General features: G+C 40.6%; 2 protein-coding genes across 2 annotated transcripts; both read right to left on the bottom strand.

Moving 5' to 3' along the window:
• Positions 1 to 309: 309 nt before the first annotated feature.
• CUL5 (cullin 5) lies at positions 310 to 28815 on the bottom strand. Its single transcript, XM_033052857.2, has 19 exons — positions 28666 to 28815; positions 21178 to 21287; positions 18827 to 18926; positions 17271 to 17447; positions 16379 to 16520; positions 15182 to 15327; positions 15024 to 15104; positions 13740 to 13833; positions 10415 to 10545; positions 9546 to 9653; positions 8887 to 8951; positions 6775 to 6907; positions 6124 to 6255; positions 5353 to 5476; positions 4434 to 4609; positions 4154 to 4315; positions 3384 to 3502; positions 1993 to 2116; positions 310 to 868 (listed from the first exon to the last, which is right to left on the bottom strand). The coding sequence occupies exons 1-19, from the start codon at positions 28687 to 28689 to the stop codon at positions 674 to 676; spliced, it is 2343 nt and encodes a 780-aa protein (XP_032908748.1). The 5' UTR covers positions 28690 to 28815; the 3' UTR covers positions 310 to 673.
• A 6626-nt stretch (positions 28816 to 35441) lies between these two features.
• On the bottom strand, positions 35442 to 45228 carry RAB39A (RAB39A, member RAS oncogene family). Its single transcript, XM_033052917.1, has 2 exons — positions 44906 to 45228; positions 35442 to 39085 (listed from the first exon to the last, which is right to left on the bottom strand). The coding sequence occupies exons 1-2, from the start codon at positions 45226 to 45228 to the stop codon at positions 38659 to 38661; spliced, it is 750 nt and encodes a 249-aa protein (XP_032908808.1). The 3' UTR covers positions 35442 to 38658.
• Positions 45229 to 56383: the final 11155 nt, after the last annotated feature.

Genomic DNA, 56383 nt, shown 5'->3' with positions numbered 1-56383 from the left:
ATTATTAAAATCCAGTTACTAGATTGAAGCACTGCTCTAGCCAACAGGTTTTAACTGTAACAAATATGTATCAGTTGTGACGCATGTGTCTGTGTCTCTCAAATGTTATTACATGAAAAGGATCAGAGATGGACAGTACACGACTCTGTTGATCCAAAACACAAAAGTGAAAGTGCTACTTCTAGTCCTAACTGCATTGCAAAAAAAAAAAACAAAAACCAAAAAAACAAAAAACCAACAAAAAAACCCCTAAACCAACCCAAAAACCAAAACCAAACAAAACAAAAAACAAACCCAAAACAAAACTAATATCAGTTCCTCAGTGCATGAATATTTGAATATTTTTTCCTTGTGCAAGTACTGGTCATCTAAAAACCCAAACCTGTATTCTTCCTGGTGGGTGTAAATCAAATCTACTTAAAAAAGTTCACAATGGGCTCTTCATGAATGCAAGTTTCCCACAAAACAGCATGCTGTTAAAAGTGTGCAACATGAAGGGAATGCCATCATGCTAGCTGAATGAGATTGGCAAAATATAGTCCTCTGTAAGGTAAGGCAGGGATTTTAATATGTAACGAAAGTCAAAACAAGTCCTTCTGCAGCACAAACTGTTGCAGCTGTCTGTCCAAGCACCCTTCCATTTATGTTCTCAGCATCCCGCAGAGTCCACCAATTATGCCATGTATATAAAGGTGTTGATATCTGACTCATCTCTTCTGATATATTTGTGCTCTATAAGCCATTCGATTTGCTCTTTTATCATTTTCTTTTGCGGCAAGAACATATTTTTCAATATTTCTACCAGTTCAGTCTGAAGCTGAGCATTAGTGATTTTCTTCCGCATCTTCATTATTTGGATGATAGCCTCCTGGTGGGGGACAAGAAAAAAGGAAAAAATATTTTTAAATGCCTGGATGAAGTGACAAAATGAACAAAGCATTAATAGGAGGCTCCTGGTAAGGCAAGCCAGCATGAAAATCTGTATTTTTGCTTAGAAATCAGAAATATGCTGCATTTTTTAGCCTATATAGAACTGCTTTTATAAAGAAACTGATGAAGGAAAAGAATGAAGCACTGGCAAGACATGACATATAAGACAATTCCAGTCAAAGGAGCAGTTAAATCCTGTATCTAGAGTGTGAATTACTCACTAAAACCAAATGTTCACTCACTCCCTGAGCAGAGCTTGCAGTTTCCTAGGTGACTTGTGATATACCTTGGGAACATCTCACTCATTTCGTAAGTACAATTAGGCATTAATCCTAAATTGCCAGAATGGTCACATCATATGTTACATCTGGTGGTGCAACTCACAATATGCATGGCTGCAATCCAGCCCAGCTGATAGAACACACCTGAAACTTGAAGGTAAAATGGGATTTTTGAGGCTCCATTGTAGGTGATGATTCCCGATACCAGAAAAAATTCAGGCTTTTCCAAAACTGTCAGCTCAAAATATTTGACATGAGTAGCTGACTGAAGGACTATCAACCACAGAGCAGGAAGCTGCAGTTTGTACAGCTAAGATGCACTTTTCAACTTCTCCTCTTAGAAGTCATAGTGCTGCTACTACAGCATGATCCCACCTCCAAGATTACTGTCTTCATACAGCACAGAGATATCAATATCAACAATGTTGTTTATTCCTGGTGGTGGCCAGTGTCAGTCAACCAATCTGCTGCTGTCACCCACCCCATGATGTTATGCCTTTACCACTTGCTTAGTCTGTGCTTTGTCCTCTTTGAAGATGATGACCTGGTACTTCAGAACAGCACGCTAATAACTACAAGTGCACAAACACACATGCAAAATCAGGTATTCACAGGGATCCAGAGTCATATAGCAGAAGCGATTTCCAAAGGGATTTCAAAGGCACCCATTTTGTACATCAGCATCTGATTGTGGGCAGCATGTAATGACAATACAAGAAATTACAGTAATGATAATGCAACAAAAGAAAGAGGGGAGTTTTGTATTCCTCAGGTTACTTGCCTGGGTTCGCAATATTCTTAGCTGGACTATTCCTTCATTCTCCTCTTCCCGCATTCTCTCTGTAGTAAGTTGCAATCGACCAATCAAATTTATCTTGCCCCTTTTCTGAACTTTAGCATTTTTTCTGAAAAAGTTGCATTGCACAAAAGTGAGCAAAAAGAAAAAGAATTGCAAAACCCAAAACACTTTCAATTGCAGAATTCCTGTTAAATTACAGCAGCAAGTACCATGACAGATCAGATACTTATAGGTTATTAGCATTACAGCATAGAGCTGTCTAACAGATCAAAACTCAATGCCAACGTCTCTGCACAATGAAACCTAAGTAATGCTAGCAACAATTACAAGTAAATCCAGCAGCTGAAACAATAGAATTTCAGGAAAATATATTTCAATTTAATTATACAAATTTAGGGATCTTTGGAGGAAGGTTTCACAATAAAGTTCAGGAAATTTGACTAGTTAATATTCCATCAAAGAACTGTGTAGGACAACACCCAGCTACTGCAATGAAGAAAGCTGATGGCATTCTTCAGTGGTCACCCACAAACTTTCTCTACAGCCTGTGTATTCTGTCATGTCCTCTCATAATTTCCCAAAGCTCAGAATCCTGATGACAGGAATAAGCATTATGGCCCTGGGTAACAAACTAAGCCCCAGGAAAACAGATTCATCACATCTCTTTCTCTACAGAGCCAGATGTCCATCTGCTGCTGAGAATGAGGCAGAGAATCTGAGATTCCTAGCAAGGGGCCAATTCTCATCATAGTCATAGATAGCAGAGGAGGCAGAAGCAAGTAAACCACACTGAACGTAGTATGCAACACTTAGACATTCTCTCTCTGCATTTCCTTGTGCTTGAAGGATTTCAAAGCACCAGAAAAAGAGCACTGCAATTCTCACAGAAATAAAGATACTCCGCTCAGGTGAGAGCCACACCAAAAATCCTGGCTCTTGACAGCACACCATATTATTAAGCAGTTTCACTTCGTTTTTTTTACCTGAATAACTCTTTTTCTGAAATTCTGTGTGTGTGTGTAATAAATAAACAACACAGCACTCTGCCACAGTGCTCTGATTACAGGCTGTCTTCCGTGAAATTTTATTGCTGACTGGAACATAGCAAAGCTTCCAATTTTGCACCTCATCCCTAAGTGTATAAGAAATTTAAGTTCACAGAAATTAGAATTATAAAAACATTTGAAGGAGCTGCTGCAGGTCATCTAATCTAACCACCTACGTGACTATTACCAAAATACATGAGGGTAGGGCAGCAAAGTGTGTGTCTAGGTTAATTTTGAAAACTTTCAAGAACAAAGGTTAACTTAAAGTGAATTCCTTTCATTATAAAACAGTACATTGATATTTTTACTTTTCAAACATCATCTTACATTAAACTGAACTCCTGGTTCACCGAGAAGAGGGTTCCTTCTGTAAAGTCTTTGGGTGAATTGACTTGAGGTTCATATAATAAAACCTGACGTTTCAGCTTTGGAAATGCTACAAGAGACTACAGAGAAAAGGGGAAGGGGAGAAAGAATGAAAATAAAACACCAGACTTTCCAAATGGAAGCAACTACTTTCTACAACCATAATTCTGCTGACTGTAGTGAATGAACCACATAGCCTTGTTAGGAACTAGTAAAGTCAGAGAGGGGACTTAGCTTACCAAATCTCCTTCTGAAATGGGTTAGCATAAGCAAACTAGTAAAATACACAAACTCATGGCTACAGAAGTGGTGTTAAGTCTGACTTGCATGATTTCTCTCTTTATTTGTGAGCTAAATAATTGTAAGTCTGCTAAAGCAAACACTGAAGTTATTTTTAAGCAATATGTATTTACCAGGTGTCACTCATTTCCTAGAATTAGACTTGACAAAACACAATCATAACTCTGTGCTGTAGGCAGCATATGGTCAAAAAATTCTTGCAGTTTCCAAAAACTTGTGAAGTAACACTGGGTAGAGAGAACATGTTAATGCAAAGGCTGTGTGTGCTCAGCAGTAGTGCAAGGAGCCAGCACTACAACTGATTAATTGCCAAGAAAGGCATTCACATTTCAGTTTCAAAATGTTATCAGACAGTGCTTTAAAAATACTAATCCAGTATTTCAGAGTACAAAAAATCAAGAAGCAATCTGTTTCAAGAGAAAGGGATATACCCATAAAGTCCTCCTAAGTTCTGCATCAGGGAGTTCAGTTGCCAGTTTAAGATTTTCAAAGCTGATCTTCTCTCTGGGTCTTTGGTTCCATGCAAACAGCACAGCCAGCTGAAATGTTGTTACCTCCAAGTCATACTGACCAACCTCATTCTTAAATGTTATCTGTGAAAAGGATGAAAATTTTACTTATAAGCCTGTCTGGATCACAAGCTTTCTTACTGCTATAAATACACAGAGAGTGCAGTCATCAAGACTGACACAATGAAAACTACACACTTACAATTCCATTGGACATGAGGTGGTGCCAATGGAGTTTTCTACCACTGTGATTCTTTTTATAAAATTCTTCAACCTCTGGGATGAGATCTTCTAACTCCGTGGGCAGCGAGACAAACACTTTTTCAGAGCTTCGGGACCAGGCACCAGCATTTAAAATTTTAATATTCACAGAGTCAGCTGTAAGACAATATTGGATTATATGAATCTCCAGGTATAACAGACAGATAAACCAAAACGTTTTGGGTTTTTTCCCAACTCTCAAAACAATTATGAAGGACTGAATTTTCAGACTGTTATGAGGTGTCTACCTACTTAAACATTAAGGTACTCTATGCACCACTGGTTTTCTTCCAGCAGCACTGATTGAAACCTGCCCTTTTGGTTTGCTGCTGCAGAGCTCAAACTCTGGTGCACCTTTACAGTTGATGCTTATAAACACTGCTCATGGGTTTTCAGCATGGTAGGTCCAATACTTGATGCTCCTCAGCCTCTCTCATCAGTGAAACAATCTCAGAATGTGATTTAAGTTCTTCATAGCATGCATCCACCTCTCCTGCTGGCAGATAAAGGAGGAGCACAGCACGGAACACTTGAAGAATTATGAGAGCATAAAAGGAGGTAGTTCAGGCATCCACCTGGCTGATGCCAATTCAAGCCCTTGCTTGCAATTTGTCTACAAGGGAAGGGAATCTCTATCTACAAGACTGGTCACAAGCAAAACCCGTTACAACTCACAGCAGAGTGATACAGCTCTCGTATCAAGTGCAGGAAAAAGCAGAGTCTATAGACACAAGTTTAGGGATTGTGCACAGCCGTGGAGACTGTTCAACCTGCAGTTGACATAATTTTCAACCTAAGATTTAACAGAGCTATTTTTCACTAAGAGAAATAAAAAGTAACAAATCATTTTAAAACAATACCTGGTAAAGCAAGTTTATTATTTTTGTGCATTTCTTTGAAGGCCTGGTTCAGGTCTTCAGAGACTTTGATATCCTGGAACATTCTAGCCAGCTTGTTTACATAGTCTGCTGGCATTCCCACTTCCTACATAAACAAACAGAACAGTAAATGTGACACAGAAAACTATGAACAAAAAGCTTTATTTTTAAAATAATAGGCTTGAATAAATTAAGAGCACAAAGAAGTACATTGGTAACATCACTCAACAGTAATAGTGAATCTGCAATGCAATATAAAGGGTTTCTTGAATGGATCATAAGGAGTTATCCCTTAAGGGCATATGATGATTCTTTTAAAGAAATTCAAGTGCTAAAGAGCATATGCATGCATTAAGGAATCCATGAGTTCTGAGATTTGAAGGAATGTTTAAGGCATGCAAATAATATTCTAATCCACATAAAAATTCAAAATTAGAATGGATCTCAAATTATTTATGTAATTAAACAAGTACACTGCATTTTGCTTATTTGCATATAGAATATATGAAACCTTTAGATAATTGTATGTGAAATATTTTAAAATCTATCACCACCACTACTAGAGAAGAGCCAAAGAGTTTTATTCTCACAAAGTTCTGGGATAGAAGGGAAATATAAAATGCCCTGAGTGATCTCCTATTAAAGATAAAACTCACCTAAGCAAGATGGATATTTAAGTTCAAGGGTGGAATATTAATTAATCACAAGCACATGATGTGAGGCACAACCAAAGAAAGATGTGACACTACTTACTCTGAGCCATTCCACCATATTCTCCTCAATTTCACTATCAGCTGATATATCCAATATCAGACGTCTTGTTAAGTGAGCTTTGTGGTATCGCATGAAAACATCTTTATTCTGTACATATTTAAGTACCAAAAGCTGTCAAAAATAGAGTTTAATATATTTATTTGCATTGTCAACCAGACAAGTCTTTGAATGCTGATCTAATGGCACTGTAGACTATGACTAGAGAAAGGCTACTTGACATTGCCTTAAGCACTACTGTGTTAATACCACCAGCAATGAATGTTTCATAATATCACACCTTCAATTTCTTCATTTGTCAAACATCAAGAAATTATCTTAAATCAAAAAAGACATTGAGTCTGGTATGTAAAAATCTCTTGTATTATTTTCTAGACAAATACTAATTATTGTAATACGTTACAGTCTCATATAGGCCTTAACTTAATATACCGATTTTGTGAACTGACAAAGGAGACATGAAACACTGAACAATTTACATTATTTAAGCACACATACTCGATAACATAATAAACTTTTCTTCTACTATTACACCTTGCATAACTGCTTTTGAAGATCAAGGCCTCGACCCACATAAGGAAATAAACAAATTAATTCCTCAGAATAATTGAGAATTAGAAAGCAAAAACATACCACTTCTTTAAGCTTTGCTTCAATTTCTTCAGAGGTTAGTTTTTTGCTTAGTGGTGTTTTTCTTAGCAACATGTCACAGTAATTAGCAAGAAGCTCAGGGCATTTGGATTCTGGCTGTGTTTTCAATCCAACTCTACATAAAAGAAGAACAGCATTTCTTCAAACCATACAGAATCCTGCTATTCTGGGGTAGTCACATTGTTAACAAGACAGACCACTCTCTCCTGATCCCCTTGGCAAGGATCCTGGCAGTATCGCTAAACTAATGAAAAATTAGGGATAACACCCTTCTTGAAAGAATAAATACTGCCAAACACTTTCAGACAGTTTCTACAGCTTATTTTAACTAATTACAATTTTAATTCATTGTTATAAGAACTATAACAATGAAGGATACAGGTGAAACTACATTTTGAATCCAACAGGGAAAGAAGCATTCCAGTAAAGAATTAACAAATGCTACAGTGAAATGTTTCACTCATCTCCTCAGTATGTCGTAATGAGGTCTCAAGAACAGCCTCCTGCACCACACTTCACAGACTGCAAAACTCAATACATCTAACACATACATAGTAACAGGATAAAATTATTTCATCACAGTTATAAAGGATGGACTAACAGCTAGGAGATTAAATGCAGACTAAAGTTGAACAAGGTATTACAGCAGACAGACTGCGGTTCTTCAAAATTCTTCGAGCACAGGTCATGTTCCAAACCTGTGTCTAGAATGGTGAATAAAACCAAATGGCAAGGACCAATCCCTATTCCTAGAATCAGATGGCATCAACCTGACTGCTACCCAAGGGTTCACAGCAAGCTCAGGAATCCAGTTTTCTTGCTCATTATTTCACCCTCTCATTGATTAGTATAGACAGAGCTAGCACTCTTCAGACAACTTGTCCTTTTTCTTAATTCATTAAGCAGTTTGCAGGCTAATGTCTTCTGCCCTCCTAAAGACCATCTGAAGTACAAGCAGATCACAAGTCTTTTGGCTATAACAGAAGACTAAGCAAGATGAAGTTTCATTTTGCTCAAACCAGACTGCATATCTAGACAACTTCAAAGTGCTTGGCAAGAAGAATGCTGAACAGAAGACCATCACAATCACAGTGGTTTCTAAGAATCCACTAGGCCAGGTTCACTTTAGGAGTGAAACAGTTTCAATGAGGTATCAGTTGAGATGGCCCCACAGGAAAGGAAACTATCAGAAGATACCTAAGAAACTCCTCTACCTTACCTACATCTATGCAAAGTATAGAAAGCAGGGATCTATTCCTTTGGGACAGCATTCCTCCAATAAATACAATGAGAAAGACTAATTCCTATTCAGGTTTGCCATTATCTGAAACCAAACCCAGAATAGGAACCAAGATACCGGACAGATATTTATAACCATCTACCCCTAACTAGAAACAATAGGAAACTGTTTCCATAGTAAATCAGACCACAAACTACATATAAGCAATCCCAAGCACCTAAATATATACAAATTCCTACTCAAGTGGCACATCACATGGTAAATGTTAACAATCAATTAACTGACTGCTACCTTCTCTTGGCTGAGTTAGCAGAGCAGGCACTGTAAGCATGGTCCTCCTTCTTGAGTCACGCAGGTCTGCCTAATCTACTGGAAGTTGCTTAAACTAACCTGGTTAATCCTGCACTGAAACAAAAATGCAACAGCTGGACAGGTCACACTCACAACTGGCACAAGAGGAGGTGGAAAACAGCTTGTGGATGGTTACACCTTAATCAGCCACAGTTATTTCCATGAAGATTACTGCCTCATTTACCCCAGGACCTTTGCTGAAGTTGCAGCAGAGTTATGCAGCTGTGGTTTTTGGAATTAATAATCCAGGACGCCATTATGAACTTCAGCTAACAAACTGACTTATAGTATAAAAGAACAGATCCCAAAATACTACAAATAAATTTAAGTTGAACCAGGCTGCTATTCACTGATCCACTTCTACACGAAGAGAGTCTTACCAGAGGTCAATAAGCAGTCTGAAATTCCACAATGCAAATAGCACAAAGCCCTTTTAAACATAGCATTACTTTTTGAAGAGACATTTTAAAAACCTTGATTCACATAAAGTTTACATGGCTTACCCCTTTTGCTTCAATGGCAATTCAAGTTTAAATATTGTAGCATCATTCACAACTGCTTTGTATGCCTGAAAAATAATTAGATTATTGGTGCTTCACTCCATTTCTCTCTGATATGAATTGCAAAGATTTAATCTCCTTTCACACTACTGAAACATGGAATTAATTCAATTTTTTTTATTAGCCCAAAGCTTGCAGATTCTATTTTCAGTTTGAGAGTTCAAACTATATGACTCGATTCCCCAACAAACTGATGTTTTCCTCTTTTCCACTATCATAGTAGTTTCCTTTAAACAAAACTTAGCAAGGGAAACCATGGAGCAGGTTGCATGTCTGAAGTCATGAGACAAATACAAAGTAAATTCCAAACACAAATTATTGCTGAATCAGACATTACAGTTCTCAGTACAAAGGTCATCTTCTAATCTGCTCTACAACATTACAGAGTTGAATATATGCAACTTAATGCAGCACTGCAACAGAAATTAAAAGCTCCTCAGCTGGTAGTAAGTTTCATCAATATTTTAGTCTGCATATTTAATAGAGTAATAGCAACTTCTAAATTCAACAGTGAACAGGAATGGGCTAAAGAGTTTTGCAAACATCATAATACAAATTGCAACAATTCTTATAGTGAACAAAAGACCAGCAGAAACACATACCTTATCTCTTGCAGTAAGAAATCTTGGATCATCTTGAAAAGCTTCTTTAACCAACTTGCTAAACCGATTAAATAGCGTGAGTAATTGCTCTACATACTTCTCAGAATCCTAAAGAGGCAAAAATCAAATAAAAAACCTAGGCTCTACAGAATTCAGTGTGAGCATACACATAATTCCCTAATCTATAAAAATGATGTACCCTAAAAAGCCTGCATACTGTGAATTTACATTTTATCTTTAGTCTCTGGATTGAAGAGTTCTACAGCATGTAGGCCTAAACACAGACTTTCAGGACAGTATTTCCAATATAAAAAAATTTAAAAATCTTTACTTTTGAAACACTATATAGTTACATTTTATTTTAAAGGATGTTTTCAAGGATCAATAAAAGTCACATGCCACATCCTAACTGCTGCAGACACCTAGGCCTCCTAGAACCCAGAGACAAAAAGATGATAAAAAGTTGAAAAAATACAGTGGGGAAAAAACCCTTATAATTTCCACACTGAACAACCACTCTTTGTTTGAAAGTATATTTCAAATTTCATCAGGAAGTTCTAATTCTGGAAAAATTGATTAGGCTTTTTAAATTAAGATTCTAGCATAATTGTATTGTGTAAGCATCCCATGCACTTAATTTATAATGGTTACCAAAAATTAAATTCACTTTTCAAAGCCACAACTGAAAACATAAAGAATAAAAAGTTATCCTAAGGACATTTAAAACTTTCAGTAGATCAAAATTTGATCTCCAAACACAAAATCTTAAAAATTATTTCCATTCACGCATTTGTCCGACAAATAGAGACTATTTGATTTCTGCAAAGTTGTTTTCCCATTGTTATTTTACTAAAACCCAATACACTTACAGTAGTAATAGTTTCAGCAGCTGCTACCATGTCTGCAAGTCCAGCACTAACAATATGTTCTTCCAAATCCTTTAGCATAGGCTCTATGCCATTTGGAACTTTATCCATCAGTGAAAACATTAAATGCAACTCTGAAAGATACAAATACTGATGAAGCCACCAGTCAAAGACCTGTATAAAACCCAAACATACTGTATTTCTCCTAGGCATGTCTCAAGTGCAACATTAAACATGTGATGAACAGACAATCCAATTCATCTCTTAAAAAGAAAGATGTCTAAAGTACAGTTCTAATTCTGGTCCCACTAGAAGATTCTTTTGAAGGCAAGAAGCATCTTTATTGTGATACTTGTTTATGCATATAGTATCGAATACAGTATGCTAATGCATATAGTATGACAAGCTTGAATAAGACCCCCATAAAACCAATGCCAATTTGGATTAAGTCCAGGTTCTAACTGCCTTCAAATCCTAGGCAAGAATATCTTTCAGTTGGAAGCCTACAGAAGTTTATGCAGGAAACTGTACGGATTCAAGACATCTTTTAAATTTTGTATTAAAGCAAACACACCTATCTTTGTGTATGTTTCAAAACTGCTTACAATGCTTTGTTTGATAAAAGCTTGCAAAGTTCTGAAATAACCAAATGCAAACAGTGAACTCTTCTTCCCAAAGAGTTTATTTAGTTTTTCGGACAGTTACCAGTACAAAAACTTCAAAAAGTCATGTGCTTTATTTGTATACTTTCTTTGAAGATATTTCAATACTGATTAAAAAAAAATACTGCATAACCAATAAGAATCTTGACAAAGCTGTCCAGAAAGAACACTGGGATTAAGGTCATCAGATCATCACGTCAAAAAGCGCAGGGATTTGAACTCAGCATGGCAAAGGACTTTGCTTCATGAAGTAGAACAAATAGACTCTGATTCCTTTTTGACAGAAAAAAAATTTATAGATTCACTTAGTTCCTCAACATTAGGTCTACTATGAAAGAGGAAAAGTCAGAGGCCCTGCCTTTGATTTCTCTTCTGCATTAGTTTTGTCAGCAACAAACATCAAGATCCCACACCATTGAGGATGAAATATGCTACCATCATCTGTACCACAACAGCTACTGCAGAAGCAAATAGAAAAGCACAGAGAAGAAAAAAAAATCCTTTTAGAACATAACAATGCAAATTAGGGAATGGAAACTACAAACAACGTTGAATAAGAACTTGCAATGGTACTACAGACAACTCATAATGGGCTGAATTACAATGTTTCAGGAACCAGGAAAAAAAAGAAAAAAAAGCAGTTGGAGGCATTCTCAGTGAAATGTAGATCTGCTGTTAAAAATGGCAGCACTGTTTTACATACAAAAAGTCCAAAAAGCTCAGCTTTTACTGGATCTTTTAATCTAGGCTTTTAAAAAGAGCAAGAGAGAAGAAAGGGCAAAAAAAAGAAACAGAAAGATATGTTAAAGGGCTCTACATCTGTTTCTGTACAGTAGTGATGCCATAAATATTTTTTTTAAAAAAATCAGTGGTCTCTTAAGAATCAATAGCAAAGGAAGACTCCAGCTGCATCCCTAAGACTGCAGGATCCAAAAATTCTTCAAAGACAGATTTCCAAGTAACAAAATCAAAAGGAGTATTTTACTGGAATTTCTCTCAGAATACATAACGACACTGTGCTGTAGTTGTTGGGGCACTTAAAGTCTGCTTTCATTCTGTATTCATGAAAGCCAAGCACACTTTTTATTTCTGCTGCACTTCAAGAAGAAAACTTAGGCCTCCCTTCCCTAATACTATAAGCAAACAAAAACGTCAATTCTGAAGTGCTTGCAAGCTAAGACATTTTTGATAGATTTTATTGGAAAACATTATTCCTTCCTGTCTTTACACAGCGTGTAAATATCACTTAATAAAACAAGAGTATGTGCCCAGCTCATAGCCAAAAATCCCCACCAAAACAGCCCTTTTTTGTCAGTGCTGTTTAATAAAGAAAACATCCCTGAATTCCTTGGGGCAGATAATATCAGAAAGATGCATGAGCAAAGCACAGCAGAGGACACTATCAGATGTATACATTACTATGTATAGCTCCAGTCTTTAATTAGGTTTCAGTCATCTGCACCTGCATCCTTCATTGAAGCATCTGAAACAGTTCTTACAGACTGAACGGAAGTGCTCTGCAACCAAGCACTACCACAGGACAGACACAGCCACAAGAGAGGGCTGTGTGAATATTTCAGCAGCTTTCTAAAGAAAGTTCCTTTGGCAGAGGAACCCTTCTGAAGCTCTGCATTTACATAAGCCTCCTGCATTCTCCCAAAGGCTGTAACATATACTCCTAACAAGTTTCACTGCTTTCTACATTTAGCTCTGGACTATTGCCAGAAATCATGCTACTAGATGAACCGATCAGTATGACATAGTTTTGAGGTCAAATATTTTCTTAAATGATGGCTTTAGAAGTATTTTCTATAATATTTAAAGTCATAAACAGTTTTCTCATTTCCATAGAAATGAAAACCTCTGAAGACGTAAGTAAATACTCCCTGGCTGCAGGATACCAAGACTTCAAAGAAAAATTAACCTGTGATTTCAGGGGGGTTTTTATTTTTTTCCTACCTGAATTATAACATTTTAATGACATATGTAGTTTGTTTTATCATACAGGACAACACAAGACTTCTGAACCACACTAACTTCTCAACTTCTGGCAGCAGAGTTAAAAAAAACCGAAAACTTTCAAAAGGCATGCAGAGCTAACTTTCAATACTCACACTGATATATTGGCTATAAAACCCCATGAACAGCTTGCAGAGGTTTTGTTCATTTGACCTACAGGTCCTGCATCAATAATCAGAGCAAGAAAAAATTCTCCCCCCTTTTCAGAAAAAAAATCTTTTATAAAGAGATGTTTCACACTTTTTGTCAGGTGTAAAGAGGTAGTGGGGTGAAATGAAGAGGAAATGTTTGTATCTGAAGTACCCAAAGAGAAAGTAAAGGCATATGGTGCATTCACAAGAGTTGGTCAATATGATGCAAGTAAGTATGGAAAAAATAAAGAAAACAGAGCACAAAATATTTTCTTTCAAGCAAGATTAGAGCTATCCACTCATTTAAATTAAAGTATTATGTATATAGATATCAAAAGTGATAGAAAAAATATGAATCAATGGTAATTTTTGCGGGATTGTTCATGTGCAATAATATTCTTATATGGAACACTACCACCATCTATTAAAACAGTAATTTGATATACCTACACACAAATCTATTTTTATGCAGTTCATGCAGGGTTCACCCTGCACTGCTCTTGAAGCTCCACTTACTTTCTGTTTCATTTCGTTTGATCATGCCTTGGCATTCAGCTAAAATAGTCTCTTTAAAAGATGTCACCAGGGCATTGACGCAGCACTCCATGAGCTGAAATATATTAAACACAGGATTAGCTCAAGCAGCCACCTGAACACTGAAGTCTGACGTGTCTCAAGTTTGCCATGACACAAAATCTAACCTGTTCTCAACAATCAGCTCTATAAAATAATTATGTGGTACATATATGTGCAGTTTGAACAGAAATTGTTCCATGCAGGAACAATATTTCTTCAAAATGTTTAGGTTAGTAAAAGTGGCAAAGTCTCCTCCCAACCATTAATGAGTTTAGTACTTCTGTCGACTCTTTTCTCTCAAGGGAGCCACCACTTTTGGAACAGTAACTACCCTACTTCATTTCCAAGTATACATCCAAGAGCTAAGAATAGTTCTCATTCCAGCATACCCTATTTGGACCAGGCTGGATGGCTTGAACAAGGCATTAGATCTAGAACAGAAACTGCCTGTACATTTCAGGACCATCTCTCCTTTGTCAGCCTCTTTATATGGGCTACAGTTTATATCTGTGCAAAATGAATGACTCACAGCTTAACAAAAGGTGTAAAGCACATTTTGACCCACTTCAAAACAATGATCAGATTTAAAAGGTATTTATTTAAAATAACCTGTTTCCTGAACTAATTTCAACACAGACAATGATGACATATTCAATGCAGTTAAATCTTCCTCTAGAACCTGAACTGTGTAAAAAACTGCTGAAGAGGGAAGGAAAAAAAGAAAACCCATCTTTAATATTAAATGGCCATATTTCAGCCTAAGAGGAAATATATTACAGCTTTAATGAAATTTCTATTGCTCCTCTTGATTGCAATGAACAGTAACTCTTTCAGGTGTTCTAAATGAGCACTGAGAAATTCTTTGCCCAACAGTTTGACAGTTTATTTTCAAACATGATTCTCATCCACTGTCAACCACAGGAAAAAAATTCACTATACCTAACTCAAAATTAAAGAACAAAAACTAATCTGAAAAAAAGCCTGCCCTTCAGTTTTAATTTTTGATCTACAGGTACCATTAAAACACCAGCAGAAATTGCAGATTACCAGATTGGAAAGTAATACATGTTTTTGCAACAAATGATTTATGACTAAAACCATAAAATAAATTGTTTCAATTTACTGCTATCAAATAATACTGTACCACAAAACTAAAAGTTGCAATATAACACTATATCACTATATAACTATGAAATACATGATTTTTCTACACATCATACTCACTGCTTCTACAGAGTTACATTCACGTCTTGTTTCTAAATATCGTAGTGCTCTTTTCTCTTCTTCTTTTAGTTTAGCATCTGCCTGTGCAAAAGTAGAACAGCAATCATTTTAAGTACTAACATGTTCAGTACAAAGCTACAACAGATTTTTTTACTTACATATTTCATATAATTCTGTACACCGTTTTGTTGTAAATAAGAAGGAGCCTGTGTTCTATAAAATCTCTCTGTTGAATCCAAATATGCTTTTTCAAAGTTATCCCGATATATCTGAAGTTTATCTTCAGGATTAGAACAAAGGTTAACTGCAAAGAGAAAGTCCAAACTTACTCTCAAGTCTTGGAAATTTATGTGGCTACCAATAAGCAAATTTCAATGAGAGAGTGAAAATTGTCTTAAAAGGATGCATTGAACAATTTGAACTATCTGATAAATGGACTCTGATCACAAAGGCAACAAAATTTGTTCAATCTTTGCTCCCAGAAACATTCGGATCAACTATAGCAAACTGGAAAAAAATGTCATAGTTAGCTCCAGCACTTCAGACATTCACACTTGGTAACCATAAATACACACACAATTGCAAAATTGTAAAGAAGGAATAAAAAAAAGCTCTGGATAGTGCCTAATAAAGAAAAAAGTTCTCCACCTGACTGAACAAAAAGCTTCTCTTAGACACTGTTCCTGGAATCACAATGTCTCCTTTTTTAGACTTTTTTCCCTGTTTTACAAGAATGGAGACAGCAAGCTTATTGCAGAGCTTTGCACTATTTGGAAAAGAGTTTCCACTTTCTTCTCAACTGTTACAGAGAAATTAAAAGTCATTAAATGGAATATGCTTTTAAAAAAGTTAGAACTTGACTTCTATAAAAAGTTGTCTTAGTGAATATTAGCCATAAGTTTAGTTCAACAGGCTGGAAAGCTTTCAAAAGTAGCAGGCAATGGTGAAATATCACAGAAACTCCAGATACACAGATCTGTTCTGCAACAAAGAAAAAGACTGAAAGTCTTAAAAGCCTGCTCAGCATTTCTTCTTCAAACTGTCTAAAGAATCAGAAACAGTATGTGAAGGAGAACAGACTAAGTTATATGTGCAACCCCAAAAGGTCAAAAAGTACCCTTCTCATTGAAAACATTGATTTTCCAGTAACTGATACACAGGTAAAGCACTAAGAAGCTAAAGATTATATAAAAAAAAATAATTGGTATCATGGATCAACAAGCACGACAAAAAAAAAAAATCAATACAAAATGCTGAGATAATTCCAACTCTACCACCACAACTGCCAACTCTATATAAAGAAAATTCTTTTACTAAAGTGGAGGCAACAGATCAGTGTGTACAAGAAGCCATACCATATGATTCTCGAACTCCAATAACGAGCTGGGAATCGAAAGCTTCTCCAAGTCTTTCAGCATGAACTAGCTTCATCGCACTGTCCTGAAGTCTATTTTTTATATTTGAAAATATGGATTCATTCCACGTATCTAGCATGAGCTGCATATCAGGAAGAAAAGAAAATCTTGTCAGAAAGGTACATGCAGACCTAAGTTTGTGAAAAAAATACAAGACATCAGAAACAGAAATTGAGCAATTTATAATGTAATTGTCATGTCACATGCTGCAGTTCAGCTACGTCAGAACTTGATCTTGTTCTACACTTGTTATAGAAGTCATATTTAGCTCAAATTCTAAATTTACTTTATGTAACTGGACAGCTAAGGGAATCAGTCTGGAATTCAAATATTCATTCCATAATTCTCTATTATTTCTACAGTTCTTGATAATCAGTCAAGTAATCTTTCCAGCAATACAATGTGTCAGGAGTTGTAATATCAGGGGGTACTTTTGAGGCAAACACCCAAACATAATTCACCATTTGGCAGGCACAGTCTTAGACAAAACTAACGCCACAGTTACATAAAGAAAAAGACTGATGGTTTTACATTGCATTTATCCAACAAGAAAGTTCAGTATGCAAGTAATGCATTGCTGCTCATAAACTCCACATCTCATCTAGGCACTGCTAAGTTTTAAGACTAGTTATGAAGGCTCTTATCAAAATCCTCATCACTCATTGTGCCCCTTCATACTCCATTGTGTGATTTATTATTTTTGGTGATTGCTACATCACATTACAGCATTGGTGCAATTTCATCTCGAGCTACAGAATGCCCTCAGTGCTGTCACTGACACCAGCTGTGCAACGAAGCTCTCCGGCAGTACAGCTCACTACAGCTCACTCACCTTTCGAACAATGCTGTCCTCCACGTTGGACTTCTTGTTGCTGCCCTGCTTGCCCATGAGAGTGATCTCTAACTGACAGAAGGGTTTGGGCAAAATGTCGCACTGGGTGAAGAATTTGCGCCACTCCACGATGTAGGCTTTGAGTAGAGCTGTATCATCCTGGTGACTCAGCACTCTCTGCAGGTGGGGCGAGTAGAGGAGGGAATTTATAAATCAATTTATGCACAAAATATGGCCTTTGCTTATGTTGAAACTAACTCCTCATATAGAACTCAAATATACAGATATATCAGACTAAGAAAGTCTACATACTGAAGTGTCACCTTGAAGTAGTTATTCATTAACCAGTGTCATATGGGTCATTTCTAAAGGGCAAAGAAAGCAGCAAAAAGGTACTCAGTAAGTTCAAATTTTCTATAGGAACCTTTTTTTTTTTTTTCCTTTTAAGCCATGTGCAAGTAAAAAATTAAAATCTTTGGTCTAAAGGCATGTACTGGTACAACCATATAAAATAATTTTAATTAACATAAACCTGTAAGAACTGTGTTCTACACAGTGACAAGTTTTGATTCAATGGCATCTACTAACTTTCATTACACCCAGACAGATAGTTAACATGTATATTTTATTAAAGCCTGAAAACTTAGCTACATTGTACGCTGGCTATAGTAATGCCAAAAAAACCCAAAACTGTGTCTCAAATAACAGTCAACACAAACCACATCAAAAGGCCTCAGCTCAGCATAGCATTTATGCATGTAAGTAGGCAAACTGTGAAACTTAAAAAGCAACATTTATAGGCCTGATTATACAAAGACCTCTATTAAAAACTATTTTCCTTGAAGCAAAGACTTAGTGGTGCAAATCATTTCACTAAAAGGATAAAATAAAAGTGTACAGAATATTTCTAAACTTTTGTCACAGGATGCTTTAGAATTTTTTTTTAATTTCAAAACAACTCCCTCTTTTAAATCCCTCATAGCAAAAGATGTTTTCTGTAGCATGTGTTACAAACACAAGAACTTCCTTTGAGTCTATTGACAGCGGCATTTCTTTGGAGGGAAGCCCATAAAACTGGACAGCTGAGCTTGCTGAGTTGATAGCACAGATATTTGTAGTACACTATACATATGGCTTATTTTAAAGCAATCCATGAACACATCAAAATAGCACTGAAGCTATATAAGGTTTTGTTTTTTTTTTTTTTACAGACAGTAATTTCTTATGAAAAATTCTGCCTTTAGAAGTTTTCAAGTGGAAGAAAATTCCATAAGTACTGCCGGATAAGCAAAAATAATGCTGTGTTTTTGTTGTTTTTTAATATAACAGAAAAATCACTGCCCATCCCAGCTTCAAGCACTGTGAGAAAACAATGAGCCAAGCAAACGCTCAGGGCTCTTCTCTTTGTCAACAGAAGTTTGCAGGGCAATTATGATCTCCAGAACATCACAAAATTTCAAACAAAAAAGCGATGCACTTAAATTCAACAAAAGTCAGAATTATTTGGCTATTTTTCTAACAACGCGAATAGAAGTTATGAAACATTAAGAACTTACTGCTTGTGCCTGTTTAATAAAATCAAGGATGTCTTCTTTCAGAGCTTGATGGATTTTTGCTGGACCTTTATCATCCCACAAGCAAACTGCATGTACATCTCTAGAAAACAATTTATCCACTTTTTAGTAACAGCTACTCAAAATTTAATGCTGTAAGGTCTGAGGCTTAAACAGTCATAATTTCATCATGTCTAAGAAATTAATACACTTCTGATCTGTCACTGTTAAACAACACACAACTAGACTCAGTGACACACGTGAGAAAGCATGTTTGCAGAAGAGACTGAAGCTTTAAGAAAAGTTGTAGAAGCAAATAACTGCAACCTATCTAGGAGAAGGCTATGGTCAAGAAGACATCTAAGACAATTCTGTTTTCAGTATACCTATTCAATAATCCTTATTAAGGACAAATTTTAAATCTTTTCTTTGAAAAAGACAGACATCACTTGCCAGTATCAGCATTACTACTCAGCCCATGCTATTGTGAAATGCTAGCATTAACATGCAGCCCTCCCTGACATTTTCACAATCCAAGCACTACAACATCCTACAAAGCCAATAGGCCTTCCTCATAAGAAATCTGAACCCTGAGGGATCAGGTAATTTAAAAGACGATTTAATTAGTTTAATAAGATCACTCAAAACATTTCATGGCAGTGGTGCATTTTCAAATGAGAAAAGTTATTAAACAACACTGCAAAAAATTCTGAGTTTTAATCAACATTCAAATGAAACTCTTCTTACCAAACAGCCCAGCAAGCACATCTTAACTCCGATTCTTTCCATACTGAAGACTAAATAAAGTTACACTCCTAAGCATACATCATACGTAACATGGCTTAGAAAGCCTTTTTTGATTCATTACCATCCTCTGGTTTTAGTTCCACCTTTCAGTAACAAGGTCACATCTCTGCAGAAAAACACCTCTTACTTTGTTTCTATTAAATGAATACACTTATTTTAATACAAAAGCAGCTTTTTTAGTTTAACTGAAAAGACAAAACTCTCAAGTTGCTTTGATACAGACTGAAGGTGCTGACCCAAGGTTTACAGAGGTCTTACACAAAATTCACAGGCAGAAAAGGCATTACTGTATTTAGAATGTCATTGTTTCCTGACAGTAGTGAAAAAAAAGCAGTACCGGATAATTATATTCAAAGGACATGTAGAAGACACCTACAGATTTTGCATTTTTATTAAGAAGCTTAACAAAGAACACTGTCCAAAAATATAAACCTAGGGAAGTGGGATCCTTTCCCTCAATAGCTTCAATTTAGCTATGAAGTTACCTAAATTCTATTCAGTAACTTTTGCAAGGAAAAACAATAAATATAAAGTTTCAATTCCAATGCAGAATTATTGAACTAGTTATTAAAAATTAAAGCAACGACTCAGAACTGAGTTTTTACCTTAACTATACCATGTCTCTGGCAACTACTACAGCAGAGAAAGCGTAAGATATTAAAACCCATCACATTAGATTACCTTTCCTCTTGGTTGGCAGGAAAGTGTGACAGGTGCATTAAACTGCATGTAAAGAGTCACTACATTGTCCTCATCAAAAAGAGCAATAAAGACAGAGTGCAACAAGACTGCATTTCAAAAAAACCCTACTGTTGTGACAGACTTTACAAAGCAAAATAAGAGTCAAGATCTAAATTACTACTGTATTTGAGGTCAAATAACTCCATAGAGACAAAGATTATTTTAGATATACTTCTGATGTTTCTTTTTTAACCACCTCCATATCATATTTGCAAAAATCACACAATGCATGCCACAAAAAAACAATCACCTAAACTTCTGGAAAAGTAACTTCTTGCTTTTTGGAAGGAAGAAAATGACAGGGTTTATAGAAAGCACATTAATACCAACATTGTCTGAAAATTCATATTTCATTCTTAGGGTAAAAAAGTATTCAAATTATACCAGTTAAACTGCACCACCCTGTTACTTCAGTTATTTTAGAAGAAAGCCATTCAAATCAGAATAATGTAACATTCAGCAAACAACCTTTAAATGAATTTACTGAGACAGCAGTAAACATTTTCTCTCCAATTCTAACAAAAAGTTTGTGGGCAGGTACAGAAGTTGTTTACTATGGTTAGCTGAAGTCAAAAGCTCAGCTGTTCTTTCTCCATTCTATTTCCAAAGACCTGAATCTCAACAAAGCTCTACTTTTGCACACTTACAGCGACGTTGGCACACTTATCCCTCAATACAACTTAAACTTGTATTTTTGTTCTGTATTTCCACACAGTCTGTCACGTAATTTCTGTCTGTATCAGGAGTAGTTCAGTAACTGCAGTCCCATCATACAAAAGGAAGTAAGATACAAAAGAATTACTTACGAAAACAGATCAAACCATTGCTGTTTCGTAACAGACTCCTGACGAAGAAGTTTCAGAACGATGGGGCGCATGGAATCCCATTTGTCTTCAAACTGAAGTGAACCTTTATTCTAAAATAAACAACAAAAAAGTATTGTTAATAAACTAGTATCTTACTTTAAGTTGTCTTTAAGGATTGCAATTTCTACAGTTAACATAAAAATATTTTCTCAGGTGTCCCTCATAAGCTAGCATTTAAGGTACGCCACCACAGCTGAACAGCACTTTTCACAATAAGTATTATTTTGAGAAGTGACAGAGCTATTATTTGTTTCAAAGAAACTGCCAATTTCTTAATTTAATCACTGCATTATCTGCAATGCAAAACTCTAGCAAGCGTTCTTCAGCTGTTAGTAGAGTTACACACAGACAACATGGATGATACTTGGAGTAGCTTCATTGTTCCAACCGAGATACCTGCAGCAGAAGTCAGGAGGCAGCTGTGAACCTGTCTTGCATACACCATCCTGATCAAAATGGCAGCCAGGAATCAGGAATGGTATTGTGGATGCTACCACGTACCTTTTTTCTCTCACTGCGCATTTGGCATCAGCAGCAAAGAGGGAGGAAGGAAGCAGAGTAACATAGGAGCTGCTGTATCGCAGACTCCCTTCCGGTGGGTTAACTGGCCACAAGGCCAAGACTACTGCTGGTGCAGAAAAAAACTATTTACACCATGCTGAAAATCTAATCCAAGGTGTATTTTTCAAACTTATGACACAAATTAAGAGGAAAACTAAAGAAATGAAGTGTTCCCATATAATTCTGATTATTCCGAAAAATTTCACAAAAGTATCCAGGCTAACTTCCATTATTTAAAAAACCCAAACAATACACCAACTTTGAGAGAAAAACAGCAGTTCTACCACATATGTTGTGATTCTACTTGCTTAAAGTTCTACATTTTAAAAAGGAAAACCTGCTATTAAAAGAATACACTGATTGAGAGTTCTGAAGCAGAAAGACTACTGGTTGAGTTGTTGGCAGGGTTATGTTCCAGTGCACTGTTTACTTTTGAATAGATCATTGTCTTGGCTGGAAATACTACATTTGACACAATTCACTTCAAATAGCAACTAATACAGTCTGTTTGAAATTCTGCTAAGTGCACTGTTCTGCAACTAACATCTCTTCAGATAAACAAGCATGTGAAGCACACTGAGTTGCCTCAATCACCTCCTTTTTACTAATTTCTACATGGAAATTTACATTAAATCTATTCTTTAGTACTCAGAATAAGCACAGTTTGGCAACCATATCCCCTGGTGTTCTCAAGTGCAAAAGTACCTCATCTTCAAGTTACAAAGATGCAACAGGGACCACAGTAACTATTTACAGCCACAGCACCCAGAGGCCTCACAGCATTGTGAAAGGAACTGAACACAACTTTCATAGGATCAGCCCCTGTTGATAAAGTCCATAAATCTTTCAACATTAAAAAATAATAAATTGTTTGCCTATTCAGAGACAGTTTTACCTATTCTTTCCCACTGCAAAAAAAGAAATTTGAATGCATCATCTTTGAAAATCATCACCTAAATGCTTCCCCTATATAGAAGCAGTTTTACAATTACTTCCTAATGTTTGATGCATTGTACTAATCTTTCCTAGTCGTGTAAAAATTGTTAGCTTCTATTTGCAGATACATCTCTTCCAAGTCCCTCTTTGAAGGATTATCAACATAAAATATCAGCTACTGAACAGTTAAAAGTTCCAGAAAAGGCATTTTTTAAAAAGTAAAAACAACTTCCTCAAAAGTTTTCCTTTTGAATGAAATCTCAGAGAAGACTGCTCAAGTTTTTTGGAACAGATAAAAAAAATCTGTTCTGCAATTCTTGAGAAGTGCAATTCAGTTCTTCACCAAAATCAGCTAAAGATACAACCTCAATGCTCTATCTTTGTGAGTAAGACTCGTTTCACTATAAAACATGGGGAGGAGAAGGACTGTAAACACAACTGTTTATATTACTCAGATTGTGATTACCTATTAATCTTAAGAAGCACAAATAAAACTCAATTTCATTGAAAAAAACCCTGTGTCCACTTGTAACCAACATCTGCCCACTTAAAAATAATTACTCAAATAAAGCTTATCCTGAAATCCCATTACATAAGTTTAGAACTTCATTTCCTATACATCGGACTAATTTTTTCCACATTTCCTTCTTTATTGTTTAAGTAGAAGATGAAATAAAATTAATGGATGAAAAATCCTACTCAACTGTTCTTTAACTTCAATAAACAATTCACAGACATATAGAATAAGCTGAGTTGGAAGGGACCCACGAGGTCCATCAAGCCCAATTCCGGGCCCTGCACAGGACCCCCCAAGAGTCACACCATGTGCCCGAGAACATTGTCCAAATGTGCTTCTTGAACTCTGCCAAGCTGGTGCTGTGACCACTGCCCTGGGGACCCTGTTCCAGTGCCCAAACACCCTCTGGGTGAAGAACCTTTTCTTAATATCCAACCTAAACCTCCCCTGACATAGCTCAGACCATTCCCTCAGGTCCTGTCACTGTCACCACAGAGAAGAGATCAGTGCCTGCCCCTCCTCTTCCCCTCTCAAGGAGGCTGCAGACTGCAGTGGGGTCTGTCCTCAGTCCCCTCTCCTCCAGGCTGAACAGACCAGGCGACCTCAGCCACTCCTCATATGGTTTCCCCTCCAGGCCCTTCACCATCCTTGCTGCCCTCCTTTGGACACTTTGTTGTTTAATGTCTCTTTCATACTGTGGCACCCAAAGCTGCCCCCAGCACTGGAGGTGAGGCTGCCCCAGCTCAGAGCAGAGCAGGACAATCCCCTCCCTTGCCCAGCTGGCCGTGCTGTGCCTGATGTCCCCCAGGACAGCTCTGGCCCTCCTGGCTGCCAGGGCACTGCTGCCTCACGTCCAACCTGCCACTGACCAGTACCCCCAGGTCCCTTTGTGCAGCACTGCTCTCCAGCCTCTCATTCCCCAGTCTGTCCTTACATCCAGAGCTGAACCATACCAGGTGCAGAATCCAGCACACTCCCTTCTTGAACTTCATCTGGTTGGTCATTGCCCAGCCCTCTGATTTGTCCAGGTCCCTCTCCACAGCTTCCCTGCCTTCAAAGGAGTCAGCAACTCTTCCTGGTTTTGTATCACCTGAGAATTGCTCAGTGTCCCTTTCAGTCCTGTGTGCAAGTCATTTATGAAGATGTTGAAGAGCACAGGGCCTAAGATGGAGCCCTGTGGAACCCCACTCATGACAGTCTCCAGTCTGACATCACCTAATTCCCTATAACGAATCAGTTGTTCACCCATCACATGATGTGTTTACCCAGCAGTGGGCCGGACATTTTTTCCAGAAGGATGCTCTGAGAGACAGTATGGAAAGCTTTACTGAAATCAAAAAAGATTACAGCAACATCATCTAGGTAGATTTAGGCTTCCATGACATTACAATTTTATACTGTAATTATAGAAGAAAGGGTGCATTAAATACCACCTACTGTGTATCATTCCCACTCATTAATTCCATCTTTATTAGTGCATGAGGTCAGTGACAATTCTTTGGTGTTACCAAAGTCACACATGCAATTTCTGAGCAGTATTTCCTGCGCAATTTTTCTTCCTTACTTTGCTTCCAACCACAGTTCCAAAGAAAAGGTAAACAGGACAGTAAGCCATAACTTTGATGAAATAAAATTGCTCCACTTATCAAATCTTCTCTGAAAACACAGACTACAGTTGAGAGCCACACCCTGGCTACATAGCCATCCTAGTGTTTAAATTTTAATGATTTGAAAAATAACTCTTCTTGCAAAATATTTTGTTTTAAAATTCACTTCATTAAATTTGTTCATAAAATTTAAAGTTCCATTTTAACACTAAACTTTACTTGACACATTCTTCTTTACTTCACACATTATACTTTTCCCTGTTCTTCAATTCTACGCATAAGCACTTAAACATAACAGATACAACAAGACAAGGCAATACACCAAGACCTTCGTGCTACTCTCCCTTTGAACCTCAAAATGTCTCTTTGGAACTCTCTTTGCTGTGTACTCTCCTTATTTCAGGCCACACAGAAATTCAGCCCTGCTCTCTGCCAGATGCTCTACACAGCACTGTAGAAAAGTAGCATTCTCTAGGTCTCACTGTACATCTGAGTAACATCTTCACCTTTACGACTTCAATGTTTTCAGACAGTATTTACATTACAAACAGTTCACAGAGGGATGGAGTAGGAAATGCGATGTCCTAGACGGAAACAAGCACTGTCTGATTAATCTCTGCTACAAGTAGCTCTAAAAATCAGTGCAATGCTTGTAGCAAGTTTCTACCCAAAGCAGAAAAGTAGCCACAGGAAAAGCTTTTGTATGTAACCAACCAGTGTGCGACACTCCCTAGCTTCTTAAGGATATCCTAAATGGAAATAGCCAGGAAAAAAAGAGAGAAATTTAAAATACAGATCTGGAAACATATATTTCAAGTAAAAAAATTCAAAAGCTTCAAACATGTTTCTAGCTGTCTGTGACCAACAGTTGAAACTGATGCAAAGGTAAACATGATTCTCATTTAATTTAAGCCCAGGGAAAAAAACTGTTGCTTCTGCTGCTGCTTCTTTCCTAATATCAGGTTCATGCTGGAATTCATCTTGCAAGGATAGACTCCTGCATTTGCTGGCAGCTCCAATAAGGCTCTACAATTGCGTCAAGATCTGCCAGCATGGATACAGCTACAGGTTTTCTTTGTGCTACTACAGTAAGCCGAGGTGCTTTCTGCTCCACAAACTGCAGAAAAACTCAAGTGTCCTCACGTCACATGGGTGAACTGGTTTAGACTGTATCACCACTGCAAAGAGAACAAGTTGCAAGGCCTACAGTGCTCCTGAAGAGAAGTACCTCACGTTAAAAGTGTCACATGTTTGTTGAGACAAAAAAACACTAGGGGACTCTGCTAGAAATGGCTTGGTCACCTGTCAGAAAACCACTGCCTCAACAAGGGAGAGCAGCTCTGCTACAGGTAGGGCAGGCACCAGCTGACCCTGTAATGGCTCTTACTAAGTACTGCAGCATTGCCATCACACTGCAGTTTGCTCTGTCTCACCAGGACTCAACACGACTGGTCATTCTAATTTTGCATTTAAAGAAGGCTCTCAAAGAATATGCTTCTCACTAAAAGAAAAAGAATTTACGATTAGGAAAATTAAGCAATAGTGGAGTTTAAATGATGCCATCTAAAATTATGACAGCCAGTCAGATTTGGATTCAGCTAGTATCTGTTAACAGAATCAGAAAGGAGTATTTCACTTCATTTTCTCAACTAAGCAGAAAGCCGAACCAGGATGAGGGAAAACAAAAGAAAATACTCAGTTCCTGTTCACGCTGGCAAAACTAAGACCTGTCAAACTTAGATTTGGTTATGCAGGCCTATTCGGAAAAGATATGGAACAAAGATTTTAACAGCTCTCCTTTCTTATCCTGGGATTTTTACTGTGTCCAGGTATTGCTTTTTCCCCTTAAAGATGACAGCAGAAGTATGTTGGACAGACTCAGATGAGCAAGGCACTGCCAGGCAACACTGACTTGGAATCAACAGTTTGCTTCTTGGAGAGCACTCTGATGAGTGGAACTGGGAAACAAAGGACCTTACCTCGTTCTAATTCTCACACTGGTTTATCCTGCCATTATAAACAAAGTCAAATCACAGTATAATCTTTCCTTCTGTAAAGTGGGAATTATACTTTATTGTCACTGGAAAACTCCCTAATTAGTGAGCTAAGTGCTTAATGACACTCTGAGCGACCAGAAAGGCCTATTTTAGAAGATACATCTCTGCAGCATTTTTTCTAAAACACATTGTGCATACATATCTTATTGGCAATATAAAATATTGTGGACTCAAAGGCCAGTGGCAAAAACATGACTAGTTAACATAAAGACTTGAGTTTGGCAAGAGCCATTACACCAAGTCAAGGCCTCTGTTTTTACTCCTTATTGCTCTTTCAAACTAGCTGAAGTGCAATGCTGACAAATCTCCCAGGCCTATGTTTCTCCTATCTACTGTGGGCTATCCTACCACGTGTACCATCAAAGCACGTGTTGGACTTTCAAGAAATCCTCACATGTACAGCGAAGAGATCATATAAAACATTAACAAGTGGATAAAACTGTTCTGAGCCCTGCTCTGAACACAAGCTTTTCCACATAAAGGGGATTTCTTCTCATGGGACATTATTTTTTTCACTTGTATTCTTGGGTTCCTCAATTTTCGATTCCAAAGTATTTTAAAGTATTATCTGCTTAAACATTTAACAACCTCTTACAGGTATAAAAATATATAGGAATTAATTAAAATTACTTTCAATTACATTTCAATTTCAAGGAAGACTTTTTTAAACATATCTTTTTAATGTAGAGATTTTTTTAAATATCAGGAAGAAACAAGGGGATAAATTATAAATTACTTCTCATTTTATCACACTGAATGTCTCAGAGCAATAAATAAAACCAGCAGATTCAGGCTAGATTTATACATCCAAATTAGGTCAGGTTAATAAAAGCAGCACTTCTTCAGGATCTCACTGAACTATAATACCTAGTGCTGAATACATGTTTATGCCTATATTTATATATATCGTCAATTATAAATTCCTCAAGTTGAACAGGCAGCCTGCTCTAGGCCTATCTCAGCACTGTAGTTAACTGCTGTGGTAGAAACACTTACAGGAGGCATTAACAACAGTGGTTTCAAGCAGGCCCATCCTGCCTGTGCTAGCATGGCCTCAAAGGCCACACAGTCTCCTCCTCATACATACCGCAGAGATCAGGACAGGCAGTCCTGAGCTCAAACACTGGGCTGTCCCACTGAAATCTTCTGTTCCAACCTGCGGCAGCTTGGGGTGACTGACATCTGCCATCAAACGCCGGGAAAGTGCTTGAAAACATATGACTACAGAAGCAAAGCTACTTAACGTAAGCGAAAGGCCTCCGGGAGTTTTCCTTTGCAGGAAAACTGCAGTTAACAAAAAAACTGGAACACGGGAGCCACCCCAATAACGGCACCTGCCCTCAGCGAAGACATTTTCCAACTCTTTGTTTAACTTAAAACTCATTTTCCGTACACTCGGATTTTCTTAAATAGACAAAGAGAAGACACCGTGCCCTGTCTATCCGCACGACGCAACGCTGTTTCCCAACGAGGCGTGTTTGGGAAGGGAGAGCCGGGGGCAGGGAGCGCGGTGCTGGCAGCAGGCAGCAGCCGCCGGCGGGGCCGGGCCGGGCCGGGCCGAGGCCGGCAGCCCAAGGCCGCTCACCTGCGGGGGGGCCCTGGCAGCGGCAACTCCGGGCAGCGGCACCCGCGGCCCGACCCCGGCCCTGCCCCCGTCCCCGCCGCCCTGCCCGGTCCGGCCACCCGCAGGGCCGCCCGGCCCGCCGCCTCCCCCCTCCTCCCGCAGGACTCGGCCGGGCCCCGCTCTCACCTTTAAGAGATTAGACGTCGCCATGATCCCCACTGCGGGGCCTCCCCGGCCGGCAGCGGCGGCTTCTCTGCTCGAGCTCGGTTCGGCTCCCACCGGCCGCTGCCGCTTTACATGGCCCCGGGCCGCCCGCCCGCCCGGCCGGACCCGCGGCGGCGGCAGCAGCAGCAGTGGCGGCGGCGGCGGCCTCAGCGCTGGGCTTCTCTGTCCCGCAGCGAGGCTCGGGGAGCTCGGCAGCGCTGGGACCGGTCGGGTGCTCCGCACGCAGCCGCCCCTCAGAGCCTCATGGCGGCGTCCGCCCGGGCGGCGCTCGACGGCCGCGGCTCCATGGAAGGGGCCGGGCCCACATGATGCGGCGCCGGGAGCGGCCCCGCCGCCCAGCGCGGCTGCGGGCGCCGCCTGCAGCGCCCCCTGCCGGCCCGCCACCGCCGCTGCCCTCACGGAGCCGCGGGACGGGGCTCGGCGGGCGGGACGCCGTGGTTTGTAAGCACAGAACTAACTAACTAACTAACCAACCAGCCAACCAACCCCGTCCCGCTGTGCTGTTCCCGCGGGTGCTGCGGCACCGGCCCGGCCGGAGGGAGCGGGGAGCACCGCGGCCACAGCCCGGCACGGCCACAGCTCCGCTCGGCCACAGCCTCGCTCAGCCACAGCTCCCCACGGCCGCAGCTCCCCACGGCCACAGCTCCCCACGGCGACAGCCCCGCTCGGCCACAGCTCCCCACCGCCATAGCCCCGCTCGGCCACAGCTCCCCACGGCCACAGCTCCCCACGGCCGCAGCTCCCCACGGCCGCAGCTCCCCACGGCCACAGCCCCGCTCGGCCACAGCCCCCCACGGCCACAGCTCCCCACAGCGACAGCCCCCCACGGCCACAGCTCCCCACCGCCATAGCCCCGCTCGGCCACAGCTCCCCACGGCCACAGCCCCCCACGGCCACAGCTCCCCACGGCCACAGCTCCCCACGGCCACAGCCCCGCTCGGCCACAGCCCCGCACGAAGCCGTGTGCTGCGAAGCCAAGGCGCTGCCCTACACCCAACGTCCCGCTAAGCCGTCACTCTTGGTGCCAGTTGTCACAAGTTCCGTTTGCAGGATCGTTAAGGTGTAAATATCTGAAGAAGGGGTGTCGGGAGGATGGACCAGGTTCTTCTCAGTGGGGCCAAGCAATTGGGACAAGAGACAGTGGGCACAGAAGTTCCACCTGAACATAAGGAAGAACTTTTACTGTGAGGGTGACCGAGCACTGGAACAGTTTGCCCAGAGAAGTTGCGCAGTCTCCCTCACTGGAGAATTCAAGAGTCTGGACACAATCCTCTCTGCTCTAGGGTGGCCCTGATTGAGCAGGGAGGTTGCACGAGATGACGCCCTGTGGTCCTTTCCAATCTCACCCATTCTGTGATTCTGTGATCACCTCATCTTCAGAGTTGGAAGGGACATACGAGGTTGATCAGAGTCCAACACGAGGGAATATTTAGTAGAAAAAGTTTGCATTTCGGCACCTTTTGAGAAGAATTTGGAAAATGTCAGGACTTTTAAATATAAAACATTTAGCTTTTGCCTAAAAATCTACCTTGCAGAAAAATTCACCAAGCTTTTCATACCAGGCTCAGAGCCTTTAGAGCTGATGCTTCCTGTTCAACCTGGCCTGCCCTGAGTCATTAGCGTGGGCAGCCACACCACCGGCCACCAGCGATGGCAGCCCTCCCTTCACCTCTCCTGGGCCACAGGATTTAAAGATAAATTCACGTCGCAGAGGATAGGGACACTGAAGTGTAAGAAAAACTGTAACAAAATATTTAAGAAATAGGTATACTGTTGTGAAAGTTTTGATAATGCTGACCAAATGTGGCCTGCAGCCTTATTAAATGAATAAATTATGATAGTCATATTTAGGCCTTCTTTTAATTGAGAAGTGAAAAGGAGGTGTTGAATAACCTCCTATTTTGACAAAGTTTCCAGCTTCCAAATGCTCCAATTAGTTTATGATTTTTTTTCTTTGCTCTTATTATATGTCCTATACTATAACGTATATAATATTTATGAGTATAAGTAAATAAATATTAAGTATATATAAGTATATGGTATTTATTGCACACATAATGGACATGGTTATACAGTTTTGCATATAATATATAATTATGCAATATAGATCTAATTGTATTATGCACTTTCCATTGCACATATTTTCTACAACAATGCTGAAGTCAGGAGGCCTCCAGCAGGGGCAGTGAAATGTGTGCATTGTGCATTTGTGCTTCAACCTCTCCGCTGCCCAGTCAGTGTATTACGTTACAGGTATGTAAGTACCAGAGAAACTGAGATACAGGTAAATATTCTACAGAATGTGACATGGAGGCAGCTATTTCTACAAGCCACTACTCTAGGAACTGATTCATTCTCTTTTGTCCAAACCCTTAAAAAACATGAGCATTTTCAATTATTTGATTTTTTTGTTCGTTTCATTTTCTATTAGTTTCTTTTTTAGTATATGCTTGCTATTAATGCCACAATGCACTGATGTTTATAAACTGCTTTTGATACACAGAGCCATAAAATGAACTACTATGGAGAACTTCATCTAGGATCCCTTTGATGCAAAGCTCAGAGTACAAAACCGCAATACAAATCATTAGAATGCTATAACTGCAAATTCTGCTTAACCAACATTGAAGCTAAATTAAGTTGGGCAATGCTTTAAAATTCTATGTTTGAAAATGATGAATTTCTCTGTATTTGCACTTTTCATCCAAACTTACCAAATATTGCCACAAAAATGTGGGAATACCCAGGATGCTGGAGCACCAGTGTACTTTTCATGGTCTGGTCTTTTCTAAGTCCCCTGAAGCACCTGGTAGACATTATGTGACATTTATGCTGCTGGCCTGGATGGGTCAGCAACAACTGAACTGAGTATGAGAGTTTGTGCATCCTGCCCAAAAATGTTCTAGTGCAGTAGTTATGAGTGGGCTAGCCAAGGAATAAAGAGAACTTGAACATCTGAGAAGCAGAGAGACAAGGAAACACTGCTACTTTTTACTGATACTAAAAATAGCGTGCATCTCATTTTGCATGGTTTAGACAATGACTGTAATGGTTTGGGTTTTTTCCCCCTGAAGACCTGTGCATGAATTTTCTGGGAAGTAAAGACATCTATGAATCTTAAGGTTTTACAGTATTTTAGTACCACTTCAGGGTGCTTTGACAGTGCTCAGTGTTACACAATACTGTTTTATTTGCTTTAATTCTATTACAAATGGATTATTATTAAATTCTGCTGGTAATGAAGATGTTAATTATTGATTGGTACTATATTGGCCTACAGTTTTAATCCTTTGCATGGATTGTAAAAGGCAGAGGGAATGACAATCCCAGACATGTGCACTGCTTCAAAGTGATTTGCATGGAACAGCTCATTAAGATTTGGATCATCAGTGAATTTCATACTGTCATAATATTCTATATGTCTTGGAGTGAACTGATTCCAGGCTTTGAATGAGTTGCATCAGAGAGAAATATGTGTTTCTATGATCTATTCTAATGCCCTGAAACCAGTAAGATGAACCAATAGGGTGAACATAGTTTCTTTTAATCTTCCCTTAGTGCATGAAGGGAGAAAACCTGTGATGCTTGATTAGTCCATTTTAAACTCTTCTCCCATCAAACTAGCATTTTCAGTAGGGATACTAAAACTTACAGTTTTTCTTTCAGTGGTAAATTCTTGTTTATCACTGCTGTGGACTGTCACAATGACCTCATTGCACAAAATGTGCCATGAGTCACCAAAGGCAATCCTCTTAAAAGGGTAAGAACACTCAGACATCTACCTGTAGCTGAAAAAGAAGCACTGTCAGGGACCAAACTTCTCCTATGTTTGTTTCCATTTCAGCAAGTAGGCAAACACTTCTGGTGTTTACTATCTGGGCTCCACATCACCTTTTCGGTTAATAACAATGGCATTCTGGAGAAATTGCCTGCATGTGGCAGTAAAGATTACTGTTGCTTTCACTTAAAGCGGCCCAAGGCTTTGCTATCTTAGTGTCACCAGAACCACCTATCCTGTGCATCTCAGTACGAGCCCTTTGTTCTCATGCCAACATTGTCCTTTAGCTTAAATAACCTCTCTCCCTGGTGTTTGTTTTTCTCTGATGTATTTTTGAGACCACAGTGCTATTCCCTCATAGTTTCCTTGCTGGAAAACTTTACACTTTTTATCCTGAGTGTCACTTAGGATGGTGTGGGGTGGTGCAGAGTGACTGTTTGCAGGCAGAACCTGCAGGAGGGTTTTTATTGAGGCCAAATTCTTCCTGGGACACAGAGAAGCACATGGCATGCGTTAGGCAGAATGTGGCCATTGTTTCTCACCCAAGCACAGAGTTGTGGAGAACTGCTGTGGGGAATTAGATATGATCTCCCAGTGTTTTTTGGACAGCTAGAAATTTACTGTTCTATTCACTATGTACTCAGGGAGCTACAGTTGGGCTCTGAAGCATGATAGAGTGAAAGAGGATACTGCAAGAAAAAACATATTCTACTTTTCTGACACTTGTTCACATATGCATCTCTTTTTCAGTGCTCAGTAATCTTTGCCTCTCTTTTGTTTTAAAAGCTTCTCTGAAAATCTGACTCTTTTCCACAGAGAATTGGGCAGAGAAAAATCCCAATAAAATGAACTGTGCATTTCAATGGTCTGATTGAGGGGATTTGAGACTCGTGCATTTTAAAGTTACGTCCTGGCATAGGTCGTTGTATGTAAGACATACAACACAAGCTGCATGTCAGCAAAATTACTAAAATTATCTGCACAAAGAGACTTTTCTCCCTGAATAATATGCAGAAATTATTTTAAAATGACAAACTAATATAAATTATTACCAAATAGCTGAACTATTTCCTTGGCATTGAAAACTTAACCAAAATGGACAATTCTCGAAAGTGCTGCAGAGCAGTGCCAGCCCTGAAAGGTTTTTATTACTAAGATTATGATTGGAATATTTTCCACAATTCCTCTCCTCAGTTTTAGTACCTTAATGCTTAGCAACTGCCACTAAAAGTTTCAACTATTGCCCTGCTCACTGTCAGACTTTGGTGCCAGATATGTCTTCTGGCAGTCCTTTCCTGTAAAAAAACCACATGGGGGAGAAGGTGAAAAGGGGAAAAAAGCCTGCAATGTAGGCATTTGCCTTTATGCAATGTAGACACTATGCAATTTAGCCATAGTGCCAGCATGGAGTTCCTGCAGCTGTGCCACAGAGGTAACCTATCCTTAGGGAGTGCTGGAGTTAGGGAGTCAGTAGCCTGTATCTCTGTGCTGACTCCTGGTCCTTGGCACTTTCTTTTATCCCACAAGTCCCACTCCAGTGATGGATATTTCTGCAGGGTCTTAAGGGCTCTGGCAGTGGTTAGTCTCCTCCTCCAGGGCTGTGCAGGGATGGAAGAAATTATCTGTGTCCTCCTTCCATCCTTATCTTGTGCAGCCCTCTCCCTAGTGACTGACTTTATTGCTACAGGAGGCTCAGTTCATCCTTCCACAGTTTTCATGGAGCAGGAAAACTGTTTGCATAGATTGCACAGATTTGAAGCCACAGCAGTGAGGAATGGCAGTAATTGAACTATAGCTGAAATGCCAGTTTCTTTACCTAGGCATTGCTTTCATTTACAATGCATAGATTTTGGGTTTACTACCTCTGCTGTTACCTTTGTGTAGAAGCTGTTCAGCTGCAAGGTGAGCCTTTGGCAGCCTGCAATCAGGTAATCTCAGTTTGAGCTGCCCTTGTAGTCTTTGAGGCTGCTGGGGGCTGCTGTCAGCTGGCTCCCAGCAATGCTTCCAGGGAGCAGTTGTCTCTCTGCTGGTTACACACTGAGCATCCATCCCTGCCTAACTCAGGCCTAGCCCAAAATGTTGCTTTCTCTGAGAAGTAAATGAATAAAATACTTTCAAAGACAGTGATCCACTCTAGCAGTTTGGGATTGGGATTTTGAATTCCTCAGTTTGAGTTTAAATAAAGATTTACCTACCCATTCATAAAGAGCCTGCTACTCCAAATAGCCTCTGTGGGCAATGGGCGATCCCTCTTTAAGAATTTTAATTTCATTCACTTATTTGAAAGATAGTCTCTAGATTCTGAGAAATGAGCAACACAATTTTTTGGCTATTGACAATTGTTTTTTGATATTTAATAATTTCCTGAACAGTCCACCATGTTTGTGGTAAGGTTCCATGCCTATGTAGAGAATAAACCCTCAGCCTTCCTTCTTTTTCTTCAAGACTGAATAAAAGCTGCTGAAATTGCTGTGCCAGCTCTGTGTAAAAAGCAAAGGTGGAGACTTGGAGGAGCTCCCATTGTGCCGGGGTCTTCAGTGAGGGAAAAAGCACTCTTTCTGGATGTTAATTATGTAAAAAGAGGGCAATGAAGCATGTACTCCCTAAGGGAGCTGAAATGCTGAGACTGAAATATCTGTGATCATGGTGCATCCACCCACCCTCACTTTCAGCCAGGCAGCTTGGGAGCCAGTAGCTGCTCGTCTGAGGCAGAAGGGATCTCAGCACAGGGCAGCACAGTGTGCCTGGGGCTCAGTCAAGACTGCATCATTTCTGTGAGCACAGGACAGTCACCAGTTTGAAGTCAGATCGGTGAGTCTATTCCATACTGAAGGCATAAATGAACAAAACATTTTCCACCTCTAAATCTTTTCCTTGGTTGATTCCTAAGGTATGAAGCTAGTCTCTGCTTTTTACGTGGGACAGATACAATTATGAACAAGCCAAAACATCTTAAGAATTCATGTGTAAAGTATTTTAATGAGTAGATGAAGATATTTATCTTTTTTATCAAACTTAAAATAAAAGCAATGGAAGTTTAAACATTATAGGAATCCAAACCAATACTTTTTATTCATTTTCCAGGCCTATGAATCCAAATAAACCCTTTGTCAAGGTTTTCTGACATTGTCCATTTCCTAACTTGGATTGACCAAATCTTAATTTGCGAAGTTTGTGTTTTCCTATTAAATATTTTTGATTTTTTAATTTGGCTACCAAGTAAGATCTATCAAATGTCTGTAATTTCTGGGAATTTAATTCTATTGTCAATATTCATGCTTCCTTGGGGGGAAAAAGAATATACATGCACTGAACTATAACTCATTCTTAACAGCTTATTCAAGCTGTTACTTACATATCATGTTGCAAAGCATCTGAAAAGAAAATGATGCATTTCAACAAATTACCAGTTTATCAGACATTTCTATCAACTGCAAGTGTGTAGTGAGAAGACACAGTAGTGGTTTAATATATCATAAAGACAGACAATGTTTGAAAGTACATGTTAATCTACATTTTTAGGAATTACAAATAAGACAACTGTGTGCACAGTACTTCAAAATGTAGTGAACTTCTCTTCTAGTTGCATTGCCAATACCAGTTCTTTACACAGTTGAATCTGGTTAAAAGCTCTATTCCCAGTGTAATAAATGTGACACCACAGGTACAACATTGACAACAGAGATTAAGGCTCTGTTCTGATCATTGTTTATTTCTCTGTGCATACCTCCCCTACGCTCCCCTCTTCTCCCAGTCCTTTTCCCCCCAGTACAACCCATTTTTTCATACAGAATGAAAAGCTCATTGGCTCCAGAGTATTCAGGAAGAAAAATTTGAGATACACGATTTTAATCTAAAAATAATGAAATTCAATGATAATGTAGATTCACAGCAATACCTGGCCCTTATAAGGCAGTTTTAATTTATTTTTTTTATTATTGTTTTTTGAGTATGTCAGAAGAATCAGAAGAAACCAGTATCCACATCCCATGATGCTAAACACTCAAAAGCAGGTAGCACACAGAGGATAGAGTCCAGAACTGAAGATCATATGGACTGATTTGGTCTCAGCAGTCTGTGAATTTGAGGAAGAACAATCATCTCTGTATTTGAAATACAGAAGGTGAGGCACAAAAACTGCAAATGCCTTTCTCAGAAACACACAGTGAACCAGTGGTAGACTTGGGTGTGTTGACTCCCCAGTCACTGATATATTTAATTAAATAAATTAATTAAACAACAAAGAGATCTTCTGACATGCACAACGTAAGCCTCCTATCATAAGAGAATCACTGTCAAATGCACACAGCCTGATCCTGCACTACCTTTCAGCATCTTTAGTCATGTTTACTTCATAAAGTACTTAAACATGTACTTAAAATACCCTCCAAAGCTGATTTGTTGTCAATACATGTAGTTTAATAGAGAATTGGGCTCACAGCAATGACTCTGTGGCATGCTGAGACTAGAATTAACTGTTCTATTTGCTAATGAATTAAGGCTGATTCCTGTTTCTATTAAGGCCTCTGTATCCTTCCATGATAGTGTAACTGCGCCTCAGTGCAAATAAGACTCAGGCTTTAGAAAACCTTAAACTTTCAGTTCCCTTTGAAGTCAATGATTTTAGTTGCCCTAAATGTATAAAGTAACTGGAACCAAACAACCTGTCTCCATACTAAAAAATATTTGAAAAAAAGATTGTAAAAGGATATAAAAGTAACCTGAGAGAAAACCAATCATATGCTTGTTGAAGAAGAAAATTAGATTAGATAGAATTGTTGCCTGATCTTGAAAAAGGAGAATTGTACATGATGGCACAACTTTTATAACCGGCTTGAGGTTTGATGGTTATGAGTATGCCAGATAAATCGTAGATGCTTATGAACTCTGGAGATCAAGTCATCTTTCATACAACTACAATAAAATAGAAATAGATTTATTTGGTATTTACGTGCTAGACCTAGTTTGCATAAAGCTAGTGTGTTATATTCAGAGAATTAGGAAGATGACTCCAAGCTCAGTAAGATGCTACATGATCACAGATTTCTCCTACCGTTATTAAAAGCTCTTATAGGTTTCTTTCTTAGGAGTTCTCTAACTTTACTCTCTGTCGATGAGCATTATTTTAGAAATTCTTTCCTCTCCAAATGCTCTATTTGTAATAGTTTTAGTTTAAAACTTTCCATTTTTAACAACAGTTTAACATTTGCTGGCTACAAATGAAACTATCCTTGCTCTATTCAAATTTAAGGCCTGGCTTCCCATGGGTTGCAGCACTTTTTAACTTTTCTTACTTCTAGTTAGAAGTAGGTTTGTTTTTTAAAGCTAATATGGAATTTGTTTGTGTACATTAATGTAATTCAGTAGGCATCAGTGTGACAATGACAATTACCCAGCTGAGGATCTGGCTGCTGAAACGTAACTCCAGTGGTTGGGAAAGCTGTTTTGTATACAAGTCAAATATCAGCTGGATCATATGTGATGTTATGTTTAGTTTCATTGGCAATTCAGAAAATATTTAGTAATAAGTTCCATTGTTTCTATTCCCCATTTTTGTATACAAATAAACAATCTTTTCTAAAACATTCTTTTTCTTTAGTAAGGCTTGTATCCATTGTCATATCAAAAGTATTCGCTATTGGAGCAATCTTTCAGTTTGCTTTCCTTAGAGTTATTTTTATTATCAAATTCTATAGCATTCTAAACTTTAATGGTCATTAGCAACCCTGCACTTGAGTAAAGAATCACATTAAAAAAGTATAAGGTATAATATTTTCTTGTCCAAAGCTAAGGCAGGCTGAACAAAAGTAATGAGCTCATCTGATCCTCATCTAACAAGACCTGATTTTAAACAGTATTCAAAATACAAAGCGAGGATGTCGTCATGATGATTATTGCACTTTCTCAGTGTCTTGCTAAAGAATTAGTTTTCCCTTTAGCAATATACAATTTCTTTTCCTGAAGACCACATCAAGTTATTGTACTCTGCAAAAAAAAAAAAAAAAAGCACTTGAAGTGTTACAGATTATAATCTAGACAGAAGGATACAAAACCAAATTACCGTTCTGTGATTCAACTATGCCATGATCTAATATTGTTTCAAATTATTTTTTTGTTGTCATTTAGATTGGCATCATCTTCTAAACACCCCATGGGCTCTTTGGCATGCTACAAACTCAGCAGATGCACTGTCTCCTGGGCTTTACAGCTTCTTCTGATGAATGTACAACGTTTGGAACAAAGCCGCTCTTGACACCTTCCCATCCATCTTGTATTGAGATTTCTCCATTTTTTACAAGTTCATAGATGTCTCGTGTAAGAATTGTAAAGGACTCCTCAACATTTGTGGCATCTTTTGCTGAAGTTTCTATGTATTTCATACCACAGTCAGATGACAGTTTTTCAGCTTCTTCTCTTGTAACCTCGCGCTGTGACACTAGGTCACATTTGTGTCCTACTAACAGGAACACAATCTGAAAGGGCTGCACATGCATTTTTGCTTCCTCCAGCCAGTCCTTCACGTGTTCAAAAGATCGGCGATTTGTGATGTCAAATACTAGTAGGCCACCCACAGAATTGCGATAATAAGAGCGTGTGATTGATCTATGAAGGGGAAAAAAAAGAAAAAGGAAAATTAAAATGCATTTTCACTTTATTCATAAAGCAATTATTTTCCATATGGCAATGTGTTTTTGTCTTTTATAAGTTTTATTAAATAACTTTTCTTTTTTAAAGCTGATTGAAATTTTTAAATTTATCTACTAGACTACTTTTTTTTTTTTTTTCCTACATTCAAAATTCACTTTCTAAACATTTCTGAACCCAAAACCTCTAGGGCAAATATTGAATACTAAATTATTCTGTGAAGTGGTCTTTATTAGCAAACTGTGGGACATGTTCACAGAAGAAAAAGATAGATACTTTTGGTGTAAAGTCTGAGTCCTTCAGCTTCATTAAACATGAACTTCACTTGTTCTAATCAATTGTTTCAGACTGAAATAGGTACACATATGTCAAGAAACCTGGAACACAAACTTGCCAATGTTCAAGCATATCCTTTTGCATTTCTTGCAGAAACATTCTATAAAAGAATGTTTATATAGACAATCATAACTCTTTGTGCTTGTAGAAGTCAACAGGTAGCAGGCAGAGAAAGGAAACTCCCTGAACAAAGCTGTCCAAAAGTTTTGAGTGAGCTGGGCAAACACACACTTATTACAGGCAAGGGACTCATCTTCCTCCAGCATCTCTCTCACACAGAGGTTCAAAAGCTCTTTATATTTCATAAATTTACAATTTTTTGGCATGAGGGCTGCAAGAGTTATTTTCTACCTTTGAGCCCTCTAAGCTCCAGAATATTCACTGGAAGGAATTTTGGAAGTAGGAAACTTCTTCTGGATGAAAAAAAAATTACTGTGCTCTAGAATAAGGAAAAAAAGTTACAATGTAGAGAGAGAGAGTGAAAGATAGGAACTAAACAATTATTTTAAGTCTCTAATCATGAGCAGTAGGAGAGACTGGAGAAGGTGAGAAGAGACATTTTAAAGTAAGTGCCAGCCTACCAAGGAATACACACAAGCACTAGTTGCTGGCATAAATATATAACTAGGAAGCAGGATGAACTGTGCACAATAGCACACCTTTCTGTAACAGCAGCTCCCTCCAATTCTCAGTTTGTCACACTTCACAGAGTTTTGGTAACAGTTTGAACACAGAGGTATGATTAGTAGCAATAGTCCTATTACAGATAGCTAAGTGCACAGATAAAGAAGACTTCGATTTCTTGGCATATCTAAATTCATTTAGCCACAGCAAACAGCATTTGAAATGGTTTTATTTAGATAAGAGGGAGGGACTGTTTCTCCTAATGCTTAGAAAGATCTTTTCTACATTGGCAGCAATAGCGTCCATGTAGTGTATCTCTGAATGTGAAGGCAACAGGATCTTAACCTAAGATTAATTTAAAAGGCCTGGATATGAAAAATGGCACACTATTTCACAATTTTTTTTAAGACCATAAGAGAGGGGTGTCACTTTTTGTGAAGTATTAAATACATGTGCCACAAGGATCTGTTTCTAGTTTTCTTAACCATTTTTTCCCCTCTATAGTGTCTGTAAACACAAATGAAGGCAGAAAAATAATTCAGGTAGTTCTAGTAAGAGCAAATGTGGATGGCAAAAATGCGATTTGATATGGAGAAGTGAGAGCAAATACAACCTACTTTCATTTTAAAAAACCAAAACAAACCAAACAACTCTGCCCCTACCTCAAACCTTGAAAACAAAGAAATGCATTAGCCAGGAAAGAAAGTAGGTTAGTATTGAAAATGCAATGCATCATCTGCCAAGTGTTTCTCCACAAAAAAATGCTATACTGTGTATCTATGAACTGGAGTACTGAAACACAGCCCTTTGTGTGTTTTTGGATGCTTATACACAGCAGCCAGTGCCCTCATCTCCTGTGAGTCCCTTCTACAGAGATGTGCTAATTTACAGTAGCTGATGATCTAAGCTATTACACTGAATTATGTGTATGTATTGCTTTTAATGGAGATAGCTGAAAAGTATCCTGTAACTTTGTGCTGTACATCACAAAAGCTGGGTGAATATATTGGAGAATATAAAAAAACAAAATACAAAATTTTTAAAGAAACATTGATACATATAATATCATGTTATGTGGTTTTCTAAAATCTGAGAAAAGGATCATAGAATCACAGAATCTTTTAGGCTGGGAAAAATCTTTAAGATCATTGACAATGATTGTTAACTCAGCACTGCAGTGCACAGCACAGCACTCCACCACTCTACCACTTCTTTCAGTTGACACACCTACAGATCTTTTAAATAACTCCAGGGATGGCAATGCCATCATTTCCCCATGCAACCTGTCCCAGTGCTTTCACATTTCATGAGTCAGCAGCCAGGAGGGCCAGCCCTGTCCTGGGGGGCATCAGACACAGCATGACCAGCTGGGCAAGGGAGGGGATTGTCCTGCTCTGCTCTGAGCTGGGGCAGCCTCACCTCCTGTGCTGGGGGCAGCTTTGGGTGAAAGACAGACATTAAAGACATTGAACTATTGGAAAGTGTCCAAAGGAGGGCAACAAAGGTGAAAAGCCTTGAGGAGAAGCCATATGAGGAGTGGCTGAGGTCACCTGGTCTGTTCAGCCTGGAGGAGAGGGGACTGAGAGGAGATCCCATTGCAATCTGCAGCCTCCTTGAGAGGGGAAGAGGAGGGGCAGGCACTGATCTCTTCTCTGTGGTGACAGTGACAGGACCTGAGGAAATGGCCTGAAGTTCTGTCAGGGGACAGAATAGGTTGGATATTAAGAAAAGGTTCTTCACCTAGAGGGTATTTGGGCACTGGAACAGGGTCCCCAGGGCAGTGGTCACAGCACCAGCCTGGCAGAGTTCAAGAAGCACTAGGACTATGTTCTCAGGCACATAGTGTGATTCTTGGGGTCATCCTGCCTTTGGATGATATGTGTGGGTCCTTTCCAACTCAGGATATTCTATGATTCTTTCTATAATCACATCAGACTAGGGTTTTAGGGAGGCTTTAAGTCAGTCACAGTATTTCTTTTTCATTATGATCTTACTGATCTTTACCAGATGGACCAAACTTTCACTAAAAGCTTTATCTAATTTTGAAGAGTTATTTTTATACTATGACTAAAGACTACAATGTAATGGTATTAATCTTGAAAATCCATATTGCTTACTGAAAAAATAATAGAATAATGTTTTATTTTCAAGATGTACTACAAACAGAATGTATCTAATATCCTGGTCTACTAAAAAGTGGTTTAATGGAACCATCCCCACAATATTTTGCCCCTACTGAAATGGACACTCAGCACCACTACCAAGCATTTTATGGCATTGGAGGTTTCATGATTTAAATATATTTAAATTATATATTCAAGGATTTATATATTAAGGATTTAAATATGGGAAAATTAAACAAACAAAAACCATAACAAAGTAGATGATGTAAAACACAGACAAACTAGGAGATCACTCTAAAGGACTGATCTGAACATAGAAAGAAACTGAGGATGTGCCTTTCCCTTATGTTAATCATTACAGACCTGAGTCTATATTAAGCAAGCCTGTAGGTTCTTGTTCTAGTAAGATGTTAAAGGTGTAACTGTTATGTTGTACACGTGGCACCTCAGACAATGGGAGATTCTCCTTAGTGATGCCTGACTGATGTCAAAATAAATATATTCAATAGCTGCTATTTCAGAGCATGTTAAAGACGATTTCTTCAATGCACGAAGTCCAGTTCAAATACAGAATCATCAATGAGCTAGAGGCATGTAAGAATTTTTCCCAAACAATTCCTCCAAGGAAGTACGTGACATCTTTCAAGAGAGTGTGATGGCAGGTGTGTCACACCTTCCTTTTCCCCTGGGAATGGTCCCTAATGCCTGGGACCAAATGAAGCGGGTTATTACGCAGCCAGTAGTTCACCCTGCATGCAGGGAACTCTCCAGGGAGCTTTAAAGACAGGTTTTACCTCCTCTAAAATCCCAGTGCAAGTGAGCCAGATCAGAACTGGAAATCAGAACTGCAAACTGCTTGGTGAGCCCCACTATTAGATAACTTATCGGAGTAATCAGCTCTTCCCTAAGATCGTCTTTGTTTGTGATCTGTAGTGTTCTCCACTAGCAGAGAACAGATTGCAACATTTTAACCTGTGGTGTAATGGAGAAAAATATGATTTATTTGACTACACTTGAAACAGACTATACAATAAACACTGTGATACTTACAAGTATACCAACTGACAAGAAACTCTTAGCAGAAAACCAAATGCAAGTATTTAAAACTACTTTCTTCAGGTTGTATCTTCTGAGTATTAGAAAAAACACAGAGGTAAATTTAAGAGCAGCTGACTGCATGACTCATCAGTATATATTCCCTGAGCATTCCGGGGTTAAGGGATTGCCATAATTTGATTTTAAACATATGCAAGATTCTGTGCATTTGCATTTCTTTCAGTCGAGTGTCTTGTCATTGGCCATCCTGACTATTTGTCAGCAAATTCAAAATAAAGAGATTATACACTCTTAGTCTCTTATTTACAAGTATTCTACATTCTGTCTGGAATGCACAAAGAGGGTGAAAAATGCTAAGAGCTTTCCATTAACACTGTTAATTTCTTTGCTAACCCTTCAGAAGCCTACCTGCAAAAAGAATCTGAAGGAGTGACTCTTGCAAGCCCAGGAAAGTTTTTTGTTGTTTCACTCTAATGCGTATTACAAAGAAAAATAGTTGCTGTCCCCCAGTAAAACAGTGCAATCCCACCTCTTCAGCTGGGTGTGGGAATCTGCACAACTGTTGCAACAGAAGACAGGGAGCACAGAGGAATTGATTCTGGCCGGTGAAGGGACCCATTTCAATCGTCCTGCTAGCATTCCAGTAACAGGTGTGTGGCTCATGTACATGGGGATGGGCTATGCATTTGCCTATGCCATGAATTCATTTCTATTGAAGCCCAAGTCCAAACTAAACTCCATGCACAACTTGCCTGAAGCAACAAGCACTACAGATACAACAGAGACACAAGAGTGAGTGAGTGACAGTATCAACTTATAAATTGGGAAATGACTGAGACTTTTCTGGAGGAGGAAAAGAGAATAGTTTTGCTACTGTTTGTAACAGAGGGGAGAAAGGAGAGAATTTAATACTCAGTGCATCATTTGAGCTGGTTTAGCTCGCAGTATACCACTATTAGTGAGGACTCCTGGCAACAGCAGGTGCAGAAGGCAGATAAAACACTAGTAAGGGGCTGTAGCTGGCTGCCCAGTGCCTTCCACACTACCACAGCTGCACTGTTGCTGTGCTGGAAGGAGGAAGAGCTGGGAGGTGGCCTGGTCTCCAGATTGCATGGGAGAGTTAATGGCAGAGCGAAATACTGCAGAGGAGGATGAGTTTGGAGGTGATGACAAAGTAAGAAATGCAGAGTTAGGCAGAGGCCTCTTGCAGCACTGAAAGAACATGCTGGAGGGATCACTGTGTTAGGTCCAGGACTTTAGATGAAGGATGAGGGAGGGGAGAAGAAACAGGGTAAGGCCACTTGTTACCCTACAGTGAGAGCTGGGAGAAGGGTAGTTGTTCCTTGGTGTGTCTGAAGGGAAAGGGTGGGGAAAAAAACTGGGAAGGGACTTGTGGGCAGTGAGGCAAGAAGGATGGTGGGCCACAGGACTAGGACCACTGGCAAACAATGGGGTGGAGGACTGTTTGGGGCACAGCAACCAAATGGGTGCAGGGAAATGTGCTGGGGGGGCAAGGAAAAGTCCTTGGGGCCGGAGATGAGGAGGGTACAGGGCCGGGAGGACAGCAGGGTGTGCCCGGAGGTCGGCAGGTTTGGGGAGCGGGCGGGAGGGGGTGTGGGTAAGATCCCAGGTCCTGTACCTGAACCGTTCTTGCCCCGCCGTGTCCCAAAGCTGCAGCTTGACCCTCTTGCCGGGCTCGATCTCCACCAGCCGGGAGAAGAAGTCCACCCCCACGGTGGGGTCGGAGTGCAGCGGCCCCGGGAAGCGGCCCTCGGTGAAGCGGTGCAAGAGGCAGGACTTGCCCACGGTGGAGTCGCCCAGCACTATCAGCCGGAACTGGTAGATCCAGATGGCCGCATCCATGGCGGCCCCGGCCTGGCCCGGCTCCGCCTTGGGGCTTTTCCTGGGGCTCCTGCGCGGCCGGTGCCTGCACCGCGCCCCGATCGCCCCCACGCCCGGCATCGGCGCGGCGGGCGGGCGGCGGCGGGCGCTGCGCGGGGCCCGGGGCGCCGCTCCCGCGGGGGCCGGACGGAGCCCCGATCGCCAGCCGCTCCGGGCGGGGGCCGGGAGCCGCGTACCCCCGCCCCGCTCCCGGGGCTCCGCGCCGTGGTCCCCGCCGGCTGCCCGGGCGGGGCGGGGCGGGGCGGGCGCTGTCCCTTCAGCACCGCTCTGCTGCCCCGCTCCGGCCGCGGCTCCGCGTCCCTGCTTCTCTCGCTGCCCCCGCTGCTCTCTCTGCCCTCGCTGCTCCCGCTGCCCCGGCCCTGCCGCCCGTGCGCTCCGGGGCCTCCTCTGCCGCCCGCTGGGCGGTGGCGCGGCCGAGCCGCCCGCCGGGGCCGCCCTCCCAGCGTGCCGTCATGTGCGCGGCCAGACACACGGCCCTCCTCCGCCGCACCGAGCGGGCAGGGAGCGCTCCCTGCGGCCACAGCCCGGGCCCGGCTTCCAGCTCCCCTCGAGGGCAACAAGTGCAGGGTTGGGCCGGGGGAAGGGGGCTGCTGGGGCAGGGCGCCAGGCCGGCATGGAAAATTGTGGGAGAGATTATTAAAGCATGACTTTTGCAAAGAAGTTGGGAGCAGAAAGGAAACGCTGGGGGACTGTGGCGAACCCGAGTGAAAATGGGGCACGGACCTGGAAAGGAAGGTGTCCGGTGGGGTGGGAGCTGGGCAGGCCAACAGATAGAGAGGAACAAGCGCCAGATTGCAGTGATGTGCTGGGAAAGTGGCAAAAGGGAAAAGGAGAGTTAGCAATCTAGATATCCCCAGAGAGAATCATAAAAGCCGTCTAGAGAAAGGACATAATACTGGAAATTACAGGGACATACACTCCTCATTTCCCAGTGGAACAAACTGCATGTACTTGGCCTTGGTGAAAGTGCCTTTTCCCAAAGTAATAGAAGAATTGTGTCAGAAGAGATTCCTGTGTCAGAGATTTTTCTTTGCCCTCCTGGGATCTTCAGCTGACTATCATGTTATGATAAATCTGCTGAGCAGTAGATTTCTCAGATTTCTTTTTAAGTCTCAGAACCACATGGGATAACAAACTAACAGTCTTCAGATGTCTGGTAAGGGCATTAGAGCCAAATAAAAGGAAATTGTTGGAGTTCTGGTAAACAGAATTGCATCAGCTTCTTCTGTAGTTTGGGCTGGGGTGAGGGAGCCATGGGCAGTGAGCCTGAAAACCCAGCTGAGTATGCTGGGATGGCTGGGAAGTAGGCTGTTGCTGGCAGAAGATCAGCAGCAAGTGGATACTGATATGAATAGGCACTTTGACAGTGAAAAGGACAGGGAGAGAAGATGGGTGAATTTATTTTTTTTCACACAGACTGTTTTCCTCTGTCCACGTTGGACACAAATACAACTAAACCCGTAAGTACCTGTGGCTGGTTAGAGACATGTCTGAAACCACATTTCTTCTGTAAGTCTTTGGGGCAATTTGCTGTGACAAGTATTCTCTTTGTCTAAGTCTGGTATTGTTACTGTAATGTGTTACTTGGTCACCACTGTAGATTTCCCTCATAGGCTTGGGTAGATCTTGCAGCTCCACAGAGAGGATGAGTGGGACTAAGGCCAGGGTGAAGTCAAAAGAGGGGTTTCATGCACTGCTCACAAGATGATGTCTGCCAGCCCCAAAATGAGTCTGTCTGGGATATTAATGACTGGCTGGCCCTGGGGAACAGATCCAGATGACCCCAGAACCTTGCAGCAAAGATGTGGCCTGGCAGTCTAGAAGCTGTAAAAGGCACAGCCAGGAGCTGCCAGAGGGATTTATCTTGCTATGCATGCTGAACTGAAGCTGCAAGATGCTACCTGCTCCAAGAATCTCTTCTCTGCAGGGACCTTTCAGGCTGTCCAGTTGGTCCCTGGGGCATGTATCTCTGAGTGTGTACCCTTCTGACTTCTGTACATTTCTCCCTTGTACTTTCACTAGCTCTTCTTAAAACAATCTGAACACAGCTTGTACTTGACTAGTTGCTTCTTTAAGTAACAATTAAAATAAAAACGTGTTAATAATGATAATGATAAATGAACCCTCATAAGGCTGAAATCAGTGCATTTCTCACAGTTCTTCATGGGACATGATTACAGATGATTCCTGGGAATCTTTCCTAAGTGTCATTAAAAAAGTGGCACTTATATACAAGAAGTATTCGCATGTGAAACAGAGGTTCAAAGGTACATGATATCAGTAGCTCTGATACTTGCCAAATGTGGAGAGCAAAAAATTTCAAATGGACTTTTTTCACTGTGTAATACCTAGATCAGATGCACAGCAGATTGCTGTCCTTTGCACATCTGGGCTGGAAGAACCCCACACTAATGAGTTACACAGCTCATTTCACTCCTAACAGGTGAGTAACATCAATTTGCCTAGGGCATTTACAGTTGAGCTAAATATGTCTCCAAATATTATCAGGCTTCCACAGTCTGGTCTGTCTAGCTAAGCTAGAAAGGCTGTGGTACATACACATCTAAAGCAAAAACTTACATCTTCATTTGTGATCATTTGAGTGTCATATGATAAATGCTGCCTTAAGAACCTGCATTTGTATTGTCTGTTTTGAAGTGAACACGGTGGGTGAATTTCATGTCTAAGTCATTTAGTTTTTGTTCATTTACCGGTGAGTACAGAGGCCCTGACAGCATGCACTTCTCACAAAGTGAGAATCACAAATCTCAGACCAGCAGTCAGAAGAAGCAATCAGAAATTGCAGTTTTGAGGAGCTGGGATGGTTAGGTCAGAGTGGTTGAAGCAGCAACATGAACCTGACTTTCCTTCAGACAGCTTCTGCCTCTTGTACATTGGCAGCTTCAGCCTGCTCTTCCCAGAGAGGGTGAATCAAACCTGTGAAAAAATAAAAGAGCCAAACAACCCCAAACTTCCAAATCTTCTCCATTATCACCATTATGACTGCACTAAGCTGAAAATCCAAGATGTTTCAATCTAAAAATTCTTCATTTCTTGTTAGATTTTTGACCCAGCATGGATTTTTCTCCAGTGTTGGTAACTGGGTAGGTGACTACATAGATCACAACACTCCTGAAGAATATGTTCATATGTTTACATAGAAATTTAGAGAAACACAAAAGAATGCAATTGATTTTTAAGCCCAGACAGCCTGTGACTGAGAAACTATGCCTTCTGCTGCAACCCAAGGACATAAGAGAACTGAGGGACCAGTCTGGAAGCAAGATGCCATCCATGCCTGTTTTAATTGCCTAGGCTATTAGTCTGGAGGCTGATACAGCTGTTCATTTTTTCACAGAGCAAGTTTCAATAGATGCAAACTATTGATTTTTTTGCTGCAAGCTCTTTTCTTTTGATAGAGTAGTACTGGAGGTGGGATACTCCCTACTAATGAGCAGTGACTTTCCTTCCTCTAAGATGTCATCAAGCCAGCTAGGTCTCACATGATGGTGGGAAGGACACTTCTTAAATTACAACCTCTTAGAAGATATCCTTGTTTGATGAGGGTGTTCCTTATGCTGTTGAGATAAATATGTGCATAGAAAAACATTGTACAAACCTCAGGAAAACACCAACTTTCCCACCTGAGTGATCAGAACGCATGAATGGACTTACAGACAAATAAATAAATATCTAAACAAATTATTATCTACATACAGGTCCACTTTGTGAAGCATTAAAATGGCCCTGTGGAGATGATGCAAATGAAACTACTCCTCTGCTGAATGAACTCACAGAGGCAGTTTCAGTGAAGAAGAGAAACAGCCATCTGGGACAAGAAAAACTTCTCCTAACTGTTCAGACCTGATCTTCCAGAAGTACCTACAACATCATTTCAAAGACAAGCCTGAGGAAAAAAAATTCCTAACTTAACAGAGTATTAAAAATCAAGGACTGGGTATTTACTCAACAAATGCTTCATAACCATTAGATATTTTTATACTTTTCCTCACATCTCATCAACTCTTAAGCCCTCTGTGTTCCACACTGGTTAACAGTGTGTACCTGAACTATTGGGCCATCATTGTCTCACCCCTCTTGGCCAACTATCTCCTCCCTCAAAATGTTACGAATATTATGTTACACAATGACTCACATCTTGATCTTTGCTGTGCCTAGATGAGATGTACTACAAGAAGTGTATTTATTCCAGCAGCAATAGAAGGCATCTAGCTCAGAAAATCTTGCCATTTTAGACATCTAAGATGGCATCTTAGACAGTTACAGAAGCACAGCTAACTCAGTAAAGTGTCAGGAAAATGTAACCTGCTTCACTAAAATACTAAAGTGAATTCATGCTCATTGACATTTCAGAGGTAATGCCTAAACTGCCCCAGAACCTGTCTTTAAGCAGGATTAGATTGCCTTTAGGTGAGATTAAGAACCAAACCCCAAATGGAAATTTATTCTACAACACTAAGCAAATGAATTATTTGTTCTCGTGCCTCACTCTTCCATTTGCCACTTGGAATGATTCCTTCTAGGATTCTATGCATCTTTTGCTCTGATAAAGTCTGTCTCCTACATTTCCTTTCTGTTTCGGAAATTCTGGAGTGTGAAACAATACAGATTTCCACGAAGAAAGAATGTTCTTTGTCTGAGATTTGTGCCATGGACCCTTTGGGCACATTGATCAAGGAGGTACTTTCTTCTGTTAGCACTGCATTTCTGAAGGAATCCTACAGGTCATGCCCCGCTATCATGGTCATCTGTTTTTCACAGAGTCCCACTTTTGGTCAGATGAAATCTGTGATAATTTCTTAAAAGGTGTATTATTTTTAATTGCCTTCATAAATGTAATTGCTGAGATAATTTAGGACAGGCAAACAAGTCTCCCTGCACTGTTGGCAGATATTAAACAAAGAACTTCCCTGTGTGGTAAGGTCTGTTGAGCTTAGCCTATCTGGAAGAATTGCCCAGACAAACAAGCTGTGATAACATCTGCCAGGTTTGAACTGATGAATCCAGTATGAGCTGGTAGCACAGGTAATGTTTCTTCTCTTGTACATTACTTTGATGGAGGGTCATAGAAACTCTGGTGGGAACAATTAATTTGCCTCTGGGATGGAAGAAATCAAAGATGCTTGGCCTCAGGTTCAGGTGTGATTAGCAGAGCCATTGCTACCTTGTATCAATCATTTAATATAAAAGGCATTAAATTGTTAAAGTGATAGTCCTTTGGGAGCAACACTACATGTGGTCATCTAATACCACATAGGAGCTGAAGCACAAGAACTGCAATGCATGGAAGCTAAACTCTCATCCACAGACCCAACACATCAGCCAGTAAGAATGAGTGACCTGCTCCTCTAGGATTACCAGTATAGGACTGGTGAGGCTGAAGCTCTGATCTGTGTGGGATGTGTTTGCAGATCAGGAATCATCATTACCCACTTACCCATCTGCTCAGGAAAACAGTGTCTCACACCTCATCTCCTTGTAACCATGGGATGCAGGGTATAGATCAGAGACAACTTTTATTCAAGGAGCAGTGACAGTTGCCCTGCACTCCCACTTCTGGTGTAAAGGCTTGTCTTAGGTTTTGCAACTGGAAGTAAGCCCCATGGTCTTTCTCCCAGAACACCATCCCCTATGCTTCCAGTTGAAGTCCCACCTTGTTTCCTCTGGAGGTAGACTGACTGCCTTTAGGACAGGAAGCATTCCCTCTGTCCATGGGAATTTAAGGCCTTTTAAAAGGGAATACAATTTTTTATAGACTTAAGAGACTGTGTCTCTGCTCAAGGAGCATGCATCACATGAGGATATTCAGAACAAAGGTATTTGTAGAAGGGAATTAGCAGAAATTAGTGGACAAAATTTTCACAGTTAGGGCAATCATCAGAAGGGGTTAGACTTAGACTACTATCTATTCAGGGGCTTTTTACCCCAAAGGACTTCAAGAAGTGAACCTAAATGACTACAGCATTCATGGACTAGGTAAAGATTAGGTTATGTGACTGAAGCCTCATTCCCATGAACACAAAGGAGACACAATGACAGTAGCTGCACCAGAGCTGAATGAGCTCCTGGCACGATTGTTTCAAGGGCTGGAACAGCAGAGCCACCAGCCCTGTGGGTTGGGGGGGACACCCCCAGCTGAGTCAACTGAAGACACTCCCCATCAATGCCTTTACAGACTCAGAATTACTGCCTGCAGGACCGTAGGACTTGCCATGGGAAATTGGAAAGAACATTTTGGGGTTGTACAGGACTTACTATGGGATGTTTAGGTGAAGAATCAAAGACAGAGGGAAAGATCAAACTGGACCTGGGAGGAATGAGTATAAAAAAATGGAGAAGAAAGAACACAAAAGAAGCTGGACCTATTTAAATAGGTTACTGGTCAGAATGCTTGTGCTCAAGGACAGCAGTGGTTGGGGTCTTCGCCTGGGCTCCATTCCTGGTGGGGATGGCTTTGGTGTGCTCAAGGACACAGACAGCCAACCTATGCCAGTGATCATCAGGAAAGGGAAAAGCATCCAGGAGTAACTGAAGCAAGAACTGGAAAACAACAACAAATAAGAAAACAAGTGGTGTAATCATCAATGAGGTACTGTCTAACCAATCCTGTAAGTAAGGACATGGAAGGGTTCTGGGGTAACTGGAGGGGACTGAAAAATGACCCTGGGGAGGGAAGCCCTATGACTGCTCCAGGATGCAGGAGTATTTCTGTAGCCTCTGAGTTCAGAGAGCTGAAATGAGTGAGGGAAACCCAAGACCCACTCATGTTCCTGTGCTAGGATGCCAAAGCATGGCAGGAACAACCACACTGACCCACCCATGCTCCCTTCAGGATTGCACCATGTCTCCTGCAGAATGAGGATCCTGTGAGTGAAACCACAATGCCAGCCTGTGCAACTGTTCCACTCACTGCACCATCTGTCCCGAGGCACAGGGAAGTCATATAATTTGTAAAATGTCATATGTCAGTCTACTAAACATACTTAGCAGGTTGGGGAAGGGGCTAAAGGGATGAGCTTCTGTGGGAAGGTCACAGACATACTGGACACAGTCTCGTCCTGACCCAGCACAGGCCACAGCTGAGCACATCAGCCAAGCTTCTTGGTGGCTCTGAGCCACCAGATGGGTTTGCAGCACCTCTGAAATGTCTGTTTTAGAAAGGACAGAAAGTACCAGTAGGGAAGGAAAAAATGACCAGGAGTATAGCAAAAACCATGTCTGAGCAGGGCCCACCAGGCATGACTCTAAAGGGACTGCTGCTGATGGAGGAACCACTACACACTGATCCCAGTGTCTGCACTGGCCATTGCCTCACTGAAGGGACTGAGTGCAACGCACAGTGTGAGCAAACGGGAGAACAAAAGGAGAGGGGACAGGTGTGCAGAGGGAAGAAGGGTGTTTTTCATGAGGGCTTGTTTGCAGTCCAAGTAAGAACTAGCTCCTGACCATCGTCCCAAGAGGGTTTCACTTCTGCTATTCCTTCTGAATCAGTCACTGTCAGGAACATGCCTGTACTCCAGACTAGACAGTTCCTTAGAAAGAAACCTTCCATCAGTGAAGTCTTGCTCCTCATCTCACGTAAAACACACCAGAACAGAACTCAGCAGACCTTCTGACACCAGGAATGAAAAGAAAACCTATTATCAACATATCAAACCTTCACTCTAACACCTCTCTGGGATCTCTTTAATATCATTTGAGCATCTTTGCTCTCACACCTTTAGTTCTTATGCCCCAGAATGTGCCTGGATTCAAAAGCAAAGATCTCTGATTTTTCAGGAATTAATCAAAGACCTTTAGGGATTCTCAGTCTTCAAACCTGGAACACTGCCACTCACATGCATGTTGTTCTTTTTTTATTTGCTAAAGGATATCGTCTGGAAGGAAAGGAAACACCTTAAAGCTGCCTTATATGTCACGGCAGACAAAGCTGACAAGCAGCACTGTCCACTGGAGGGCAGTGTGCTACACTGCATAGCTGTGAGAGTTTTTGCAGCAGAGAAGCCTAGCAGGCAGAGTTTTGGTAGCAGAGAAGCTACAGGGGTGAACTGTGTGGGAGAAGGTCTGCCTTTCAGTCACAGCCAGTTCCAGCTGACTTGGCAATAGATACCACCAACCCATCACATGCCAAGACCTAAACCAATTACAGAAGTATGCAGCATTTCTGTGAAACACATTAAATAAAGAGGAGCACCTGCTGGGAGATTGTGAGGGTACAAGCAATGACACACAAGAAGACATAGGTGCAGAAACATCCTGAGATGACTGCAATACATGAAGGCATCCCTGCAGGAGCAGGTGCTACACTGAAGGGAACTATAGTCTGGGGAGGAATCCAAACTGTAGCAATTGAAAAGTGTAAGAAACACGAAGTGACAAGGAAAGAAACCACTACTAGATGCTGTTAGCACAAGGCAACTCCTATTCTAGTGATCTTTGTAACAGCACACCTGAGAGGTGTGATTTGAGCAACTGCAGATGAAAAAGATTTGTAATGAGAGAGGATGCTGCTTTTTTTGGAGAAGACTGTATGCTGTGAAGGGATATGTATCAGTGTGTGCACACCTGCAAATATCAAGCTGGATTAGTTGGTGAGAAGGAGACTTGGAAGCCATAAAACGGAGAAGCCATGGGTCTAGGCTGGATACCAGGGAGACCAGAGTGATCTGACAGTTGGCTCCTGGAGGGACCAAGAGGTCCAAACCAAACACTGGAGAGGCTGTAAGGTTAGTGGCCAGCCTGAGACCCATCTGCAGGTTTATGGTTCCGAGTGTGAGTGAGGGGGAGACAGCAGGAGCCAGGGACAGTTACTGGGAAGGTCCATAGTGCACATGTAGGTGTTGGTTTGTGTGTGGTCATGCAAAGCAAAGTGGAAGGCTGAGGGTCCAGGGCCAGTTACTGGACAGAGTGCCTGAACTGTACTCATTCCATGGCCGTAATAAAAAATTATTTCACCATTTAAAAAATCCCCTTTAACTGCCAAAGAGGAGGCAGGATTATGATCTTTGTGCCCCTGGTTGTGTGTATAAAACATGCACACACACTCTGTGGGACTATTGGAAATAAAAGCAATAGCCCACTCCAGTACTTACTGCATCTGGCAATAGGGAGCTGTGGCAGCCTTAGCTCTGTTGGACTACCACCTTCAGCAGTCCTCAAGCCAAAAGGTTTCTCCACAAGACAGAAAGAAGCTCCAGCACTTGCAGATAAGTGGTTCTGTGCACCACACTAATGCTAGACTTGGATGCACCTGAGACTCTATTCAGATGATTTTTTGTCTGTATTGCATGTGCAACAGCCATTTAATCCACCAACAAAAGGTCACTGTGAATGACTTGCAGAAAAGTGCTGAAGCTTCAGTTCACAAATTTTATTTACAGTATAGAAGTGCAGAGATAGAATTTGAAAATTTAACTAACCTGAGAAATTAAAGAAAAATCTCTGGAGTAAGTCCAACATCCTCACAGCTCCTAAAATATACTCATGCCATAAAACAATGGTGTAACATCTGTGTATCTATAATGTTCCTATGTGTTCCCTCTGAGTCTATTATTGATTTGGTAGAACTCACATCTTAACATTTAGAGTATGACAATGAATGTTAAAGATTTTCCCAGAAAAGCAATCAATGAAACCACTTTTTCTTCCTCAAAACATATGCTGTGGTCTGGCATGCTGAATAAGTATGATATATATACAGAAGAAACTGCTCTTTACTCTCTAAAAATCAAACATTACCAAAGAAATAGTTAATATTTACCCAGAATTGCAGAGAGAGCTTTTTAACAGAAGAGCACCCTTTCCCCAACCCCCTAGTCGTTGTAGGAGCTTTAGGATAGAATAAAATAGAATAGGAGTATTTTTGTTGGAAAGAACCTACAATGTCAATCCAGTCCAACTGCCTGAGCACCTCAGGGCTGACCAAAAGTTTGAGCATGTTATTTAGGGCATTGTCCAAATGCCTCTAAAAACACTGACAGGTTTGGAGCACTCACCAAGAAGCCTTTTCCAGTATTTGCCCACCCTTTTGGTGAAGAAATGCTTCCTAACATCCAGTCTCTTTCTGGCACAGCTTTGAACCATTCCCACACACCCTGCACTGGATACCAGGGAGAAGAGCTCAGCACCTCCCTCTCCAATTCCCCTCCTCAGGAAGCTGTGGAGAGCAATGAGGTTGCCATTGACCTTCCTTTTCTCCACAATAGACGAGCTCATTCAAGAACCTTCACATCCTTCTTAAACTGTGAGGCCCAGCACTGCACATGGCACTCAAGATAGGGCCACAGCAATCTGGAATACAGTGTAATCATTACCTTCAAGCCCAATGCTCCAATCTATCTAGATCCCTCTGCGGGCCTCCTGTCTCCTGAGAGAGTCAGCAGCACCACTCAGTTTGGTATTTTCAGCAAATTTGCTGATGGTGTATTCAGCTCCTGTATCCAGATCATTAACAAACATATCAAACAGAACTCACTGTAGAATTTAGCCCTGAAGGAGCAGCTCTGGTGACCAGGGGCCAGCCAGATGTAGCCCCATTCACTAGAACACTTTGAGTTCCGTCCTTCAGCCAGTTCTTCACCCAGCACATCATGAACCCTCTCATCCCACAGCTGGACAGCTTGTCCAGAAGGGTGCTGTTCTAAAATCGAGGGAAACTCCATTCACACCTTCCTTTCATCCACTAGAGAGGTGACCCTATCACAGAAGGATACCAAATTACTTAAGAATTTTCCTTTGGGAACCCATGTTGACTATAAATTCTTCTTTAAATGGCTTTTAATAGTACCCAGTATAATCATCTCTATATTTTTTCCAGGAATTGAGGTTAGACTATCAGGTCTGTAGTTCTCTGAGTCTCTCCTCACATACTTTTTTGTAGGTGAGACTTACATCCTGCCAGTAGACCTGTGCAGATGATCAAGAGGGGTCCTGCCATAATATCTGCGGGCTCCTTCAGACCTCTGTGTGAATCTCACGAGGCCCCATGGACTTGTGAGCCTTTTCCTGGTACAGCTGGTCCTTTGCAATTTCAGCGTCCACAAAGGGAAGGTCACTGCTCCCACACTCGTGGTCCTGAAATTCAGGGGACAGGGCAGCCCAAGGTCTATCACTATTAAGGGTCGAGGACAAAAAAAAAAAAAAGCTTTGAATGCCTTAATGACCGCTGAAGTTGCCATGCATATTGCCTTTCTTG

The sequence above is a fragment of the Catharus ustulatus genome, chromosome 2 (genome assembly GCF_009819885.2).
Source record: "Catharus ustulatus isolate bCatUst1 chromosome 2, bCatUst1.pri.v2, whole genome shotgun sequence".
Lineage (NCBI taxonomy): Eukaryota > Metazoa > Chordata > Aves > Passeriformes > Turdidae > Catharus > Catharus ustulatus.
This window is presented reverse-complemented; position numbering and strand designations above follow the sequence as displayed.

Coding starts and splice junctions, on each gene's coding strand:
- CUL5 (XM_033052857.2), bottom strand. CDS start 28,689: ATGGCGACGTCTAATCTCTTAAAG. Junction 17,448..18,826: donor TTATTAAACAGGCACAAGCA/GTAAGTTCTTAA, acceptor CCCCACCTGCAG/AGAGTGCTGAGTCACCAGGA. Junction 4,610..5,352: donor TAATAAACTTGCTTTACCAG/GTATTGTTTTAA, acceptor ATTGTCTTACAG/CTGACTCTGTGAATATTAAA.
- RAB39A (XM_033052917.1), bottom strand. CDS start 45,228: ATGCCGGGCGTGGGGGCGATCGGGGCGCGGTGCAGGCACCGGCCGCGC. Junction 39,086..44,905: donor GCGGGGCAAGAACGGTTCAG/GTACAGGACCTG, acceptor TCCCCTTCATAG/ATCAATCACACGCTCTTATT.